Below are 60,948 nucleotides of genomic sequence, written 5' to 3' on the forward strand. Positions count from 1 at the left end.
ACTTCTCAAAATATGGCGGGTTTTCTTTTCGAAGTAGAAAATTGTATGTCAAATGTGTATGCCCAATTCGAAGTCGACATAGGATCTCCTCATAGAAGCGTTGCTGGTGACTGCAGGACTTCAACTCGCCAAGCAGGGGTTTCGTTGCGTGTAACTTGTTATTTATGCAAGAATCCCATTCTAGTTGCCACTTTGACCCCAGGGCTTTACGAATCGCTCGAATATTGTCTGTGTGAAAGTGCTGTGGACGTTGTGCCTTTGTGTGCAGCTATTGACGCGCATCTATCTATTGCTTCATTTCCTGGGTCCCAAACCATGGTAAACATGGCTTGGGACCCAGCAGAATTGTATGGTTCTTCCGCATTTATTATAGACCACTATGATTAGGATCTCGCCAAGGAAAGATTCATTCGCGGAGTTTAAAACTTTGAGTGCACTTAACCAGTTGGTATAAATGATAGCATTTTTCTACTTGTCGGTGCCAATTTCATATTTAACTGCTGTCCACATGCCGTAAAGTTCGGCGGTAATGACTGAGGCAAAATTATTTATCCGAAAGCTATATTTCCAATTTTCGTTACAGTTCCGACACCCACGTATTCTTGTTTTATAACGATCTGTGTAAAATTGTGCGTGATTTTCATATTTATCTTGAATAGCGCGGAACGCTTGCATGATGTATTCTTCCTGGGTGTCCTATTTATGTAGTAGTGTCCAGCCACATAGCTGTGTAAAATCGCTTCTATGGGCCAGTCTTTGTGGCCTGTCAGCAGCCTGCAGGACCTTATGAGAAATATCATAAGTCTGACAATATTCTTCGTGTCGTAAACACACGAATCATGTTCGGTTTCTTTGCGCAGTGTACCTGTGAAGAGCATTGTGTTGCGATGTTGTCGCATATATGTTGTTGCAGTAATGACCGAATTCTCAGTTCACAGGAAAGTGTAATTAGCACTCTGCGGTGCTGCATTCACCCAATAAAAATGTTTATTCTCTCTCTCTCTCTCTGTAAGGAAAGCTCTTAGCAGTCAACGTATAAAGTTTGGAAATGTGATGTTCTGTAGGCACCGCTCGCCAGTTGCAGGCCGAGATTATGAATTGTATTAAGTCGTTTAATATAGGATTGCCAGCTGCACCATAAGATACATTACTGTAGTCCAGAATGCTACGCACAAGAGACCGGTATATACGTAACAGGCATGAAGCAATAAAGCGACGGGCACCGACCAAAAGAAGTACTAAAGAAATCTCAGTGCCCTTCCACTTTGTCAAGAAGGATGACCAGCGAAGGTGCGTATGTGGGCCGCTTAATGGCAAACTGCACCTCCGCCGCGGGTCGGCCCGGTATTGCACTATCTTCGGGAGCGGCCCAAGTATAGGGAGTGCTTAACACCTACTTCACCTCTGCCGTGGGTCGGGCTGTGCAGAACGCGAGACAAGGTTTCGCTTATCCCAGAAAGGTAGGGTATGGCAGCACGCTTTCTATGTCGGGGATTAGCCGGTCGGACTGAATTGGACAGCCGGCGTTCCACGGCACTCAAAGAGAGTCAGAGTCGGTGAAACAACGTTCTGCTGTAGTGCAAATGCGGTTCGCATGGTTGAACAGGGAGGCAGCAACCGACCTTTTGTGAGCATCAGGATGAACGGATTGAAAGTTTAGGTAGCGGCCAGTGTGAGTGTCCTTGCATACGCTAAACGGAAGTGATCGATCGCGTCCGTTGACAAGCACGTCCAAAAATGGGAGTCTGTCGTCGACCTCCGTCACAAATGTGAATTGGATGGCCTTTTCCCGACTGTACAAGTACGCACTGAACGAAGCCAAAGCGCTGCGCCGAATCACGTGCTGTTTAAGTCACGTGCTGAAGAGTACATAAGCTTCCATGAACTTTCCTTCAACCCATTGTGAACAAGGCTTCCGCAGCGAAGCCGAAACGTTTTAAAAATTTATTCATTTTTGCACTTCTTTTGGTCGGTGTCCGTCGTTTCATTGCTTCATGTTTCATCCCGACCAGGCGGGCTTCCTTCGAACCCTCGACTTCACATAGTAGGCATGTTCAGTCAGATCCCCAGTACTTGCGCGATAATGCTTTGAGAATGTTTAATGCTTAATTTGCCTTAATTTTTGTTGTGCTAATGTGGGCCAGGAAGTTCGGTTTCGTGTCAGAAATTACGCCTAAAAATTTGTTGTCTTCTTTGCCCGGCAGCGTTGTACCATCCAATGCCAGAACTGGATCGCAGTGTAAGTCTCGCTTCTGGGAAAAAGAAAACTTAACAGTTTTGTGGGCTGAAAAACGGAGAATTCTTCTGAGCCAATAGTGTGAGATAATTTATCGTTATTTGTAGTTGCCTTTCGAAGGTGGATAGATTTGAGGCGCGGCAAACCGCTTGCAAATTGTCGACAAATGTTGAGTGCATAACAGAAGATGGGATGGTGTTATTAAGAGTTCATTTTGACTATGAAGAGTGTCGTGCTGAGAATGCAACCTTGTGGGACGCCATATTCTTGCGTAAATGGGCATGAGATTATTGTGCGGAGACGAACTTGAAATGCTATTTTTGACATGAAATCACATTGGCAATTTAGCATTCTGCGAAGAAATTCCAAGTCTGCGAGATCTCCCAAATTCTATATCGCCACGTGGTAGGATGCGCTTCTTCTAAATCTAAAACCGAGAGACAGTGTTCTTTTTGTAGAAACGCGTCACGTATTTCATCTTCTAGTTGGACGAGATGGTCAGTGGTGGAGCAGCCCTTCTTGTATCTGCACTGGTGCGGGTCTATTAGGCTTCTTGATTCAAGGATGAATGCGAGTCTTAAGTTTATGTTGCTCTCATATGATTTGGCTAGACAACTTGTTAGTGCAGTAGGTCTGTAGCTGTTTGGGGTGTCGCGGGTTGCCAGATATTAGGAAAGGCAGTACTACTGCATTTTCCCAATGTGTAGGCATTACCCCAGACTCCCACATCTTGTTGAAAAATTGAAGTGAAGTGTCTCTACCGATGCTTGAGATAGGTGTGCCAACATTATGTAATGTGCACGGTCAAGATTTTTTGCCGTTTTTTCACCGGCAGAAAGAAATCTGTTCAATTCCTGTAGTTCTAGTCCTTGAGCTGGATTATTCAGAGTGGTGGACATTACTTTCTCAAGAATCCGAAACACACATCCAATTAATTAAATAATCGCTAATTATACTTAATTACCTTACGGCACATATTGTTTTTTACGAATCCTAGCCAGCGAGTTGGCAAGGCGCATCCACTTAGAATGAATTTCCCTATTGACACCCGTTTGGAGATAAACGCCGTCAAACTAAAAATAAGATTGCATGATTGTTCCAGTTAACTCTTTAACAAAAGGCACTTTATTCATAGACGCACAAAGTAACTGGAAAGCCCATGTATTTCAACACACACCTTGGGGTATATCTCGAAACTGGCATCATCCTGTAGGATAATTTCAAATAAATACGTCTTGCAACTTCACCGCCTACAATTTGCACATATCTATATTAGTACAGTAAATAATTATCAAATTATTTATGCTTCATTAATTAGGTGAGCATGTGTTCAGATTTCTCGTGCTGGTAATGTCCTCCTCTTCGAATAATCCAGCTCAAGAACAATAATTATGCTATCTGCCAAACGCGATTTTTCAATATTCCGGAAAACTTAAAAATGATCACCCCGTGCAATACAAGCAGAATCTATAAACGCACATCTCGGGCCTTTACAGAACTTAGGACAGGTGACGCTGTTCTTGTTGTGCGCCCTTATTAAGATGGCTGAAGAAATCTGCTCGAGTTTTCCTTATAGTGTCCATTTATTGTTGTTCCACGCGGTTTGGTGCCGTTACAAGAGTGCATCGCAGTATAGTGAGTTAGTCACCATGCTTCGTCCGTGGTCTCACAAGTACTGATACATGAAGTTTTCTCTGTCGCAGCAGTCGTAGACCCATTTCTTTTCTGTGCCGCATAACATGTTGTATATGTACTCGCAGTGGCCAGCAATTCTCGATCCCCTCGCGTCCTCAAGTGGGGCCAACATGTTGCAGGCGTACGCTTGTTCGGTGGGAAGAAAAAACAAAAAAAATCACAATACCGTTAGCAAAATTGCTTAATTGAACGCTTAAATTGTTGCTGACAAAAATGAAATGGCACCGACCAAGAAAGAAAAGATGGAGTTTGATTAGCGTTCGATTTTTTTTTTATCCCACTAAATGAAGTCCATGGATGTCGAAACTCTCTGGGAAAAAAAATAAGGTAGCGTGCCCTCCAGATTGCTCTTAATAATTTACTATGATAACTTTTCTGGGAACCAGTTTCGGTTTTGCCTCCCGGCTCCTGTGCGGGCCATGACGTCACGGCGCAGAAGGTGTTCAGCAGGGGAGCGGAAACTCGTGACATTATGGCACTCCTTCCGGCTTACTGTGTTCTGTTACTCGTTGTGCACACCCACGTGACCACTTTCTGCGTCGTGACGTCATGACTTGCGCACTGCCTGGGAAACGAAACCGAAACTGGCTCGTGCATTAGCTATTATAGTATATTATTTAGTGTTTTGAAGGGTACTATCGTTGTTCTTATTGAGCTTGCGATTTGCAAGCAAACGTATTTCGAGCTGCTTTCTTGCAGACGCACCAGAAGTTGTCAGCAAGAAAGCAGCTCGAGAGACGCCGTCGAAAGCCGTCTGCAATAAATTGCGCAAGCACGAGTCAGCCGAGCACATGGTGAGCACAAATTCTTTGATAGCGAAGAATTGTTAAGCTGACGAGTGCTCCAGGGCTCAATGAAACACTTAACCAGATGCGCTTTCAACCTCCATTTAGCCCGTGAACACGTAAATTAAACATTTTTTTAGTATTAACATGTTGCAGCAACATGTTCCGTCACTATGTGACATTCTTTCCCACGCAAGATACCGCAGCGATTCATTTCATAAATGCTAGCAGAGACCACTAATTAACACTTTCGTCTACCGGTAACTCTACTTCGGCATTTCAACCTTTTGCATACAAGCTATCATGTTGTTTTTCTTCCCCGGATAAAATTAACTAGAACTTGGAATAAGGTTGCTGGTAAGGCGCTTGGATTAAACATGTTGACGCTTGGATTAAGTTCGCCGGTGCACGGTCTATTTGTGCCGGCGCTGAGATTATACACTTTGGCGCTATAGGATTGAATGTTTGACATTTTCAATTGGTTTAAATAATCTGGTGCTTAGATTATTTCACTCGCGCTCGGATTATCTCACCTGGCGCTTGGAATAAAGTGAGCTGCAAAAGTGGTAGATACGGGCATGCAGAACGCTCCTGCGTGCAGCTCTAGCACTCTTGTAGTTTGCACAGGTTTAGCCAAAGCCTTCGGACTCCAGCGATCCGCGACCTCTCCCGCGCGCGCCACCAGATCTCGAAGGCCGTGCTAGAGAGGAAATATTCCGTACTAACCGCACTCGCGCTTCGTCTGCTGCGATCGTTATTGCATGGCATATGGAAATCACGTCACACGCCGTGTCATACGCATTCGCGTTGAATGCCGGTATAGAAGTAGGCTGTAGCTGACGACATGTCAGTGCACGATCAGCGAGTGCATCCGTTGAAGCACACCTTGGATAAATGGTTGCTGACCGTTAAAGTGTCCCTTGCAGGACAGTGAGATTTGGTCGAATTATCCGAAAGGTCGTATTAACAAACGGTGACAACCGCCGCGGTGGATTAGCGGCTTTGGTATTGCGCTGCTAAGCGCGAAGTCGCGGGATCAAATCCCCGCCGCGGCGGCCGCATTTAGATGGGCGCGATATGCATAAACGCCTGTGTCCACTGTATTGAGGTCCCAAGGTGGACAATATTAATCCTGAGTACCCCACTACAGCGCACCTCGTAATAAAATTGTGGTTTTCGCACGTAAAACGCCAGAAATCAATTCGTCAAACGGTGGCCAAATGAAATTATTTCATATCTTCTTTATTTTTCATTATAGTCTGTAACTAATACTTCTTTCTTACTTCTGAAATGCGACGCAACCAGCACGAGGCAAAGAGTGACCGCATGTTTTCATGCTGCTTGAGTGTGACACAACATGATACAAGCGCAAACGAATTATCAACTTCCCCGGTTGGAAAGAGCATCGGCAGCTAAAGGATTAAAATAAGTTTAAATAAAAGAGCTTCATGTTTAGGAGTGCAGTAGGCAGCGTCTACTGAATTTCCGGTTTTCAAGCTTTTAGTAGCATCAAGGTTGCCACACTGTGGCAGGACAGAGTAAAAAGGAGGGATCACCAAACGCGCTGTTGCAGCAATGAAGCTATACCTACTCGCCCGATTTTCCATCCTATTTTAGTAGCCACTACGCGCATGAGAAGGCACCAGTGAGGTCGAATGAACCGAAGTGGCATGTTTCGAGTTCGCACTAAACGAGTGTTTTCTGTAGCAATGTATGATTTTTCGGCGGAGCTTTCCGGTGCGTTCAAATTCAACGAAAATGAAATTCGCCGAAATTGATTTATTGGGCATGAACTGTTTCTCTATATATATATATATATATATATATATATATATATATATATATATATATAGAGAGAGAGAGAGAGAGAGAGAGGGGAGTGTCCAAGATAACTTTAGGCACAGTTTAAAAATATACGAATGCCACGTAGCTGGACGTAACCAAAGTAATGTTGTTTGCCGTCACTTGGAGAACAGCAGGCTGCCATTATCCCTCAAACGAAAAGTGTATAACAACTGTGTCTTACCGGTACTCACGTACGGGGCAGAAACCTGGGGGCTTACGAAAAGGTTTCTACTTAAATTGAGGACGACGCAACGAGCTATGGAAAGAAGAATGATAGGTGTAACGTTAAGGGATAAGAAAACAGCGGATTGGGTGAGGGAACAAACGCGAGTTAATGACATCTTAGTTGAAATCAAGAAAAATAAATGGGCATGGGTAGGACATGTAATGAGGAGGGAAGAAAACCGATGGTGATTAAGGGTTACGGAGTGGATTCCAAGGGAAGGGAAGCGTAGCAGGGGACGGCAGAAAGTTAGGTGGGTGGTTGAGATTAAGAAGTTTGCAGGGACAACATGGCCACAATTAGTACATGACCGGGGCAGTTGGAGAAGTATGGGAGAGGCCTTTGCCCTGCAGTGGCGTTACTATGATGATGATGATGATGATGATGATGACGACGACGACGACGACGACGACGACGACTTGGAGATACTCAAATTATTTTTGATTCTACCTAATTAGATTATTAGTCCTGATTAATTAATCGACTTCTCAAATATTATAATTAGAGGAAAAATGTCAATGAAAAAATTGTAGAGCGACATGAAAAACTCCCGATACAGCTTTCTATTACTCAATACGTGCTATATAAGTGTTTTTCCGAGCGTGAAGGAAGCTCGCGAATTCACGCAAAATTGCCGCGCGACTGGCCGCTCGAGGCACTTGCGAGTATTCGCGGGCTTCTTTCAGGCTTGCAAAAGACTTATGTAGCACGTATTGAATAACAGAAAGCTGTATCGGGAGTTTTTCATGTCGGTCTACAAATTTCTCATTGACACTTCTCCTCTAATTATAATATTTACGAAGTTGACTCATTGTTTAGGACTAATTATGTAATTAGGTAGAATTAAAAAAAATTAATCTATTTCCAAGCGACGGCAAACAACATTACCTTGGTTCTGTCCAGCTACGTGGCATTCGCATATTTCAGACTCTGACTAAAGTTAGTTGGGAGATCCTGTATATCATCGCAGCGGCACCCAATTGACTGTTTCATGTCGTAACGTATTTTACGACCCTTTCCTCCTCATTTGCCCGCCTTGTCTTTTTGTCTTCCTTTATATTGCATTAAGTCAAGCCGCACTTCTCTCTGTTCTAACTTCTCTTTCTCTATTTCTATTTTCGTTTGATTGTGCCGTAATGTAAACTTTGAAGATCAAACTGCTTGGTATATGTCTCTGGAAGTGCGAAGCGTCGTGGTACGACGGGTATAAAACAATATGTTTGGCTACATTTGCTTCACGCACGCGCAAACCCACAAATCACTTGTTAACAGATATGCAGCAGCTCGCCTTCTGGGCGGCTGTAATGTTCTACTTACAGTCCATGTATTCGAGGTTGAATATTATGCAGTGCCTACAGTCGGCGTAGAGGACCCTCATCATCTTCCCCTCCTCGTACGACTCTGGAAAGTGTAGACCCATGCGAGAGGTTACCTGATTTGAACAAGCGGTCGGTCTCCGGATTTTATTTAAGCCTCACAAGTGACAAGCCATTTCACACACCGTCCCGCACAACCCATAGTCCCTGTGGCTGCCACCAGATGGCATAGTGAAAGCCACGTGGCTCGTCTCATTAAACCTGTAGAACGACGAGGAGAAAAGTTCGCCCACTGTCCACCCTTAATCCGCTTTTGCAGGCACGAGACGCACTTATTCCAGGTTTGCCGATACAATTGGTAGCTTTCATTTCACTTGCATGGAATAGGCGGAGCGCAAAAGGGCCACACGTCACACAGGGTTCGGTACTGCGGGCTGCCGAGTTGTTTTAAAAGTTTTTCTACACTGCAACACGTCCCTCTCGCTGCAATAAATATTGTAACCGACAGGGAAAGATAATCCGTTCGAAGGATTAATCTGTTTCATCGTCATAACAACAACAAAAAAGGGATAAGAAAAGTTAGAGAAATTGACAATCATCATCAGCCTACTTTTTCTCTTCTGCAGGACGAAGGCCTCTCCCAGCGATCTCCCATTACCTATTATTTTTTGTGCTAGCTAATTTACTAATTTCATTACACTTCATAATTCACTAGGGTTCTCCACTGCGGTTCCCTTCTCGTGCAGCACATTTTGTAACTGGAAGACGACCGATTATCTGCGCTACTCTTGCTTTCTAACTGCCGCCGCTACCTTTTTGCTTCTTAATGTTATAGGCCGATCATTTACTATTATATCACTTCGTTGGCAACTCGTTTACTTCACAAGCTTTTTTCTTTACGTCCATCCTCCTGCTTAATAGGCTTTCGAAATATGCAGCCTTAACATATGCTACGAAGTACATTGGCCTTCCCGTTAACAGTTCCCCAAAGCCTAGCTCTGACAGTTCGGGACGATCTTACCTGGAACGCGGGGGCATCTTTTTTGTTTTAATTGTTATTATTTAGCAGATGTCGGGTGCGGGTATCTCGACTGTGGTGTTAGTTTTAGGATGTTTTGTTAAGCAGACGTGACTTCAGTACACCTCGGCTTCAATTTCACAATTACAACATGACCCTTATACTTAATTAACAAATGTTATTGTCATATTTAAGCTAATTAGAGAAGTTAGGGTAACATATTCTCCTGCTCTTAATGTCCGCCTAGCTACGTAGCCTTCAGCAGAAACGGCTGTAGCCTAGACAACGTTTTTTTTAAGTGCACCACATAAGAACAAACACCTGCGCGGCATGCAGGGTGTACCGCGTAACTTATGTCATAATGTTAAACATGTGCAAGTGCCGCGTATCTGGACAAAACTGCGCTAATGCAAAGCGACGGCAAACAACATTACCTTGGTTCTGTGCAGCTACGTCTCACTTGCATACATTTGAAATTTGTCGCAAGTTACGTGGGACAACCTGTATATGCACCATAGAGGGACAGTACAAGCGCAGCGTGTATTGGTGAGTTGTTTTGGCAGGCTGCCGGTGCAAGATGGGTTGCACAGCACACACGTTTCTCTAGAACTGCGTTTAGCTCCATTCATTGACAAAGAGCGCCACCGCTGTTTCCTTTTCAGCATGGCCAAGAAATCGCATCGCGTTTGAAATGGACTTAACAGATGAAGAAACTTGCCTTCGGCAGCAATAACCTTGAAACCGGTGGCCTTTGATCGCCCTTCGTACATCTGCAGCTCGAAAATGTAGTCCCTGAAAAGAAATAAGATGTTCCTGACGCCCAGCTGGCAAGAGAGTACTGGCGCCAAGACCACGACCTCCGAGATTTCAGGTCAAAATATCAAATTTGCTTATTTCGAACGACATTGTCGGGGGGTCACATGGGCTAAAAAGCAGTAATGCGGGTGTCACACGGCGCAATTTCAATAGCGATAGTCTTATCGGGATCAAATTTCTCGGTCGCGATTGGCTCCTTTGAGCAAGATCTCCCTTTCCTTTTCTGTGCATGCTTTATTTTATCTTTCTGCCTCCCGTTATCTCTTCCCCTGTGCAGGGTAGCAAACTCGATATCTGTCTTCTGGTAAACCTCCCTGACTTTCGCATCTAATTGGTCTCTCTCTCTCTCTCTCTCTCTCTCTCTCTCTCTCTCTCTATGAAAAAGAGGCAATCGTGGTCGAGAATCTCGATCCGGATCAGACTCAATCGCAATCGAAAGTGGCCGTGTCACCAGTATTAGAAACAACTTGATCGGTCTGCAGCGAGGGCGTTTTACAACAGCAGCAGACTCCTATGCCAGGAACGTACATAAACAGCTGTGCAAATACACTAAAATAAAATACAGCCTGAGACACAAAGCAGTTTTCGAGACAATTAAACAGATACTGCATAGTCAACTCTACTGCACAATTACGCGTTCAGATCATGGGCGCGCGGTCTTTGAGCTCATATTTCGACTATATGGTTTATTGCAATCTGATCTTCAAGGGAACCTGCCGCCGCCGCCTATGCGGGTTTCCTAAGGGACGCTCTGACGCCAATGAAAAATCTAAAAAGGCGGGTGTACGAGGCAAGCCTCGACAGTAGCTTCGTTTAAAACATGTTTGTTCTGCACAAATAGGTAGTGTCACAAACGTGGTGGTCATAACCTGTTCGTGGATCCTGCAATGGCTTGTGGCGCGTGCCGCTAAGGACGTGCCGCTAAGATTAACGTGTGTTACTCAGAGGGAGCAGTCGCTTAGGCGTGGATTTGGACACCACCCGCTATGCCTTCATTTGTTTGCCCGTAATGCATGACTTCGTTCAAGTTTGCTCCAATTCGACGGCAGTAAGTTCACGAAGCAAGAACGGACGATTGAGACTGATAAAACAGCGTAGAACGTGGGCATTGTAGTTATTGCGGTGACCATGCGCGCTGCGCGTCTCTGGCGGCCTTCTAAACGGTGACAGCACGACGGCGCCGACGCTGACGGCGCAAACGAGCCTCGAGCGTCCCTATCATTACCATCGCAACAAAATCGAATCATGTGGTTTAACGTATCAAAGCAACTCATGGGGCTTTAAGAAGCGCCTTAGTGGGTGCTCCAGATTCATTCAGACCACGTGTTGTTTTTAAAGTCTACCTAAACGTGGTAACGCGAGCATTCTTGCATTCCGCCAGCATTCGGTCATGACTCGAGCCCGCGACTTCGTGTTCAGCAGCCGAACGCCATAGCAACCAAGCCACTGCAGAATTATTACTACGCCTATACCACGTGAAAGTGTGTGTGTGTGTGCGCTCATTTCAAAGATCGTTAAACGGAACTTTATTGCCATTGTATTGACTGTAAAAAGTTTTTCGAAATATAATTGCAGGAGAAAAAGAATCAAACGTCCGCTCTTCTACTTGTTGGATTGAGCACATATTGGATAATGATATGTAAAATATTTACGGTATTTATGTACGTATTTGAATTATGCAGCGTTCTTGCCTTTCATTTTGTTTTCTCGTTGTAGTTGTCGTTGGCGTGGTGGCACGGAGTAAGACTACAACTTTCGGCTTTTATGTAGTTGGCTTTTTCTTTTGCTTTTATGTCGTTTTATGTAGTTTCGTGAGTTTCATTCTTTTATTGTTCTTCCTTTCACCTGTGCGAATGCTCTCACAATGAAACAAGCCATCGTGCTTGGTTGTTTGAGAGATAAATCTGAATACTACCATTAGTATGAAGCAGAAGCTTCGCTTCGGCCTCAATTGTTTTAACAGAAATGCTCAAATTATTCGCAACGTAAGCAAAATAAAACACGCACAAAGTTTACGGAACTACAGCTCAGTATCAAGAGCAGGTACTGCAGCTTCGTATACAGCATCATTTAGACAACTTAAACGGAAACAAATGTGATATCAGTCTACAGCTTGCCTGAAATAGTTACCACGTTTACGAGGGTCTTGCAAAAGTCCTACTCACAAGTGTGATATTAAAATGAGGCACGTATAATGCAATAACGTTGTCCGCTTTAAAAGATGCCTCAAAAGATAAAGTTTTCAGAATTATCATATCGTTCTTATTGCTGAGTTTCAGAGTTGTAAAGATTATACGTAAGTAATCTTATTCGTTCTGCGATTTAAAAAAAAATATTTAAGGCCTTAATTGAAAATCTACGTTCTACATTTGGTAGAGCTTGCCTTCTTTTTTTTTTCCCCAGGCACGCGCTCAATTGGGCGCGCTTTCCCGCCTTAGCTTTCCCTTTCATTGTGTTTGGTCACCGAGGAGGTGCGTGTGTTGTCGCATCATGACAAAGAAGGTGGTCACGTGGGAGCGAGACATTGCGAGAGTTCGAGCTATGGCTCGCAGGCTCGTCTGTCATAGACTGCTACTCCTTGCGCGATGACCGATGTAGCGGCACGAAACACCACCGAGTGAGCAGCCTCTTGCGTCGTGATGTCACGAAATCATACGCCTCCCGAGAAACAAAACTTGAAACTGGTTCGTGAAAGGCCATTAAAGTAATTGAGGGTGCTCCGAAGTTTGCAGTACTTTTTCCGGGCTTTCGAAGAAGTCCAACACCTTCATTTAAAGCAAATATAAAAACACAAATTCGACATTTTAAAAGCATCAGAAGTTGAAATTTCGCGTCAGTGCGCCTTTAGGATAGGAACAAATTCCCAAAATGCGTGGCATCTCCGTATTTCTTCCTTTTTTTCCTTATTGTCTGTGCAGAACTTACTTTTGGCCGTAAGTGTCCGCGATGGTGACGTTGATCTTGCCGTCGACGAACCTCATGTCAGTCAGCATGTGCGCACACTTGCCGTCATCCGAAGGATCGAAGACCTCGTCCTTTTGGTCCTTGTTCCGGTACATCACGAACCACCTGTCGTTGAACGGAATGCACTGCGTGCGAAAAAAGCGTGCTACACTTTCAATATAACATTTCACGGCCTGATGGCACGCGTATTACCGTTAAAAAGGGTGATCACTATGATGATTATTATTATTATTTTTTATTGGCATTGGGGTGAATCCCCCACTGTTTGCATGCGCCGCGACCACATTAAATCGGGGTGGCCACAAATAGTTATATAGCCTCTGTAAGCCACTTACGTCCTACACGATCGTAATCTATAGCGCATGCCGAATCAGCTTTGTCTCATCCAGTTATCTGAGCCTATAACAACCCCTCGGCCATCTTTTCCCTATTTTTAAAGCGAAGCTTCCTTTGTCTACCCTCCCGAGTTAACTGTGACTGCTGCTGTAGATGTGTTGTCTGCTGCTGGGTCGGTCGGTATCCAGAAGGATATATTTGTGGTTACCTCATCATCAGGATCATCAGCAGCAGCAGAACATGTTGCAGGTCTTCAGGGACGTTGCATTCAAAGCACATTGGCGAGTGTGTGAGTTTACTCTTACACCTGAAGTATTTTGTGTAGACCACGTTGAGTCTTATGCGGTGAAGGCATGCTTGGTCTTGTCTTTTGAGGCCACGCGGCATGTGAGAACCGCACGATGGATATATTTTGTATAGGGGTCCGTTCTGGCAGCTGGCATCTGTCCAGAGGGATCGCTGGAGACGCCAACCGTGTGCAGACACCAGTGTCGCCGCGTCTATTCTCGAGAAAGGTATCTGGACCATTCCTCTCGAAGTGTCGTGTCCAGCTTTGGCAGCATGGTCAGCCTGGACGTTGCCTTGTATTCCGCAGTGTGCTAGTAACCACTGAAACTACGCTGTGATGCAGTTCGCAGGCTTTATTGCGTAGGCGTCTGATGTCCAGTACGAATTGTTCCTGCACGCGTGGTGATTTCAGGAACTGCAGGGCCACTCTTGAGTAGGTGAAGATGGCCCAAGTCTCAGCTTTCTGGTCGAAGATCTGAATCAAAGCGGCCTGCAGTGCCACCAGTCCAATGGCTGTAGTTGAAGTGTGGTGACTGAGAGCGGCAGAGATGGTAACATTCGCAGACGGAATCCACACACCAATGGCAAATGATGTCGTCGTAACGGAGCCATCAGTGTAAATATGACCGTGAGCCCTGTAGCTGGTGTTAACATGCTCTAGAACAAAATGTGTCAGCGCTAGACCAGGAGTGTTCCTCTTGCTCTTGAACCCAGGCACGAACGTGAGAATAGACCATGAAGGAATTTTCCACGGCGAGTCCGTCGGCATACAATGGCTTTGATAATTGATCAGGAACAAGCTCCGCACCACAGGACCGCTGTCTGAAGCAAGTGGGTGATCCGGCACTGTAGCGGCAAAACGCATGTGTACTAGAAGAAACTCCTGCTGCAGAAGCACTGGAACCGATAGGCGTCTGCTCTCTTCAAGGGTTCCTACACTTGATGTGTTTTTCGGTAGGCCGAGACACAGCCTCATGACTTTTGCTGGCGGACCAGTGAGTGATACTATGTTGGTTTGGGAAATGCCCCGTATCACAGGAAGGCTGTATCACAGGAGACCTTCACAGAGATGCTGAGGTAATCAGCGCAAGAGTGGACAATGGACGATAGTAAGGCGACAACGACAAGCGCTTACTTCCAACTGGCGTTCATTGCTAAAAGGCATGCATATATAGGCTCTCGCACTTGTTCACAATCATATACAGTCACGCAATCTTTGCACGATTGTATCTGATTGTGATCGAGTGCGATAGCTTATATATGCATGCCTTTTAGCAATGAACGCCAGTTGGAAGTAAGCGCTTGTCGTTGTCGCCTTACTGTTGTCCTGTGTCCACTCTTGTGCTGGTTGCATCACCATGGAATACCAACTAGCCCAGTCTCGCACCTTGCTTGGCAGAGAGCCGTACACATGCCTAACAGAGAATTTATGGAGCAGACGTCTGCTCCATAAATTCCCAGTACCCCACTGGTGCTTGATAGCATATGGAAGATGCTCGCGTATGGACCCAATTTTTTCTTTTAGTATTCCAATATGGGACGTCCACATCACTAGTCTGTCGATTGTCACGCCTAGAAATGTGACTCGACACGTACCCAATGGAAGAGTGTGCAACCTTTAACGTGTAGCGCGACATATCACGCCTAGTGAATGCAATGGGTGCACACTTTTCTGGTGACGTCGTTAGACCTCGTGCAAATAAAAATTTTTCTGTAAAATTGATAGCCTTCTGCAATCTTGCTCGTAGGACATGTCTGTTGCGACCATAGCTCCATAGACAGATATCATCTGCATGTAAAGAGATTTCAGCCTACATGGGAATGCACTTCTCCAGTCCCATAAGAGAGATGTTAAATCAGGTCTAACTTAAGACACCGCCCTGGGGGACGCCTCGATGCACTTTGGGCGGAGCTTTGTCACCTTCTCTTGTGGACAAGTTGACTGACCGATCAGTGAGGTAGTCTGAGAAAACAGGAAATTTGCAGGCACAAGTTGGAATCCGTTCCTGCAAGACTGGAGCTATTGGAGGTCATGGGGAGAAACAATGGTGCTACAGTAAAAGTACGATAATGATGATGATGATAATAATAATGTTAATGATGAAGGTTATATGTACTCTGAATGGCTAGTATCAAGAAGCACTCTCTCATAACCCCTGTATGATAGCTGACCGACAAAGTAATACCACTAAGCGCGTCTCTGTGCTTCGTAATTAAAAATAAATTGCTCACATAAAACCTGAACATATATTGGCTCAGAGGTATCTCTAAAGCACATCCAGCGCCTTAAAGGAATAGTCTATTCGGCGCATTATCTAAGTTATTTCATTGTGTCTGATTTAGCCGTTCAGCATGTTCAGCTGCGTATGTGACCATCCTTGGCAAATAGTCCAGAATGGTTACGTGGCTCTGGGACACAAGGTATATTTAACCTTTAAATGTAGCTAGATGTGTGTAGTACTTCTCTCTGTACAAACCTGTGATCACCAGTCTTGCCCCAACAAGCATCACACATCGCCTTCGTTCTCGAAAGCGTTTCACTTTATGCATGCGACTGTTTGGTTAACGATGATGACATTAACGTTGCGACTTTTATGGTGGATAAACGTAAGCGTAAGCAGGTTGATACAAGCAAATTTATTTATTTATTTATTTATAAATTTATTTGTTCATGCATTTAGTTAACTATACATGATTCTCGTGATGCTTGGGGCAAAGGGCAATATTAGGTGAAACGGTGGAATTGTACACATTGCCGCTGTATATCTAAACTGCCTTTTCATTCGTTTTCCTTTTTTTCTGCCGCAGACGCATGCCTCACCCTGTTGCGGATGTTTGTTCCCGCATGTTTTTGTCCTCAGGCAGTCAGCTTGGTCCTAAAAAAAATTTCGGCAAAACCCATCTCATGTATAGACTGTCGGCCGTAATTCATTTAGCGTTGGATCAATATAACGACACAACGTATTGCCACCATCGAAAACGAGTTATGTATGAGGCGTGCACTGCAGCGGGACTCCTTCTTTGCGCTTCCCCGAGAACCACATCTAGCGCCGTAGCAGCGAAGCCTGGGCGTGGCCTCCGAAACGCGTGTCACACCGGTGCGTGCGAACGCTTAGAAACATGTCGTGCGCAACCGGGCTCCTTTCCCGATGTTATTTCTACACCCGCTGCGCCATCTAGTGGCGCTGCCAAGAAATGCGAGCGTCGCCTCAGAGACCCAGGTTAGTCCAATAGTTGGTTTCGTACCCCTGTCCTTCAGTGCAGCAGCCCGATGCGCTACCTATTCGACCATGGACCACCCAGTGACCCATGTAGGGGGGGGGGAAACGGTTGCATACATACATACATACGTACGTACATACATACATACATACATACATACATACATACATACATACGTACGTACGTACGTACGTACGTACGTACGTACGTACGTACGTACATACATACATACATACATACATACGTACGTACGTACGTACGTACGTACATACGTACATACATACATACATACATACATACATACATACATACATACATACATACATACATACATACATACATACATACATACATACATACATACATACATACATACATACATACATACATACATACATACATACATACATACATACATACATACATACATAGCATCCGAAAGTTCGTGAAACACACTAAGAATGCTAATGCATTAATAAAATGACCTGACCTGTTTGCCCTCGACGCGACGCCGACCGAGTGGAACAACCGCGAAAAGATCATCGGCGCAACAATAGGCAAGCCAAACGCCGCTCCCCCACCTCTGCTCTCAGGACACGCAGACGGCTTTCGTCGCTGATTGGGTAACACACACATTAGCCTCTGCTGCAGTACACGTATAGGAAAGCACACGCTTAATGTCGCTTTACATAACTTACACAAATTTATAGGTGGTACACTTTTGCAAGCATGAACCTCTTGGAGCTTACGTGGCCTGAGATGATGTTTCAATGAAATTAGTGAAACTAATCTAATTGAAACTAACTAAAGGACCGCTCGTTCTACCTGGGTTCCACTTAAAGCTGGACCATATTTGTGAGAATGTGCCGCTTAGTGTGTGCGTAACCTAGTGGGACCATATTAAAATTGTGCACCGAAGAGACAGCGAAGGGACTACGTAGGGCCACGCAGGCGTGGTCGAGAGTGACCACTGCAGATGTTTTCCACGTATACGTACTCTGTAAACGTCCTGGTATGTTTCGAAGTCTTCGTAGCCGATTAGCTTATCGATGAGCACGGGGTTGGGCGGCACTTCTGTTTTGGAGGCGGGAGTTACGTTGGACAGAACAGAAGCAGTGTAAAAAACTCCGAAGACCGTCATCGTCGAGAGCCTGTGAATCAAAGACAGCAGTGGGAGCCCCACTCGGCCGCTGCGTTTACACTCTCGCTCTTATAGGTCTGGGGATGCGTCATGACGCACGCTTCTAAACAGATGCGTGAAAGGGAGAGAGTCAGGAGGCACGCCCTAAATATCAAAGGGAAAGAGAAACGCCGCTGACGCACCTTAGGTGGGAGAAACCGTGTGTTTATACTGTGCAAGTGGGCGAGCACTTTCTGGAGTTCCCGTAATACGCATGTGCGCCTCTTTGTGCAGGCTCGCTTGCTTGCACGTTCGTATGTGTTCGCGCGTGTTGGTGTGTGAGGGAATGTGAGCACAACGGAACACACACAAAAACACACACACACACACACACACACACACACACACAACGGAATGAGCGCTGTTTACAGGAGGAGCGCCGTGTCCTGTTTGCTTTCGATACCAGTCGTCGTCGTCGTCTTCGCGCTGTTTCATGTTTTAGTGAACTAGAGGGCATGTAGATAGAAGCGGGAGACGGGACACGCGACCTCAACGACGTTTCAATAGAGCGGGACCACAATGAGAGAAAGAGAGGAGGCAGGGAAAAGGTGCAACCGTACCCTGTACCGTCGCAGTCAGGAAACGGGTGATTAGCCTTACCCCTCCGCGCACCTAACATGACACGGGAGAAAGAAAATGCGTCCTCAAAATTCATTGCTCATATTGGCGATCTTGAGTAAAGGAGTGAGCGAATAAATGTCGCTCGCGTTTCTCTGTGTTCTGTGTGCTATCTGGACAAAAACAAGCGGTGTACGCAAGGTAACATTTGACATCACGTTGCGACTGTCGTTGCCGTCAACTTCACCGTCAAATACCGTCAATCAACGTAAACAGCACAGATAGCTTCGCTTACATTGATTCCCACAGTGCGTGGGATCTGCATATCTTTTTCTTGTCTTCCTCATTTGCTGCACGGTGCAATTATAGCAGCGGCATTGTACCTTTGCATTGCATGATTAACTAAAGTCACGTGTCATGGTGAGTGACGTAGCTAGCAGGGCGTTCTACGTCACGGAATTTGTGCGTATGCCCTTGATTCCTTGGCTGGGAAAAGCTTCCTCGAGACGGAGGACAAGGGATGACCGATCTGATACGTCAGCTGCTTTTTGGGGTGGCGAGCATAATTCTTTGCAGACACGATTGTCGGTGCGTGATATCTACGGTTTCGCTTGTTTGTTTAAAATGGGCAAACCTTGTGAGGAAACTCTTTATTAAAGAACCCCAGGTAGTCAAAACTAATCTGGAATCCTCTCTGCGGCATGCTTCTTATCTATATCGTGGTTTTGGCACGTCACACCCAGATTTCTTTTTATTGCGATAGCGATTATATGGACACTCCAGGCGACTTCTGCCATCGCCGTCGTCGTGATGTTCCGTGTAAAGTCCAAGGGCGGTAACATCGTCGCCGCGCGCCCTACGGCAGCCGACGATCGCCGCTCAATCTCGTCCGCGCGACAGGGAGGAAAGCGGGGAGGACGCGCGCCGTCTTCCGTCGCGCGCGAGACACCCAATGTTGCGAAGCTCCGGGGGGGGGGGGGAAGGGAGGTGGGCGGCGTTCTGCTCTGGCTGCCACGGCGTATGTGGCGGCCGCGTGCGGTTGCACGGCCATATCTTGTGAGCGATATGTGTTGGGACAGAGTCTAGGTGCCTCGACGGCCTCGTAGCTTTCTCCGGCGTTCAGTTTGCGTTGCAGCGATAGACAGCACGAAGGTAACTTCGCTCGCTGCTGCTGCCGCGCTTCCTCGCGTCAGTGTTTTGGCAGGGAGTGTCCGTGGTCATCGAGTACGATGTGTTCCTGTCTGCTGTGCGCGTTGACACCATGATTGTTAATTTAGATATCAAGCGAATGCTTACAGGTTGATACGGCCGATAAAAGTACTATCCTCACTTCGTATGGCTGTCCGATAATTTGCTATCGGAATCGATGCTTCGCTTTTTGGGCGGAACTGCGATTTTTTTTATTGCGTTAGTAATATGACTGTCAAAGTGGAAAGGAAGTATCCGGGAAGTGCGAAAAGTGCAAATATATATATATATTTACGTGGGGGGATGAGTGTATATCGTGCAACGTTGTGGCATGTACGGTTTAATTAACAAGCCAGAACGTTGCGCGATACACAGGCAGATCGGTTGATCAAGCGTCGTGCATGGAGCGCGCGAGCTCTGTTTTCGAGCGAGGCGTTGACGATGCGCCTGAAGCACACGCCTATCTTCTTCGCTATAATAATAATAATAATAATAATAAATTTTCCAGCTTGATGCTTATGTTGAAGACGTGCTTATGTTATGTTGAGGACGTGGTCGTCTTTTCTCCTGACTTCGCCTTACATTATTATTATTATTATTATTATTATTATTATTATTATTATTATTATTATTATTATTATTATTATTATTATTATTATTATTATTATTATTCGGGGAAGGAAAAGTTCTGTTCTTGTAACTCTTTTTGCGTTGATATTGATATTTTTTATGAGCCACTGTCATTATATTGTTCCAGGCTTCCCATTGGCGTATCTTAGCATCTTCACGATGCTCAAGTACTTTTTTTTCTCTCGTTTTATTTTAATATTAATTGTTTTACATGTGTAAGCATTCCTATTCCTACGCACCGAGATAACCCATCCGTCCGCCCATCACATAAGACGAATCGCTATAAAGAAATTAATGTATAAAACAGAATAAATTTGAAAGCAAGAACGTTGGCGGTGGTCAATGAGCAGTCAATGAGTTCATAAGGCTAAGGAGTGATGAGGGCTTAATGAATCTTATTACAGTTGATAATTGCTCGACGCGAATGGATAAGGTGCTAAAGAGCGATAAGGGCCTATAATGGTCGGGGCAATTCTGATAAGGTTAATAAGCGCCGATAAGGGTTGACAGTGGTTGGATCAAGTCCGATAAAGTTGATAAGCACAGCTAAAGAGGAATAACTATTGGACCAAATTTGATAAGGTTGATGCAGCCGGTAAATGTTTGCTCGGATCGAGTCCGATATGGTTCATAACAACTAATAAGGGTTGATAAGGGTCGGATCTAGTCCGATAGAGATTGATAAAGGTATGTACAGGTGGGATTAAGTTTCATAACATTGATAACACCTTGCTGCGTGGAGATGTGGAGGCGGTACAATACTCACTCATACTTAGACAACTCCCAGATTATTTCCTGTGTGATGTTGTTTTCTTTTATTTATTCCGATACCTCAAAGGCCCCCGAAGGAGTTGTGTGCGCGTACATTTTATTTAACATCAGTTCGATATCTTGGTTTTTTTTTAACGTAAAGTTTGTTTTTCCAGAAGTGTCCTTGCATATTTATCGTGTTTCTTCTTGTTCCCCGTATTGTACCGGATTGTTCTCTTTTTGTTGCTATTTTCATGGGATTGTGTTACTCACATTCCCTTGTAGCTACTCTTTATTGCAATATTTTTCTGATTCTATTTGTGGCGCCAGCATGAAGATCTTTATGTTTTTCCCGCGCACGCTAAGTACACGATTGATTGATTGATTGATTGATTGATTGATTGATTGATTGATTGATTGATTGATTGATTGATTGATTGATTGATTGATTGATTTATTGATGTGCTTTTATAGGACACAGGCGCTAAGAAAGATGCTGTAGTGGGCATCTCCGGATTAACAGAAGCACGCTAACACACACGCACACGCACAGATAGATACACGCACGCACGGAATAACTCTGACGCAAGTTTCTGAGAAACACGACCGTTTCAGCTCGCGTGACCGTGACATGCAGTAGACCGTATCACTTCCTCGAAAGTCACGTAACGAGCTAACAAAACGTGCTTACTTGTTTTTGCACGCCTTGCACTCATTTGCGCAAGGCTATCCATGTGTTGAGGTAGAAAACAAAAAAGGAATTTTCCATTTTCTTACGCAAATTCTATTTTGTGAGGCGATTCGATTTCACTTCGTGACAGTCCATGTCCTCGTTCTCCTCGTGAGGGTAAGAATGCCAGAAGCAACACGAGAAGTTGCTTGAAAGTGAGCTCAATTCACACTGTAGACGCCAGTGAAAGCTGAGCCGAGATGAAGCTGGAAAACGGCGTATAGCTGTGTTTAGTTTCTCTGAGATCTGCATGTACGTACGAGAGACTTCACGCGTGTGATTTTCTGGTATTTCTGTTTCTTGACTGCTCTCCTGTCTATGGTGTTGGGCTGCTGAGCACGAGGTCGCGGGATCGAATCCCGGCCACGGCGGCCGCATTTCGATGGGGGCGAAATGCGAAAACATCCGTGTACTTAGATTTAGGTGCGCGTTAAAGAACCCCAGGTGGTCGAAATTTCCGGAGTCCTCCACTACGGCGTGCCTCATAATGAGAAAGTCGTTTTGGCACGTAAAACCCCATAATTTAATTTTTTTTGCTCTCCTGTCTTAGTGTTTTACACTTTATCCTTTTTTTTTTTTGAAGCTCCCGATTGATTTAAGGCTTAGTTTGCTACTTGTTCGTCTATTTAGCTATTATGGTTGTTTCAGTTCGGCCTGCAGCAGTTGACTTGTGTTTTTAGTGTAGCGTCAGCACGAAGACCTGTGAGCTTAAACATTCGTGGAGCCAAACCGGTAGTTTGTGCCTGGGCACTGTAAGGTACCCTTTCTTATTATATGTATTCTATGTAGTCCTTTCTTATTATATGTATAGTGAATGCCCCTAATGCATTTATGAAATGTGTCCATTTCTTAGCCCAGCCCACTTAATGAGTCTGATTTTGCGCTGATGTGTCTGAGGTCGTCATTATTATCGTAATGGCCATGGCTGTAACCATGGGCGCCAGGGCTGCAAACTCTGCTCAGTTCGACACGCGGATCGATCATTTTTTACGTTTTCCGAACATTTTTTTTTTTTAAACCGCCGGTCGCAGATAGCATGCAGGCGTCGGATCGAAGAATGTTTCGCATTGTATCCGCACAGCGCCAGACCTGCGCAGCTTTTCTTTTCTTGTTTGTGACAGAGAAAACAACCCAAGTGGATAATGCATACAGTGTATTTGGTCTTTCGATGTTAAGTGCGGTTGAACAGAAGGACGACGTAACGGTGGCGCGATGAAATTGCAGCCGTATATATATATATATATATAAGCCTTCTTCGAGGTGTGAATGGGGCTTATAAAGTGCAGCCGTCGTCCAGCAGGTGGTAATGCTTGTCGCTGCCGCAGAGCAGGTTGAATATGAACTGGCACGCAGGGTCGATCTGCCTAGCCCTGCTCGCCGGTACGAAGAGTGTGCAAGCGTCCTCTGCGATTACAAGAACGAAGAAAAATACGACTGTTAGGAGCCAGAAAGTATAAGAGGCGAATATTGATTGATTGATTGATTGATTGATTGATTGATTGATTGATTGATTGATTGATTGATTGATTGATTGATTGATTGATTGATTGATTGATTGATTGATTGATTGAATAAGTTATTTACCATGATTCCAGCTGCTATCTCACCTTCGGACCCGTTAATTGTGACAATTTTTCAAAAAAAAAGTAAGAAATAAAACTTAAGGCGCGTATGCCTTTAATGAGTAGCTCCGAGACCTACCGGTAAGATTCCTTGCGAGAGAGTCTGTGATCGTCGAGACAAGCAAATGAAGCGGCAAGTGCCTGCTGTCCGCTCGCTTAGCTGGGTGCCGGCACACGGTAAACTTGTTGCGGCAAATAGAAGACGTACTAATCGAACACATTGGTGCAGCGAGTTAGTAGTAGCGCTGCACTCACCGCCGGCGTAAGGGTTCCTGTACACCTTGCACTTGTCGCAATCGGAGTACACGCTGAACAGTTGAAGGTGAGATCCCTTTCCAGGTCCTGAGCACAAAGTGGCAGTAAACAAGGCGAGCACGCACAGAATCATCACTTTGCGCGGCGACAACACGCTATGCTGAAGTGAACGCACGTAAACGCGAAGCGCGCAAGCGCTCACCTCTCCTCCCCCCCTTCCCCGCCATTCCCCCTCGCCCAACACCCACACAGGCACGCAGGCACACATACACGTACACAAACGCACACACACTCACACACACGCATCTAACAAATAAAGAACTTGATATCGTTACGGGCCAGTGGAGCGCCGTTGTGTAATATACACGGTGTCCCAGCTAACTTTAGCCAGAGTTTAAAAATATGCGAATGCCACGTAGCTGGACGGAACCAAGGTAACTTTGTTGACCGTCGCTCGGAGATACTCGGATGATTTTTTTTTTCATTCTAAACACACCATTAGTCCTAATTAATTAACTTCCCAGATATTATGATTACATGAAAAGTGTCAACGAGAAAATTGTAGAGCGACATTAAAAACTCCCGGTACAACTTTCTGTTGCTCAATACGTGATACATAAAAGTACTTTTCCGAGCGTGAAAGAAGCCCGCGAATACACGCAAAGGCCTTCGAGCGGCCAGTCGCGCGGCAATTTTGCGTACACTTGCGGGCTTCTTCCCGCTCTGAAAAACACTTTCATGTAGCACGTATTGAGCAACAGAAAGCTGTATCGGGAGTATTTTATGTCGCTCTACAATTTTCTCATTGACACTTTTAATCTGATGATATCTGGGAAATTAATTAATTATGATTAATTGTCTAATTAAATTAAATTAAATTAAATTATGGAGTTTTACGTGCCAGAACCACGATCTGGTTGTGAGGCACGCCGTAGTGGGGGACTCCGGAAATTTGGACAACCTGCAGGGGGTTCTTTAACGTGCACCTAAATCTCAGTACACGGGTGTCTTCGCATGTCGCCCCCATCGTAATGCGGCTGCCATGGCCCGGATTCAATCCCGCGACCTCGTGCTTAGCAGCCCAACACCATAGCCACTAAGAAACCACTAATTGTCTAATTAGGCGGAATGAAATAAAAATAATAATTTGAGTATCTCCAAGCGACGGCGAACCACATTGCTTTGGTTTTGTCTAGCTACGTGGCATTCGCATATTTTTAAACTATGGCTAAGGTTAGCTGGGACACCCTGTGTATCTTATTATTACTATACTTCTAGGTTGTTGCCAATTTGGCTCCTTTGTTTTGTCAGTTAAACCTGTTCCCGGATGTAGGATAATCCACCATCTGGAAAGCTGCCGTTCCTAGAGCATCAGAACGATATAGGCAAGTTTGGGGAACTTTTGAGAAACTGATAGGCGCACGTCAGTGGTGTGGTCTTGCACTGAGGGAACGAGGTCGCGGTGATTCGGTGTCAGATCTTCTCACGAAATTTCGTTTATCCCTGTGACAAGAAACACCTTACAAGCAGGTAGAAGTTTCATTGTGAGTATGGTAGTGAACTACCTATGGTCGGCAGCATATTCTGCACCAAATACCCAGTCTGCTTAATCAACTTGGCAACATTTTAGACCTAAATAAACAAATTTTCAAAAATAGGTTCGATTTCTGTTGATGTACACAAAGAAAGAAATCAAAAACAATAAACAAAGCAATATGAGGAAGAGGAAGCATAAACAGGAAAGGCGCTAGAAATTTGCTGTGCACCCTACACAGGGAGCGAGGATAAAATGGCAATAGAAAGAGGAAAAGAGGGAGAGGGTTACCGCGGCATTGAGTATAGTTATGGCCCTGGCTATTCAACTGCCGCAAACATTTTTATCATGAACCTGGGACCTGAAGACACATCCAGCTGGATATTTCACCGACCTTAATCCGAGGCAAATAACTCCTGTCAAGTGCAGGTCGTCGGAACATTTTTATTAAATCTCGGAAAGCGTGGGACAGTCCTGCCGAAGTCTGGGACGGTTTGCAACCATGTATACGTGAAGATTGATTGATTGATTGATTGATTGATTGATTGATTGATTGATTGATTGATTGATTGATTGATTGATTGATTGATTGATTGATTGATTGATTGATTGATTGATTGATTGATTGATTGATTGATTGATTGATTGAGTTTAGCGTCACTAGAAACTCGGGCTTTGAAGGACGTCGTAGTAGAAAACTACGGGCTAATTTCGACCACCAGAGATCCCTTGGCATGCGCTTAAATCGATGTGCACAAGTGTTTTCCGCATTCCACCGCCCTCGGAGCAGTCACTCTAAGCCATTCAATGCAGTACAACATCTGGCCCTTTGTAAGCCGGGAATGGTGCTTACCTTCCAGGAAAGTGACGTTTAGCAGATTCTTATGGTGGTACCCTTCTGTGCTCATCAATGTAACCTTGTTTCTCCTGCGAAGACAACAAGAGCACCATCGGAAAAACGCTATGACAGAGCGAACTTTGATGCGTAAAACAGCAGAGTATATACAACGCGATATGTATTATATCGCATTCAACCTACGAAATAGGCGAAATATCTGTGCTCTATATAATCACGCGCGCATATTGCGCTGTGATCATAGCAAATTTTTTTACATAACAAGGCCCGAGTGTGTATTATGTTTGCATACATACGGCGTGCAATTTACACTACAGCCTTCAACATTGCCAAAACGGGCAAAACACGAATAGGGAGTAGATGATCGCTCACGATTTTTCGGTGTGTCCGTACTCGACGACGTTCTCGGTGACGTCGCCCTGGAGAGGGGCCGTCTGCGTGACCCGGATGCACTTGGCGGTGCCGCCGATGTACGGGTCGTTCTCGAAGTTTCTCAACACGGCAAACCACGGCGTCTCGTACGGGAAGCACTGCAAGCAGCAACACGCGAACCGAGTCGAAGCAAAAATACGCTCAACAGCTTACGTGTTATGCATTGTACATACACGTACATAACTATCTAGAACATCCGCTATGGCTCAGTGGCTATCCCGTTGCCACGCTGCAATTTTTCGTCTCGCAAGATAAGTCCTTGCGTGTATCTTATAGAAACCCAAGTGGTCAAAATTATTCGGAGCCCCTCACTACGGCATTGCTTATATTACGTTTCTGTGTGTGTGTGTGTCTGTATGTGCGTGCGTGTCTGCGTGTTTGTGTGCGTCATTATAGGTGAATACAAGGACCCACTGCTATATTACTCGACGAATTTAATTTTGCCCTAACAGGACGTTGTGCGTCAACCTGCATTCGAGCTCTGACTTTATAACCCACATTGCGCGAGCAAATACGCGGCCCCATTGTTCGCAGCAAAACGTGCCCCAAACATATACATACAGTTTCATAGGACGGGGAAAAGGCGGGTGCCTAGTGATACCTTGCGTTCATCTTGAAATTCCCCAAGATCCGGCCTGCGCTCGAGGTGTACAGCGTTGGCAGCAACCGCGAGAAAGCCGAACGCAAGGGCGAATCCTAACGACATGGTTCGTCTGCTCTTTTGGCTCAGAGCAGACTACGCAGCGCGGAGTCTTTTTATAGCACCCGGTCCATCCGGTCAGGATGAACGCCATTTCATTTTGTTGCCCCTCTGCATTACTTGTCCAGACCTTTATATACGGTAAAATTTATCCCTGAGTTTGAAGCAAGGATGTACGCTGATACAGCTAAAATAAAGAAGAAAAGTCTCAACTTTCAGAAGTAAAAAAAGAAGAGACAGCATGGCCGATGTATCGTGGTTAGCGGCGCGCGTCTGCAAAAGCATGCCGCGCCAGACGACGGTAAAAGGATTGTTGCCCTTAAAGATGTCGGGCTCTTAGTACCAAGAGGCGTTTATCCAGTGCATGTTCATGTATTTTCTTTCTTATACGATAAGACGTTCGACGAGGCTCGTCGTCTGCAGTGTTATCTTTCAAGTCCGAGTGCGCTGTAGCTCCGCCTCATCAACTGCGTGCACTACAGCGAAGGCTCGATAGGGCTCGTGTCAGCTAACCATTGAGAGCCGGCTGCGAGTTTCAGAGAAGTGAGAACCACCACTCATTGTGCGCCACTCATCTCTCCACGAAGCTTCCATTCAGTCGGATTTGTCGGCGGAGCGCGATCAGGGGAGGACATTGGGGGAGCCCTTCCTTTAGCGTTTGGCTGACGCGACCCGTATCTTTCTCTGCACTGCACGCCGTTCGTGAGGTGGAGTATAAACCTGTGCTCTTTGTCGGATGCAGTGCCTCTGTAATGAATGTAGATGGGGCAGCAACTATCGGCGTGCGGAAGCAGCACACTCGTGTGTCGCACGAAGATTCCGCGCGCCTCATCATTCACGCTGTCATGTATGCAAATGAGCACCGCAGAAAGTGTCGCCGGGACCGGTTTTAGCGCTTCCTTTCGAGTTGTGAGCCTGTTGCCGAACGTTTCTCCCGTCCCACGCCGATGTTGACAAAAAGCGAAGAGGGGGGGAGAGTTTTTCTGCTGCTAGAGCCAGTTATACCAATATAGAAGAAAAAAAAACAGAAAAATAACAGAACTCAATCAACACAAGAGGCGAGATAACGACAGAAGACGCGTGCATTCCGTATATAATAACTGGTAAACTGAACATATAAACTTCGAAAAAACAGAAGTAGTAACCAAGTCCGGAGAGAAATTAGGCAAAATAGGCTTGACACTGGGTTAATTCTCTATCTCGATTTGTTCCGTACCACGAAGCCTGAAATCTTTCACCTCATCATCAATTCACGTTGACGTTCATCGGACGTATGAACGCCTCCGTAATGCTTACAACTTTAGTGATCACTGTTACAGAAAGTAGCCTAAGGCCATTTGCTCTTCCTTGGAGCGGGTAATGAGCTTTCGTGCAAGAGGTGTGCGGGGCCATCGAGCACGGATCTGTTCTGCCCTTCGTTTTTACTACGGCAGCAATATAGCACCTTCTGCTCCGATGTACCACGTGGTCCTTTAAACGTTTTCATTATCTAAGATCTTCGCACCGTAAATTCACCCTTAGTAATTGGCGCAGGAAGTCATGTATACGATCACCGTTGCAGGTCATCAATTCGACTGGCATTAGTGGCCAGTTGATAGCCGTACCCGAGCATGCGCGCGTACTTAGTCAAATATCCCTATTTCTCTTCCAGTGTTCAAACTCACTCACGCCTGCAGAACTAAAGCAAGTATAGTGTCGAACACGCGACGCCTTAAGCTAGAGGACTCGCACAAGCAAGAAATCATATTCCCAGTTGATCCACACACCCCAATATGCGAAATCACACCAGTGTCATATATGACGCCAAGCCGGAACACGTTTTATACCCACACACACAAAAAAAATCTCCGAACCGGAGAAGACGGATCCCCCAGATGTGGGAGATATAAAGTTTAAAAATCCAAACCCATTTCGCCCTGCGAAGGTGGCTGACCAGTGGAGCTGTAAACATCGTGGTAAGAAAACTTGTGGTGAAGTCTTTATTGCACCACTCATTGTCACTTAGTAAAGACGGTCACAATGGCTTTGGGGTCGCTATGATTTACGCTGATCGCTATACTCGCAACTGCAGACACATTCCTTGATAATGTCAAATCGATGCACGTACCCCGAGATGGGTGTTCGGTTGGGCCGGATCAAATTGGTCAAAATTTCCGGAGTCCCACACTACGGCGTGCCTCATAACCACATCATTGTACTGTCACGTAAAACGCTCTAATTTAATATCTTTAATTTATTCATAATTACAATGTAAATAAGCCTCTAGTTTGGAGTCATTCCTGTCACTTCTTTTTTTTTAATGTGAATTGAATCACTGGCTCAAAAGTCACGTGCAACGGAATTATTGGCTGCAGGCATTGCAAGAAAAAACAAAGATTATGCGCAACTATCGACGATTTGTCTATGTAATCAAATAGAACAAATGACCGACCGACGTCTATGTAAGCAAATAGAACAAATAACCAACCGACGTGACCGACCGACTGACCGTGTTCTTTGCCGATTCCCACCAACCACAAAAACGAGCCCAAGATGCAAAGAAAGCTATTCGCTCTGAAATTATTCCTTCACCATGCATCACTGATCTATGGCAGTACCTCCGTGTACAACGATTGTGCGTAGCAACACTCCGCACAGTGAAATGAAACTAAGTCACTTTGGGCAAGCAGAGGGTTATATTTACCCGCAGCTTAATGCACGCGTCTAGTATTTCGTTCCTTCTTTTTTTCTTTTTAACTTGCCACTACTGTACGTGACCGGCAGAAGCAAGTCCCGTACTCAAATGTGTGCGTACATGCGACTGACAGAGTACTCCGGACAAACATATTCGGCTCATTTTCTGGTTCAGCACTTCCGCTTCATCTCGTCCTTGAGCGAGAGCATCGTTTCCAATCCGGCGTTCTCGGAGAAGCTAGAACTCGCCACCAGTGCCACACCTCGTTATGCCTCGCACCCACCGTGTCCATTGTCTTATTCGGCTACTTCCCACCGTCCTGCACATCGCGGTTCGCCCTATGGCCTCGTTCTACACACCTGTCGAACATCGGCAAGAGGTCCTTTATCGACGCTTTCGTCGAGGAACAGCCTTACTTAGTGCACAAATTACAAGGAACGAAAAGAAAGTGAAATGACAGAGCGCTTCTTCATAGCCGTGACGGTGGTTTGCACTTCCATGTGCCATGGTAGCTCAGGGGAGTTGAGCTGCTGAGATCGAAGTCGCGGGTTCGATCCCGGCAGCAGTGGTCGCATTTCGATGGAAGCGAACTGCCAAAACGTTCGTGTACGTAGATTTAGGTGCACGTTAAAAAGCCCTCAAGTGATCGGAAATTTTTCCGGGGACCCCTCCCCCCCACATGGCAGGCCTCGTATTCATATTCTGGTTTTGGCATGCAAAGCCCCAGAATTCATTTAGCTTGAACTTTCAGTTTCTGCATATATAGGCCTTCGAAGAATCACAGGAAACACTGTCCCTGTCAGTCACGGTGTCCACATGTGTAAACGTGACCTGTTTTTTTTTTTTTCAGTTCTGTCCAGCGGTGGTAACGAAAAAAAAAAGGAAATCGTGAGCAATTGCACTATGTGAAGGAAGATGACCAGCGAAGCTGTTAAGCACACGACACAGAGGTGACACAGAATGTTGAACAAAAGTACGTACACATCTGTTGTCCCAATCGGCGGTCATCGTGACTATACGTACGCACACACATTCTCGTATCACCTCTGTTATTAAATGCGTAAGCATTTCTACGCCTACCCAACGACAAATTAGTCCGTCACATAAGGCAGCGAATGTCTCATACCCCCTTAAGCAATGGTTCATACCACCGTAAGCAAGCAAAAAAGAGATTATCTACCTGAGAATTTGTCCCTATAAAAGTATACTGATATTGAATATGGTGCCTATTGATAACTAATCTACTGAAAATGCATATTTAAGTGATGAGACGTGTAAGCTTTTGCATAGAATGAAGGGACTTTGCATCAAATTCGAAAGCTGAGATTTTTCACACGCAGATTTGTTGACGGACATGAAAAAAATCCACGGAACCCCTGCCATCATCGCTGTAAAAAGGAAGAACACTTATCTGCGGGCTCATCTAACCCGCTGATCGTAGAGAGGTTTTGCAGCGAAGCTGTCACGGGAAGTTCTACAGACGGTTCGCGTGCGGCGGCAGTGAACGCTAACGGCGGCGTGCGATTGCATGTTTGGTGTCGATTGTCAATCGACTAACAACCAGCGACGAATCCTGCGTCAGAACCGCGAAGCGCCCGTACGACCAGGCCGTCGGTGAGAACGCGCAGCTGAACCCCGGCGTCGGTGATGAGCTCTCACTAAGATGACACTCACACCGGCGACTGACAGAGGCCTGGCTACTGGCGACCGAGTGACATCGCTCACCGTAAGTGACCATCGGTCACTCACGGTGACCAATGTTCGCAAAGGCGAGCGTGACTTTCCCGCCGTCACACCGAAACGCCTCGCGATTGCTGCCATTCGCGTCTGTCTGCACAACCGTGGACACGTAAAATGCCCATAAGCGTATTCCGACGTCCCACTCCTGCGTGATTGATTGCTTCAGCCATGGAGGAAGAAAAAAGTCAAGAGAGAAGATTACGTCGCGCAGACAGCCTTGGCAAGCGAACGCTCCGCGAAGCCCATTCATTTGCGCAGTGGTGGCCCAACACGTGAGCTCTTGCATCGAGACCACGGAGCAAGAGTATAGATTTGCTGAGACGCTCGGTTCCCAGTAGCTGTGCCAGTAGATTTTATTCGGTGCGTGCTTCTTCAGCAGCCCTGCCGTGGCCATGCCTTCGGAGCGGGAACACTAAAACCAACCGCGCACTTTGACGTGCGATCACGTGTTGGGCCACCAGGTTTATCTTCAATCGCGTTGCGCGATGCGCCCTCCTAACGTTTTCCTTCCTCCATGGCTTCAGCAACTTTATGACTGCAATCGCGGAGCTGAAGAGTCGGTCAGCGAGAGCGGCCTCACGAAACTGCTCGCTTCTCGACCAAAGCGATCATTTTCCGACCATCGCCCTTCGGCCAACTTGGTAGCGCGGCCTCTTTCAGTGGCTTGTGTGAGTGCCGCCTAATAACTTCCAGTAACGCAGCGCAATGTGAGACCGTTGGAACGTGTACCTATAGGCGCCGGCGTCGGCAGAGCCGGCGCAGCACACAAGAGCACGTGTCGGATTTGACCGGGCACTACGCTCGTATATAGCGAAGCACTAGAAAATGATCGCTTATAACGAAGAAATTGCACTGGATGTAGCACCGGTGTCAATCAATGAGCTCAGTTGGAAGTGAGCACTTTATGTGCATGTCTGCCACTTGCCAGTCCCATTTGCGCTGTCCCCTGCGAAGGTGCTGCATCCCCAACTGGCTCAGATTCAGTCCTTACTATAAAGTAATAAGCACTTCACACAGGCTTCTCTGTATTTGATGCATCGGTTGCTCGGATTGGCATACATCTGCCGAAACCATTTTAGAGGAGTAGAACTAACAACCTGTGCATGTACAGCGACGACTAATGCCTTTATTGGTATTGGATGCCACAGTATGCAAGAGACCAGGCAGCGGGGGGTAATTGCAGCGTAAGTGTTCCATGCTATACGGGGCCGTGTGTCCGATCCAGCGGCGAGTTAGTGAGCTCAGTGGCAGGTCTCGTCGTAAACGGCCTGGTAGCTGTGTCCGCAGAGGAGGTGGAAGATGAACTTGCACGAGTGGGTCAGGTGGTTCTTCTTGTGAGCAGGCACCACCAGCGAGCAGGCATTCTCTGTGAAAAGAAAGAAACGCCAAAGATTAAATTCGCCCCAGTTCGCCCAGTCCGGGCGCGCGCCGTGCCGTTTCTCCAATGAAAATGTGTTGTGCTCCATCGCAAAGACAGCAACAAAGAAATAGGCGCGCTTTCAGTAACTACTATCGAAAACTGGTCGAACACTTTTGGTGTTGTGTCACATCGGCGCCGTGTGCGACTGCGGTGAAGTTATGTGTATAGCGGGTGGTAAAGTGGTCTCCGTCAAAGTTTCCCAGGCCACTTCACGCGCCCCTCTTGACGCCAGTTCAAACCACTAGAAGAATGGAGTCCTGTATATTTCGCTGTCGTACATTTGTTTAGGCCTTAGTAATCCCATTCTGGCGCCACGATGACATTGTCGCAGTGACGGAAGCCTCGCGTGGTTTCAGTGCCAACTAAAGTATTTCGGCTTGTCCGCAAGCTTAATCTTATCCCCGTATTCAGAAATGCGCCTTGACTCGAAGCCCGTGCTTGGACTTGGTCAAAATAAAGCCTGACGTCAACGCGGCAAAGGATACGCCGCGCATCTTCGGCACTTTCACGCCAGGCGTCATCTAGATCAAGTGAGGTATAGACACCAAGTTAAGGTGCATTTGTAAATGCGGAGGCTACACATGATCACGTAGCCGTCATCCACCTCGCACCGTCACAGCGATGGCGTCCGACTGAAAAGAGTATTTCTTCGCCGGTTTCTGCTCAAAAGGCGGACGCCGGCGACCGAAGCGTCCAGTTCCCGCCCCCCTCCTCCTTTTTTTTTTTTTCAGGAACCCGCGAGAAGACACTCTTTCCAGGCGGACGCCGGTGCTGAGGCATTGTCGAATTGGATGACAGGTGTTTGAATCAGGCCACACTCGTCATTGGTCATGGGCTTGTTCTTCGTTGTGTATGATAAGCATTCATTCGCAAACATTCTTTTAAAGCGAAGCTTTCTTGGCCTCTTAATGCGCTGTGCTTTCGACGTTTCGTTCGCGTTGAAGCGAGACATGCACGAAGGTTGTTAATTCAGCTTGCTACCGCCGCGATTCTTCACTCCAGCATTTTGACAGCGAGTTTCCGCGCTCATCGAGCGAGATCTGATCAGGTTTACCTGTGCGCGTGTGACACCGTGCTGGTTAATTTAGTTAAAACACGTTGGCGGGCTAGTTGGTTCGAATCCACGATGGAATGTGTAAGCGCGACTGAACAAGGATGTAGAAAGAAGCAGATACACAAAGACAGCGCTGTCTCTGTGTGTCTGTTTCTTCGTACGTCCTCGTTTCGTCACGCTTACACATTTTATCATTGTTAATTTAGCTATGTAAGCGAATGTTTACAAGTTTATACGGCCGCTAAAACTACTAGCCTTACTTCGTACAGTTATACACTAATTTGCTATCGCAATCAGTGCTTCGCCTTTCAGGCGAAACTGCGACTTTATTATTATTATTATTATTATTATTATTATTATTATTATTATTATTATTATTATTATTATTATTATTATGCACAGTCAAAGCTCGATTATACGATAGTAGACTTTACGAAATGTTCAATTTAACAAAATGCTTTTGATTTCTCGACACATTCCTAGAGCCTAATACGTTGAACACCTTGAAGAAACGAAGGAAATCTGTCTAGCCCGATTTAACGAAGTTTTGGGGGAAATTATGGGGCCAGAGTGGCGGACGCCATTGGCCCGTTAAGATCTTCATCTATACAATGACGGAATGCAAAGCGGGCTCAACGGGTTTCTTTCGTTTCATACTTTTTTCTTGTTTAGCGCTTTGTCGTAAGCTGTATTTTCGGTATTGTCAAGGACTTCAGTGAGTTAGCTCAATCATCTTTTCGCGCCTAATCAACAGCTGAGAAATACAGCTTGTCGCGTGGAATGCGGAGCATGGGTATACGCTTACCGCCAGCATACGGGTGCCTGTAGACCTTGCATTCGTAGCAGTCTGAGTACGCGGTGTACAGGTAGAAGCTGTGGCCTTTCTTTGGTCCTGAAAAAAAAAAACAAAGGGAGAACGTGAGGGTTAGTTCTTGGTCAAACACGGGGCACGAAGTGCGTACCATCATTCGGATATTGTCACGTTGTATATATGAACGGAGTCAACAACAAGAAACACTTTCAGAAGTGCGAGCTAAGGAATCCCACACTACAGCTTGGCGAGCTTGGGTCCAGAAGGACACCCAACAAACAAAGCAAAACGATACATCGGTGTGTGCGGTCATGGTGATAGCATCCCGGATCCTGATTCCGCTGTATCGTCGAGTTCGCCATCTTGCCACTTCTGATTGGCTGTCTCACAGGGCTGCTACGGCCTCTCTGATCGGATGAATTTGACAACGGGGCGGGAATTTGAAGTGTCGGAAACACCACCGTAGGCCATAAAGGCATTCCCGGATGTCGAATCTAATGCTTCGGCTGAAGTCGGGCTAGTATCATATATACTGACGTCAATGTATGCGTTCCGTAGAGCCGTCGGTGGAGGCGGCTCACGTAATCAGTAGAGCTCGTATCACACAAAATAATTTTTATGCTAGAATTGTTCGTTGGCGCGAATTCAAGTCAACCTCGATGCTGAAAAGACGTATTGTTAGCGAAGGCGCCCAGCGCATATATCAAACACGACTTACGAATTTCAAGCTTTTTGAGTTTGTGCCTGCGGATTTCGGGAATGTTCAAGGCTGCTGCTCGTATCGCATGTGCAAGCCTGATTAGGCGCTCTTTCTCGCCATCGAATTCGTGACAGTATTCTCGAAGTTTCGGATACAGAAAAGCGCGCCATGCACGAGTCGGGATAACCCGACAACAGCGACAGTTCGGTAAAGCGGTCATAAGGGAGGGAAGAAAAAAAAGCTAGAACAGCGCGTGAGCTCCGAGATATCTGGCGGCGCGCGCTCTTGCACGATCTCAGAGGCCATAAACAACGACCCGTGGCAGTATCAACACCTGGCAGTTTTTAGACTTTTGTAGTGCACACGGGAAAGGTGGTAAAGCGACGACACAAGTGGACGGAATACAGTATTATATCCTCGACGTAAGCTGAAACAGTGCGACTGGAACGAGGACGCGACGAAGAACACCCCCTCACAGGAAAGCGCTTGTCCTTTGGTGTATGTTCTTTGTGTCCTCTCTTCACTAAGTCCCTGCTGTTTCACCTTGTATTGAAGATGAACCAGCTAGCTGTCACCAAGATATAGTTACGCATTATGCGCATCCAGCGAAATTTGGGGCACGTTCAAAAGCTTTAGCCAGCCTGACGCCGCGGCAACCCTTTGCTAACATGCATATGTTAGCAAACAACAACAACGACGACGACGACAACAACAACAACAATAACAATAACAATGATAACAGTAATAACAATAACAGCAATAATAACAATAATAATAATAATAACAACAATAACATGCTGTGCATTGAACAGTGGTTCGATGTACAGCATGTTGTTGTTGTTGTTGTTGTTGTTGTTGTTGTTGTAAACGTGTTTATTAGTCACCCGAGTTTAACCGACTGTCATAGCAGGGCACGGACTCTCAGGACGAGCGGCGTCCCCCAAGCAAAAAGCGCTGGAGAGGATGTCCCTCTATAGCGTTCCTCTTCGCTACGTTATTATGGTTGTTGTTACTTGTTCGTTCGTTTGTTTGTTCCACAACAGCTTCTTAAAGGCCGTCTGCTGCAACTAGCGACAATTTACCCTCTTCAGCCAGATAATTTGGAGAGGCGAACATGGTATACCAACACCACATATTGCAGTGTTCAGTTAACGCGTTCAACAAAGCTGCGACGAATAAGTTTTTTATGGCATAGGTTTAAACTACGGGATTGAAGTCCGGTATAGTTATTGGGCTGCGTACATAAAAGCGCTAAGCCTGAGGCTAAAGCTATAGTGCCCGAAATGTCTACTAGGACATACACTTGACAGTGCAATTAGTCTGTTTGTTTTTGTTTTGTTTTTTCTTCCTTCTCCCCCTATAAGCTTCTGTAACCAACTGTAGCATAAAACAGTGGAACGCCAGTGGTGGTGTAAAATGGAGAGCGGGATAGCCGCCATGCACTGTGCCACATTCTATCAAATGCCAATAGCGTTTTGTCACGTGTTACTCCGGAAACGTGACTGATCACTCCACTCGGCGACTCTGCTGGTGATTACTATCCGCAAAACATGACGCTTACCGCTCAGAAGGGTCACGTTGTGCTTGTTGTAGTATTTGTATCCCTCCGTCTTGTGCAGTTCTGTTTTGAAGTCACTGTATAATCGAAAGAAGAAGAAAAGATGAGTTTACAGAAGAGAGAACTGCTAGCGTAAACACCACGCCCTGTGAAACTGATCCGCATTATAGGCAAAAGAACTTATAACTGGGTCAGTTGGCAGTTATTCATTATAATAACAGGCAGTGCGCAGCACAGACAAGGGTAGGAGAGGCCCAATCACCTGTACTGATTAGTTTGTTATCTTCGTTGACCTGCACTTATCCTAATGGTGGCCGTTGAATGGCAAGGTAGGGGATTTGGCAAATGAAGTCGACGGCAAAGATGAGAAGTCATCTAGTCCACGAAAAATCCACCAGTGTGGTTATGGCGTAGCGCTGCTGAGTTCAAGGTTGTGGCTTCGATCCTGGCCGCGGGGGCCTCGTTCCGATGGGGGCGGAACACGAAAAACGCTCGCATACCGGGATTGTTTCATTAATTTTGTAATTATTATTCTCGCCCTGGTTCCTCTCTGTTTCGAGTGTCCATGCTGCGCCCAGAGTCGTCTCGAATAAGCTTGTCTCGCGCTACCGCTTGCTAACCTCGCATGCTCAGTTAACAGAACAGCCGCCGGTTATCCTCGTGTGGAGACTCTGAATTCGATTCTGGACCATCGCGAATTTCTTTAACAGCAGCGACGTATTAGTTTCCGACAAAAAAAAATTTTTTTGGTCTATTCTCACAAGAGTCCAGCAACAGTCGGGGACATCGACAAATCCTCCTCACACAAAAACCATCACCCTCCAACTTGGAGATTTCCGCAGATAGCACAGTTGAATATAGGCTTCTTGTTTGGACAACCGGTATGACGACGGCAATGGGAGTAATCGGGTCTTCCAGTGCTCGCCGAATAGATAGCTAAATATGCGCTGTAATTGACATCATTCATCTTAATTCTCGTTTCAGTCCTAACGAAGCCGGCAGAAACAGCTTCGCGAAACAGCTTCGAGTTACAAAGGAACGTAGTCACGGTTTCTTGTGCATTTATTGTTGTTGTTGTTGTTGTCCTATGTGGCCGTGGCACATACCCACAGTGGGGGATTGGCCAAGAATCGGGCGGTTTAATTAGGTGCCTAAAAATAATAATGATAACAAGGGAGTTAACAATTTGGGCGTGTGAGCTTAAAAGTAAACGTTTTGTGTCTGGAGAAAAAAAAATAGATAATCAGATGAAAACCGGGTATAAGAAAATAATAATAATAATAACAATAATAATTAATAATAGATAAGAAATAAAAGAAAGCTATGGTAGGGAGGGAGAACGATCAATCTAACATGGAAAACGATTGGTTTCAATTAGGTAATTTTGGATCGCCAAGCAAACATTTCTGTGGCTGAACCCAACAATGGAGGCTCCAAAAGATAGGATCACAGGCACTGATAAAGTTAGACCAATAGAGCGAAGCGGCATTTCGAGTAGTCGTTTTCTTATAATAGAAAAACGTCTGCAAGACAACAAGAAATGGTCGATTGTCTCCGCTTCGTCACAGAATGAGCATAATGGTGAGGGGACCAGACCAGACCTGTGCATTTACAGTAAGCCACTTGGTTAAACTATGCTGTTGAAGATAGCGCTATTTAAAAAAAAAACCGTTATAACATAGCAATATTTGTTACCCACGCTTTTTTTTTTTTTTTGACGAGAGGTCTATAGCGTCAAGTCGCAGAGATACACAGCTTTACGAGGTGTCTGCAAAATGGTAGGAGCGATGTGGTAACATATTGGCACAACTATATATTGCCGCGGGTGTGTGCCAGTGATGACGAGGTTGAAGTAGCGCGGGTTTTTAGGTTAAGCGTGAAGACGAAGAAGACGTTGTTGGTTTTCTTTGGCGACTGATAAAGCGCATTTCCTGGTGGTGCACCTCCGCACCCTCGTCGATCTCACGTCGTTACGATATTAGTGTATCTCACAAGAGCTAGGTGTCTGTTAGTCGCCACCCCGATTTATAAGGGACGACATTAGCGATCGTCATCAACGTTTCAAAATCTGGGCGCGAAGCCGTCCTCTCGCACGTTGGAGTATAGGCCGGTTTCGATGCTGGCCGCCAACCGGAACACATCCCTTTGCCGAGAAAAAAAGGAATTCGCGTCCCTCTCCTTCCACCTCTGTCTTCAAGATACCGATTTCGCTGGTGTTTCTATCGTTCGATACTTGTTTGCGGAACTGTACATCAAGGAGCCCAGTGCTGAACTCCTGTACTAAATGCATCATTACATCAACAGAGCGATATTCTGGTATATACACGAGCGTTTATACCAACTGTTATGTTTATTCGTAGCGAACAGCTACGTATATGCAGACATCAACTGCAATAGAGGAGCACATTTGACTAAGTCGCACTCTAGATAGGACAGCACATTCTTGAGCAAGTAGCGCGGACGTTACTCACACAACCTCTCCGGTGCGGTGCTTGAGATGTGCCTCCGCGGTTCCATTCACCAGAGGTTTGGTCTGACTGAGGTACGCGCACTTGCCATCGCCAAGGTAGGGATCGTGCTCGAACGTGCGGTAGATAACGTACCAGTGCTCCTCGTACGGGAAGCACTGCAAACACACACAGTCCACCGGCGTACCCTCAGACGGATTCGTTGTAAAAATTAAAACAATTGGAAAGAACGACACTGTACTTCAAGGAGCCCAGTGCTGAACTCCTGTACTAAAAACATCATTACATCAACAGAGCGCTATTGTGGGATATACACGAGCTTTTATACCAACTGTTATGTTTATTCGTAGCTACGTATATGCAGACATCAACTGAAACAGAGCAGCACATTTTACTAAGTCTCACTCTAGATAGGACAGCACTTTCTTGAGCGAATATATATATATATATATATATATATATATATATATATATATATATATATATCGAAGGCTCACTGGCACAGGACTTAAAATTTGCGCTGTAGCTTTTGCTTTCAGCGCTCGTATGTGTAGACTCCTCTTGTACATTGCTAAAGTGTTATTTCATGGCCCATCATGGTCCATCATCATATTGCACTCTTACCCGCACATTCTTAAGAGACACTAATGAGAAAATTAGGCTGATCTGTAGCTGAAGGAGGCGCACTACAAGCTTTATAACCCAGAAGATACGCGAAAAAAAAATGTTATGAGGCCGGTGGCGACGCCGCCTTGAAATTTGCGCACTAGTTCGCGGTGACGTCATGGATTTTTCGACGGCGTCTTCTCGAGCTTAGTTCCTTCTTTTTTATCGGCAAAGATGGACTTTAGGTTGTACTGTAAGTGAGCCAAAAGCCGGACATGATTTTCGAGAACTGCAACGGCGCCCTCAACAGCCAAAATACGGGGAAAAGTACTTTGAAATACGTGACGTCATGGGTTTCAATGTATCATGGGGTTAGGCTAGGCTGGAAAGCCATATGCTGAGATCACGATACCATGGTAAATTGTTCTGGATGGTCCAAATCAATCTGGACATCTCCGCTATTCGGCGTGTCCAATAGCTGAAGTGCACATAGCTTCGAGAATTAAAAAAGAAAAAAAAAATCTGCCACAAGGGAAGGCCCGTCATAACTTATAGCAGTCATCAATTCCGGAAAAGTACGTAGTAATACGACGTTCTCAGACATTGTACGATACAGACCGCGTGGCTAGAGAAAAAGTGACGCTCATGTTCATACAAAAAAAAAGAAGAAAAAACGCTAGAACAATTCGTAAGTGCGGACGCCAGCTATTCGCGAACTCAAACATATTACTAGCGAAGGCGACCGGCTAGTTACCGCGAAGAAAAAAAATGTTTTGCGAAGAATATGGCCCACAGCTTCGCCCTACATGTGCCTGAGCACAAGGTCCTTAGCTATACGGCTTCACTCATAGCCCTGGAGTTACTTTGGGAGGTCAAACCACGCGAATCAATCAGTCAATCAATCAATGAATCGTACCTCAGCCTCGTCCTGGTACTTCCCGAGCTCCGGTTTCGTCTCGTAGTAGAGCGCGTTGGCGGCGACGGCGAGAAAGGCGAGCGCCAAGAGGGACCTCATGGTTTCTTTTCGTTGCGGGTTTCAACACGTACGATCGCTTCCTCGACGTCGCCAACAACGAGCACAGCTACGATGTTCCTTCCGACTCGCCGGCCTTATATACAAAGCCAGCGAGAGCGCTTTTAAAGCTCGCTCTTTCCGCATCTTGATAAACCACCTGTCTCAAGCCTCCAATGGGTCTCTCTGGTATATAGACCCGGGGGGAAGACGTTGTGTACGTATCTCACGCCTACCTTCGGGCGCTCGGAACGAGGGGAACTAAATGTGTACGAACCTTATTAAGCGCGCGGCAGAGTATCTCGGACGTTACGTAACTGCGCCGACAGGCTTTCCCTTTTCTTTTTTTATTCTTCCGCGGAAAATAAGAAAAGGTGCGGGGCCTCCCGCGTCTGCGGCGGAGGATGGACAGGGAGTAGTGACCTGCTTGCCCGGGGACCCTCGGAGCCTCTCGTTGTGGCGTTGACGCCGCTAGGGTACGCTTCGAGCGCGTGCCGCGGTTGCGCTAAACCACGGCGCTGTCGCAACTATCCCGTGTGTCTACGTTTGTCCAGGGGCGGGTATCTGTAGCCCCGGCGGGCCCGCGTGGCGTGATCTTCAGACGGCCCGGGCTGAACGGCCGGCCTCCACCGCATGGGCGGCGGCGGTGGCAGCTTGTGGCCGCAGAATCTTTCGTGGGTTTCTCGCGGTGGCCATCGCCCTCGAATCGTAAGGAGGAGGAGACGGTTACTCCCTCCCCGAGGAGACGAACGCTCTCCTCCCCCTCCCTCCCTTTTTTTTCTTTTTCCTTCCTACGGTTAAGAAGAAAAACCTGTCCCTTCGCCGAGCCGCGCGACGACGATACTCCTCGTTCCTGTTCCGGCGACGACGTTTCAGAATGCCGTGGCGCAATGATGCGCCGCGGCTTCGCTGTGGGGCCAACAACCCTCGCGCACGTGCGCGATATCTTCGCGAGGAGCCGCTTTTTTATTGGTGCAATGCCTTCCCTGCCGTCGTCGTGGGATGCCGACGAACGGGCGTGGAGATCTGGGTAATTCCAGGCACCGACTAGCAACGGCTATATGCCATACCTGTAAGACGAGCTCGAGTGTGAAGCAGGTAGTGGGCGTAGGAAGTTTGTGGACCGTTGTATCTTAGGGGTCGAATGTTTCCTCAGCCGACGGACGGAATCGGAGCCCATGGAGTGATCAGTTTTCCAGCTTATGTATCATTCTCAGATGCCGCGATCCGTAAACGCTGACAGCACGTAGTTCAGAAGCGACGTTTCTTAGTAGATCAGCGACTGTAGAGGTTACGTTCACTGTTTCGTGACGTGAAGTCGCGAGCACCGCGCTCAACAGGAGCGACGGGCGTTACTCGGCCACTGGCTTAGCCAGTCGCATTCAGCGACCACGGAAAACATCCATGAAAGTGATCCACTGCACCAAATTTGATTAGCTTTGCTGCATTTCAGACAAAAAAAAAGTTAAAATGTAGTGACTGTTACAAGCGGAATGTTTATTCGGGTCGCTGGTTCTTTGTAAAAATTGCCAAAGATCGCAAATTTCCAGAAAACGAAACTATCTTGTTTACAACTCTAACTCAGCAGTGAAAAACGATATCACAATTCTGTAATCTGCATCTAATAGCACATCTAAAGCGTACAAATTTGATGCATTATATATGGTTCTCACATATAGCACTGATGCGTGAGTAGCAGTTTTGCAAAACCTTCATAAACATTGTATAAAATTCACGTAAGACATAAATTATTATATCAAATTTGTCCGCTTTAGATTTTCTGATGGAAGTAATTTACAGAACGACGATATCCGTTTTGATGCAGAGGGACAAAAGTTGTAAACATCGGGTTTCCATTTTTTAACACGCAATCATATAAAAATTATTGTAAAAGATTTGAGGCTTTACATAAAAATTTCGCTTTCCTCAGTCGCTAGAATTTAACTTTTTCTCTGAAATACCACGAAATTTATTAAAATCGGCCCAAGGGTTATCTCAGAACAGCGTTTCTGCATTTTACATGTATTTGAATAGGCGGTGTCAGAGTTCGAGCCGAGCCAATTTTAGGCGTGTTTTACACGGAAAGGAGGCGTCGACGACGCTTTTAGTACTATGTGACAAAAGTTCGCCTCATATGGCGTTGCGCTGCTAATCAAGCCCGAGGGAACGGTGTCAAATTTAGCCGACTGCGGCGGCTAAATTTCTATGGGGGGCGAAATACAAGAAGTTCACCTGTGTACCGTGCATTGGCTGTTCGTTAAAGAAACCCAGGTTGTTTCAAAATTATGCCGGAGTCTCCTACCACGGCGTGCCTCACAATCATATCGTGATTTGGGCACACGAAAAAACCAGAATTTTTCAGTCTTGCTTTATTTTATGTTTAAGTTTCTTTTTGTCTTTCGGTAAATACCGTGACACACTTTCCTCCAAGCGTGAGGACAATCTGTTTATGCTTACCGCGCTCGTTTGGAGGCGTGACGCTTAGGCCTTCGCAAACGCTTGCACCTGTTTTGTTTTTCCCTCACCCATATAGAAATTCGAGCGGATGCACCGTTCGCCGCCGGGTGCAGGTTTTCTTTCTTTCGCGGCTGCTGTTTTTTTCTGAGTAAACTTATCCTTGACTGACGGGCAATGTTCACGGTATAGTTTTTGTATTGGTTGTCTCGAGTTTTGTATTGTGTATATCGATTATGTTTATTGCAAATTACTACACTGCCGGCACGCATTGCTTATCTCACGGAGCTGCCCTTCCTATATTAAGCTCCCTGATGGGACTGACATCGACAAATCGAAAAAAAGAAATATTAGATCAGTAGAAATAATTGAAAAGCGGCATTGCATTTGCGGCATCCTATCGTTTTATTGAGCAGAATTATAGTCAAATAAAAGATACAATTAAACTCCACTGGCAGCCGAACCCACGACGTCCACACCACGAGCGATGCGCCTTACCAAACAAACGATGCCGCCAGCTGTCACTCGATCTACTCTCTTCAGTAGAGTTATTTTTTCCCTCTCTCTTTTTTTTCTCTTACCTACACTTCGTGCAGGCTAGTGCAGATGAGTGTATTGTCGAGCAGAGGCTATGACGTCGTTTGCTGCGCTAGGCTTACTGGGCTACAGCCCAGTAAGCCCAGTATAGCAGCAGCGACGACTCTGCTGCTAGAAAGAATGGCTTCGCGTATAGTAGTTAACTAAAATGGCGACTTCCTACATGCGACGCTTGCGTAGCCAGTGTAAGTAATATATATATATATATATATATATATATATATATATCGCTAATGTTATAATACACGTATGTTTAACCTAGCCCTGAGAGTGTTCGCCCTCGCCGCTTGCTACCATTGGGGTAGACGTGGAAAGTTCATGAAACCGTAGGCTTAACTCACCTCTGCATAGACATACTATGCAGCCTCAAGGCATCAAGGCTGTCAGTCAGTCTTCATGTGCTCTCTTTGGCTTCATTGTTCCTTGGCCTCATATTGTTGGCTGAGTATGTTGTTTGAGTGTGATGTGCTCTTTGTGTGTGGCACTTCATACGTCATCGCGTTCATCCTGAGTAGCATACCAGGCGTGCCGTTAAACAAGCCATAGGAGATTTCATACCAAATCCCTCAGCAACGTTTGCACGATACATAAGGACATCACATAACACAGCCTTGTACAAACACTCGGAGGATGTAATTAAGAGAAGTTGCTCAATGCTACGCGAAATAGTATTTGAGCATACTATAAATACCGAATTCAGAAATGTGTTTGAGATAGAGTACTAAACATTAAAAAAAAAGTATTTCATTACTTCACAGGTACTTACAAGCCTTGAGAGCCACGCTTTCTTTCTTCCTTTCTTTCTTTCTTTCTTTCTTTCTTTCCTTCTTTCTTTCTTTCTTTCTTTCTTTCTTGTTTTCTCTGTAAGCTCGCCGTCCTGAACGGTTGTAAGACAGAAGAAATGTGCGGGACCGGCAATGTGCGCACCGCACGTCCGACTAGACGACCTCGTTGCTCGTCGATACCGCACCTGACAGTGACGAAGGGCGTTTACTAAATACTCAATACACGATACTCTGAAAAGTAGCATTTGTTACAACAAAAATACCGAGTTCTTCAAATTATTTGAAAGATACCAAGTTACTTTGGGAAGTACTTAAGATGTGGTAATTTGAGCAGAGTAGGCAAGTTAGATACAAGCCTGGTATAACCCCACCTGATTCTATGGGACAGCACGAGACATCGACTTCTCAGCCACCCTGTACTAGCATCGTCGTCATCGCTAATGATAACAGCGAGTCGGAAGGATCGCGTCACTACGTTTAATGCGGGGTCCGTGTTCCCGTAACACCACTGACATATCCTCTCATGTCACTCATTTAAGTCAGCGCGAAAGACGGTGAAGGAACACTAAAGCGAAAAATATATGTTGCAGTGTACCCTTCTAGTCGACTACCCATCAGTACCAAAAAAAAAAAAAAAAGTCACTCTTATCGTGAGAGGAGGCCTTGTAAGGCACAAAATACGCAAAGAAGAAAGATCATGAGCGACACCACCTCGAACTTCCCGTAATAGAACGCCTCAACGTCGCGAATTTTAACGGCGTCTGCTCGCGTGCAGTAGATAATTGTTTTACTGGCAATGGAGTACTACATTGTATTCCGTTGTAGCCAACGCATGAACTTAGCAACCTCTCGAAATGTTCTGCTGAGTCGCAACGGCTTGAATACGAAAGTATTTTGAAATCCGCGACGTAACGCTGACATACTGGCGACTGGGTTTTTTTTTTTTCCGCGAAGTTCAGGAAATAGAGCTTTAACCTTCGTTTTCTCTTCCGGTACAATCACCTTATTACAACCGAGGTCGCGGAAATAGTTCTGAAATAATGCATTATCAGTAATGTGAACAGAATTAAACCCACCAATTACGTCAGCTGTGATATTGTCAATAAATCTTTGTGTGCATCACTAGCCGCTTCTAGTGGCTCTCACATTATGAGTGCGTTTCATGCAAGCAGTGTCAGACTCGGCACTGACTCCACGGGTTACCAGCATCTTTTATATCCCTGGCGAAGAGAATGTCGCCAGACACGAAAAAATGGAAGAGTATATATGTCACGAGATTACGCTAGTTGTCGCATAGCAACGTTAAATTTCTATCAACACAGGCCTGGACTGGTTCCCTCACCGCTCTACTCATACTGTAGCGACCTAGAGACAATAGGTCATTTCTTGTTGTCCGGTGGACGTTTCGCTATAGTAAAAAGTCTATTACAAGCTCCAGTATGCTGTGTTGTTATAAATTTGTTCTACCTGTGATCCTGTCTTTTGTAGACTATTCTAAGTTTCAGTGAATGAAATGTTCACTTGGCAGTTCAATATTTTTCCTTACTGAATCCAATCGATTAGCCTGCTAAATTAATTCCTGATTTTTCAATTCTGCGTTTGGTGATAATCTCCAATTTTCTTTTTTCACTTCCTCCCACACCGTACATTTTTATCTGTAAGTGGCAATTCCCTTTTTTGTTGTGTATCCCCTCTTCTCCGTTTCTCTTAAACACCCGATTCGTGGCCAGTCACCGACTGTGGCTATGCGCCTGAATTATTCGCGACATCATCATCAACAACAACAACAACGACCAGAGAGTGCATTGGGCGACTGGCGTCGAGCTGCAGGAAAGTAAAGAAGGTGTCGGTAAAACAAAAAGTTAAGCAAGTCGGCCACGCAGAAGTGAAGAATTTGGCAATACAGCGTGTCGCTATATACTGCTTCAATGCTCATCGCGTTAACGTCGACGTTCATCATGAGATAGGGTCTGCCGGATTTCTTTTCTTTTTTTCCTGTGCGCTTCTTTTTACCAGCGAACTCGGTCCACCATCTATATGCCACCAGGCTCGGCATAGCACGCTCTGCACGCGCAGAAGAAGACGTTCACGCTGCACGCGGGGCACGCGTCGTTCTCCTAGCTTCGCAAACGCGAGAGACACCGGCGTCTCTAACCCTAGCCACGAAGCCTAACCGTTCTGTAGCACCCCGGAACTCGGAAATTTGCTGCATCGCCGGGCCTTGTAGGCGGAACAGGTAAGCATGCGTCTGTTGCCACGTATCTGCATTAGCATTTCTGTTATACTCTATGATGAATCTTTAGCGAACGCAAGCTTCTTGTTATCCGCCGTGGTTGCTTATATATAGTGGCTGTGGCGTTGGCCTGCTCAGCACGAGGAAGCGGGATCTAATCCCGGCCACGGCAGCCGCATTTAGGGTGGGTGCGAAATGTCAAAGTGCCGTGTACTTAGATTTAAGTGCAGGTGAAAGAATTCCAGGTGGTCCAAATTTTCGGAGTCCCCCACTACGGCGTGTTTCATAATGAAATCGCGGTTTTGGTACGTAAGACCCCCATAATTTAATTTTAATAAGCCTCTTGTTGGAGGATGCGTTTGAAACGTCCCCGCAGCTATTCTGAGCGCTGGGAGACGCAAAAGGCGATAGGCTGATACGAATCGCGACCATGTCGCGTTTTGTGCGCATAGATGGGGTTCTCTTCGGATAACCGAAGTCAACCAGCGTTTTGCTTTTGATCGGGATCGGGATCTTTTTTGAAACGGTTGCCGTAGTCAGGGACACTCGCAAGAGCGTGCAGGGAACTCTGGCGCCATGATCGTTCCGCCATGGCCTGGGAATGATGGTTTATAGTACACACCTTGGTCTTGTGGCTTCGAGCATTCTCGCGAGGTTATCTATTAGGATTTATACTTCTCAATTACCAGTTCGTGTACAATATAGGAGCTGCAAACACGGCGGCTCAGTCAGCATGGGGAATAATAAGGATAGTATACCTGGATTAGCCTAAACTTTGGCGTGCTGGCTTCAGATGGCTTTACAACGTTGCAAATTTTCTTCTTTGTTCTTCAACCAAATATATTATCTTGTAAGAGCTCGTTGCCTTAGTGCGTCAAGAAAAATGCGATTTCTTGGAGAATCTGAAAGATAAGGCGTAATGAATAACGTCACAGGAAGGTCGGAAGCCAAAAGCACGAAGATTAGAGAAATCCAGCTACCCACCATTGGACATTCTGCACGAGAGCTTCTTGAGGAAACCTTCTGCACGAGAGTTACAGATGTCGCTTGAGGGGGCGCAGACAATGTGTAATGGCACCTTGTCACCGCGAATTTATTTTGTTGTAAAATACATGTTCGCAGGTAAAACTGAATATTTCTAAAAATTTTAGAACCTTATATGGTTTCCAAAACCATGATCTGATATGCTGAAGTTAAAAATAAAAAAAATTATGGAGTTGCCAAAACCACGATCTGATTATGAGGCAAGTCGTATAGTGGGGGACTCCGGATTAATTTTGACCACCTGGGGTTATTACACCAGTGTTCTTGCATTTCGCCCCCACCGATATGCGCCCGCCGTAGCCGGGATTTGATCCCGCGACCTGGTGCTCAGCGTGCTGAAGTTCACGCTCATGTCTGGGCCGTCGCCGACGACTCTGGCACTGGAAATAGTGACTCTGGCAAAACAGTGAGAGCGCCGAAGGAGTACCGCGAAGCAGAATACTTCAGATTGTGTGCCCGGTGACACTGCCCAAGCACTGACGACAAAAAAAAAAAACATCCTTCGCCATTACGGACTCTGTATCGGCCGCTATAATCCCTCTTGGACGGAAGCATATAAGCGGCGGTTAAAAGGGAGCAGAGCACGTCGTCCAACGCAGTATCTACGCAAAGGTAGATGCTGATCGAGAAAAAGGAGTCATCACCAATCCATAAAACAGTCGCCAAATTTCTGTCTGATGACTTTTGGGCCACGCAAACACGAAACAGCCCTCGTGGCATTACTACCGCCGTGCATGCAGTTCTGATGGCAGCTGAATTATCACAGCGTCAAAGTTCTCTTTGGTAATTTTTGTAGACAATTCTGGGTATTATTCCGCGCATCGATCGTTCATATTCCGTCATATTGTCGAATTCTGTAATGATGGCATTTTTGCACCAGTCGGAGTGGACGTAGCAGAATTCTGGGCCAATCAGAGTTGGCAAAACGGCGAGTTCGACCCCATGGCGGAAATCGACAGTGCCATGAATAACACCACCCTCTGGTTCGGGCCATCCGTTTGCGCAACGTCTCACGTCATGGTTGGCAAGCTAAAACGTAGCAGTCGGCTTGAAAAAAAAATGCCGAGTGCTAGTGGGTTTCCTGGCAGTGAAAAAGGAATAGTTTCAGGTTCTATCCATCTTGAGCCAATCACTTGCAGCGTCCGCGGTAGGAAATCCTCACCACGAATTACATGTTTCGTAAGATCGTATGGTACCATTCCCCGCTAATTCTTTCCCTTTCTTTGGCGTAGCAGACATGTCGAAGAACCCGCCGACGAGCGACGGGCAGGTCGTCAGGATCGAGGAATCCGCCGACCGTCACCGTTCAAGCCGCCAGCAGCATCAGGAGGACAAGGACACTCAGGCCACCACCGCTGCCTCTCACGCGATTGGCCGCAAAAGCGAAATAGGATCGGATCACTCGACATGGACAGGCCGAACCGAACGCACGACCGCTTCACCCATCCGAGGCCGCGGCCCGCAGAGCAGCGACAATTGGCAGACCGAGCAGGCACCTACCGCCACGGTAGGCACCGCGCGCCGTTCGCGTCGCATTCAACGCTCAAGCAAGAAGTCGGAGAAGTCCAAGTATCAACAGAGCAGACCCACGCTCGATACGTTGGCGACCAGCAAAGCGAAGGTACCGAAAGGCGCCGTCAATGCACGCAAGAGGCAGGGTTCGGTCCAGGGCAGACAGACGAACAGACGCAAAGGCCAGGCAGGCCAAGCCGGGCTGGCGGACCGAGGAGCTAATCCCACCGCCGAAGCCGATGTCAGTGGCATTGACCCTGACCAGGCGGAGTCGGCGACGAGAGCGGACGAGGTGGACGACTTGTCGACCGCCCAATCTTATTTGTCGACCTTCTACGCTCTGGCCACCACTTTAGCGACAACTCTGGCCGCGCTGCTGTCGGCCCCTAGACAACCACAAGTCGTAAGCAGCAGTCCCGGTGCTTTCTGCACCACGTCTGTGGCTTCAACTGTCCAGGACGCTTCCGACCAACAGGGGTCGTCGTCGACGTATCATTCGTACAACCACGAACAAACAAGTCTGGCTCCGGATGTTTGCAGCGCAAGCTCTCGTAGTGCAATTTCCGCGGACAGCGAGAAACCGATAAGAGGACGTGTGTCCCAGGGCCTCAACGAACCTGTAGCCAAGGTGCTTCAGGATGTTCCATCGATCGTGAGTGCATCCCACTAATTCGTTGTTTTGAGTAATCTTTGGTGCGCGGCGTTTTACTGCGTACGGCTTACTTCGATTCATACGTCGCTAAAGAAACGCGATACATTGTTAAGGATGAACATCTTTGTTAAAGCATGGCATCCTACATACCACACGTTTTAACACTGGTGAGCCGATACACACATAGAAATAGGGTGCATTTTTTTTTTCAGAATCGGGATGTTAGAGTCGTAGGATATTACTGTTGATTTATTTCGCTTTCAGCGCCTTAGCACATTAGAGCGGAGACACGTTAGCAAGAATGGTCGCATGCAAAAGAGTAATAAAGTAAGCTAGATAAAAGTAAAAAAAATGTCAAGATTCAATATCAACACAAAGAAATGTAATGCAGCTGCGAAAATGAGTCTTTGTGTTGTACACTAACTCATAATGGCACGTTTTCAATCGTTTCTTCCGCACACGACATATTTCATACGAAGCCATATGAGTAAACCTCTGCCAAGGATAGGAGAGATATATTTGAAATTCCGGAAATCTGTCTGTCTGTCTGTCTGTCTGTCTGTCTGTCTGTCTGTCTGTCTGTCTGTCTGTCTGTCTGTCTGTCTGTCTGTCTGTCTGTCTGTCTGTCTGTCTGTCTGTCTGTCTGTCTGTCTGTCTGTCTGTCTGTCTGTCTGTCTGTCTGTCTGTCTGTCTGTCTGTCTGTCTGTCTGTCTGTCTGTCTGTCTGTCTGTCTGTCTGTCTGTCTGTCTGTCTGTCTGTCTGTCTGTCTGTCTGTCTGTCTGTCTGTCTGTCTGTCTGTCTGTCTGTCTGTCTGTCTGTCTGTCTGTCTGTCTGTCTGTCTGTCTGTCTGTCTGTCTGTCTGTCTGTCTGTCTGTCTGTCTGTCTGTCTGTCTGTCTGTCTGTCTGTCTGTCTGTCTGTCTGTCTGTCTGTCTGTCTGTCTGTCTGTCTGTCTGTCTGTCTGTCTGTCTGTCTGTCTGTCTGTCTGTCTGTCTGTCTGTCTGTCTGTCTGTCTGTCTGTCTGTCTGTCTGTCTGTCTGTCTGTCTGTCTGTCTGTCTGTCTGTCTGTCTGTCTGTCTGTCTGTCTGTCTGTCTGTCTGTCTGTCTGTCTGTCTGTCTGTCTGTCTGTCTGTCTGTCTGTCTGTCTGTCTGTCTGTCTGTCTGTCTGTCTGTCTGTCTGTCTGTCTGTCTGTCTGTCTGTCTGTCTGTCTGTCTGTCTGTCTGTCTGTCTGTCTGTCTGTCTGTCTGTCTGTCTGTCTGTCTGTCTGTCTGTCTGTCTGTCTGTCTGTCTGTCTGTCTGTCTGTCTGTCTGTCTGTCTGTCTGTCTGTCTGTCTGTCTGTCTGTCTGTCTGTCTGTCTGTCTGTCTGTCTGTCTGTCTGTCTGTCTGTCTGTCTGTCTGTCTGTCTGTCTGTCTGTCTGTCTGTCTGTCTGTCTGTCTGTCTGTCTGTCTGTCTGTCTGTCTGTCTGTCTGTCTGTCTGTCTGTCTGTCTGTCTGTCTGTCTGTCTGTCTGTCTGTCTGTCTGTCTGTCTGTCTGTCTGTCTGTCTGTCTGTCTGTCTGTCTGTCTGTCTGTCTGTCTGTCTGTCTGTCTGTCTGTCTGTCTGTCTGTCTGTCTGTCTGTCTGTCTGTCTGTCTGTCTGTCTGTCTGTCTGTCTGTCTGTCTGTCTGTCTGTCTGTCTGTCTGTCTGTCTGTCTGTCTGTCTGTCTGTCTGTCTGTCTGTCTGTCTGTCTGTCTGTCTGTCTGTCTGTCTGTCTGTCTGTCTGTCTGTCTGTCTGTCTGTCTGTCTGTCTGTCTGTCTGTCTGTCTGTCTGTCTGTCTGTCTGTCTGTCTGTCTGTCTGTCTGTTCAGGCTTTATAAATTCAATATTTCTTATGGGTGGCCCTTTATTTTTGCGCTTTAGCTCATCGAATATATGAATAGTTTCTTTTTTTTCATTTTGTAGTCATAAAAACTATCACAACGACAGTGAAAAATGTGCTTAACCTTTCGATAGGAGCGCTTTTGCTGGAGACTGCAAAATTGTTGAACACAGCTGTAGCACCGCAGCATATCTGTTGTACGTGTCCGTGCACACGTGTTCCGATGATATTAACGTCTCAATTGTACCACCGGTATCAAAATTGAAATCGTTTTTTTTCTATTCCCAGTTGATGTCATTGTAATAATCACATGACACACGAAAACAAAACGGAATGATCACAGAAGGCGGAAGTTTGAAATTATCAACGTTGGGCGAACAAGGGACGCCTTAGCACGGAACCAACCTTTCGATGCCTGGGCTCTGCCGCAGCCAGGGCTCTCTGCCCGGCGCCCGTGCTTCGACAAGGAGACACCGTATTCGCCAGGGTTCTGGGCCATGACGTAGCCACGGCCTGGGTCCTGCCGAAGAAAAACATATGCCCAATATTCAATAATCCAATTTAAACATATGATTATAGCATATAAAAACCCGTATAAACTCCGACATCCTTGCAGGGTACATGTTTGGGTGAGTTCGTAGCATTCCATGAGGGCAGGCTATAACGCGCCACCAAGGTGAAGGCGACAAGAGACTGACACCACGCGCGAACTTTCAGCTGAAATTTTCTTAGTGAGCAAGATATGATATGGGACACGCCCCATATATCACAGGAAGTCAACCCGTATTTTTCCATGTATGTTATGGCGCATGGCCAAGATGATACTAGAACATACGGGTTTTTATAGGATATCCCTATGTGTTAATATTTCGGATATTATGTTTACGTGGCATATTTTTTTTAGTTAGGGTGCCCCATATGATATAGGCGCAAGTTGGAATCGGCTAGCGCAAGACATGGGTAATTGGAGATTGTAGGAAGAGGAGTTCATCCTGCCGTGAACATAAAAAATAGGCTGATAATGTAGCATATGATTAGGTCCTATATGACATCACACCTGTATAATAAATGGGAACATGCGGATTTTTTATAGCATCCCCATGTGTTAATACGGGATTACTGCATATGGGGCATATACATTTTTTTCCGTTAGATGGAGCAAACGTTTCAAGCGCGGATACAACACTGTCTCCTTTTGTCGAAACGCTGACTGGCTGCCTCATGATTTCCCATTTGTTCGCCCAGCTTATATCCTGACCCACGTGATTCATGTGTCACAAACATACGTGTCGTGCTTCCCTAACGATTTTTGCCGAAAATCGTACTCGCGATAGCTCCGGGACTGCTTTCTAAAACACTCTTTTTCAACATTTTCTTTATTTCCGTTTACCGAACCAGGAACCGGCGAAGGCGCCAGAGGGCGCCACGAGAGCGAGCCCCACCGATCACGTCTGCCCCGCAGCGCGCTCCCCAGATGTCCCTCCGTCTGCTGCCCGAGCGCACAAAGGCGACATGACTGCCTCGCCCTGCTCGCCCACAACCAAGGCGCTGAAGGAAGCTGCGACAATCGTGAGTGAAGTAACTGAACCTGGCTCACCGTTTCTTGTGGGTTACTTCAGTTGGTGCAGTACTACTGACTGCAATGTGTAACGCCTTTGCTCTTCCCAACACGACTAGGCTCGCGACGCGAAGCGCCCAACGGTGCAGCACTCAATGTCAAACACAGTGCATGTCCCATGTTGGAGAATAATAAAGGTAACTGAGAGCCTCCATCATAATGTCACCAAGCCTATAAGATAATATATAAATTGTGACAGTGAAGCTGAACTATATATACTTGACTTTCTTATCTTAAATCCAAAATTAGCACTCACATTAGCAGCAGTCGTAAAATTGCACCATTCGAAAATACGTCTAAGAAGCTTTCTTTCTTTCTCTTAACAATTTTCACTGAGCAAGGTTCGTAGGGAGCATCCACCTTCCAGAAGCACTGGGATTCGATGTTGATGGCAGCGTTAACTGGTCAGTGGTAGAGATAACCAAGATACGTTTATATTGTTGGTGGAAGAAAAGACAGAAGATATCGATGAAAGCCGACATTGTCACAGGCGTAGGTGGCAATACAGAGAAAATTATAGACAAAATGCTAGGCTGCAATAGATGTAGTAAAAGCTGGTTATCCAGGTTTCAATCAAATAAGGGGCCACTAGAAATCGTCATCATCATTTCTTAGAGTAAAGGGGCGGAGAATTGGTAAAAGGCAACAAAATTGATCTGATATGGCGAGAAGACAATTTGCGTTACATGCGCATTTCCTTTTGTGACAAGGTGATACCTGTCGTCGCCCATCATGAAAGGAAACCTTCTCTCTCTGTGTGTAAGCGTGCAAATGTTTTTGTGAGATCGTATCTATAAGCGGTTTTATGAGAGTTTAAGTGAACGCGCTCATTACAGCTTGAGTATGCGTGTGCGTGCAGCTCAGCATGAAGCCCTTGCGGTTTCCTGGAATGAAGAAGGACGACATGATCAGGATGAGGGTCCTCACCATCGCCTCGATTGTTGTGACGGTCACCGTTATCCTCGGCGTCATTGCCTTCGCGATCATCACCCACCACCGCGGCGCCAAGCTGAAGGACTACTGCGACACGGATGGCTGCCTGTACCACGCTCGTACGCTCACGCGCAAACTGAACCAGAGCATCGACCCGTGTGTCGATTTTGCCGCGTACGTCTGCTCCGCCTGGGTACCCTCGGGCGTGTACAGCGAGCAGACCAAGTCGCCCATAGATGGCATCCTCTACTCTCGTTTCATCGGCTTCCCGGAAATGCTAGCCAACGGCGCTCGCGAGCTTCCGGTGGGAGAGAAGGCGCGCGCCATGCACGTTGCCTGCATGGATTCCGCAGCCCAAGCTGTAGCCAACATCGAAGAGTTTCGACGCCTTATGCAGGCCATGAGGTTAAGCTGGCCGGAACCGCCTCGAGAAGATTCCAATGCCCTTGGCGTCCTGCTTTCTCTAGCATTCCAGTGGCAGATACCGCTATGGATCGCGGTCAACGCGCCCGCATTGCAGAAGACCGACTGGCGCCTGAGGATCAGACCGGGGGACTACATACCGTTGCTGAAGAACCAGTACGTCAGCGTGACGAGCGGCGACGGGTACGTGCGCTACTGGCTTGGGTTCTACAACGCATTTCGTACCAGCTCCACCATTCCTTTAAGCAGGCCCCAAATAGAACGCGTTGCTGACGCCGAGGGTCGCATACTCGAGCAACTGAACAAGGCGCTCATCTCGAAGAAGAAGATCCCGGCCGTGTTGCCGCTCGCAGTCGTTGGCAACTTCACCGCCCCTGTCTCCTCATCGCAGTGGCTGGAGCAGTTGACTCTGAGCCTGGCGTTCAGCCCCAAGTTCGTCGCGAGCGACCAAATTGCCGTGAGCGACACGGGCTTTCTGGCGGCGCTGGGAGGCCTCTTCGCGAACTACACCCACCAAAGGCTAATCGAACAGCTGTCTTGGGCCTTCGTCCAGGCGTACTCGCCCATATCGGATCCGAAGCTGCAGACGGCTCGCTACGGCAACACGTGGAAGGCGGACAGGTACAGGCCCATACTGTGCGCCCATCAAGTGGAGTCTTCCATGAAGATGCTAGTCTTCGCGCTCAACTACGTTTCCGGCTACACTCAGCGAGACACCGAGCTCGTCAATGCTGGCCTCACTAGCCTGATCTACGCCGCCTCCAGTAAGATCAACAGCTCCGGATGGCTGGACGAAGAGAGCAAGGCGCGCGCTGCGAGGAAAATAGATTCCGTGCTAACGTTCCTCTGGCCGGCGAAGCAATGGATCCGCAACGAATTCCTCAGTTCTCTGTACAATGACTACCCGAGCGAGGAAGAAACTTTCGGCGATTACTGGATAAAGGCCCGCTTCGCCGTGGCGAAGCACGACAGGACAGCCGAGTTCGAGGCTACGCTGAACCTGCCGAGTAATATTCCGCCACCCAGCTTTGGCTACGATTACATCACCAACAGCATCGCCTTGCCTATCGGCATAGTCGACCGGCCGTTGTACTACGGGGATGGAAACAAGGCCATGTTCTACGGCGGCCTCGGATTCCTCATAGCTTTGCAGATCGCCTCCGCGCTGGACAGTGTGGGCATCACGTGGGACGCCGAAGACAGGAGCGTCGCGTCCATCATTGCGAGCGACGCGTCGATGAAGGCTTTCGAGGTGAAAGACGGTTGCCTCGAGGACGAAGGAATCGAGAGCATATTTCCCGAAGTGCCGGCGCTGGAAATCGCTTACGCCGCGTTTCAGCGCGCCGTTCGAAACGACAAGGACGGCGCACCGGCGGCACTGCCAGGGTTGTCGCCGGACAAGGTGTTCTTCATGACCCTGTGCTACATGGCCTGCACGAGGCTGGACGCGAAGCACGCTTTCGGTGTCGACTGTCACAAGGTTGTCCGCAACTCGCCGGCTTTCCAAGCGGCGTTCAGCTGTCCCAGCGGCTCAAAGATGAACCCGACAAGAAAATGCACTTTCTTCGACTGACTGGCGAAACGCGTTGTGTTAACACTTGCGTATAGCCAGGACGTGCCTCACATCGTTCGCGCAAGCACTTTTGTGTACTGTTTGTCTGTTTTACAGGTGTTCGGCGTTTCTATGTGTACACTATTATGCTAATTAAGTGTTGTGTGATTAGGCGAATTGCTCGATTGAGAACTTTCACGTTCCTCTGTCTAGGTTTATTATTATTATTGTTGCGCTCCTTTGCTTGACTATGCATCCATTTTCGCATAGGATGCTGCGTCTGTGAACTGGTTTAGCCACAAAGCAGTGTTCGAATTCACTCCGACTTTAACCCCTTCCACACCGCGCTGCATTTTTCTCGTTTTATGCGATCTCCCTGACCATAGAATGCAAGCACATTGCATGTTACACGCCGGCCTAGTGTGCGGTTTATGATTTGGGATCCCAATGTAACGGACCCCTATGTGTGTGTTTCGAACCCATGTTTGCTTCAACTATATCCGTCATCGTCGTTCCGAGGTGCATTTCTCTCACGGGACTTTTTCTTAAAAATGGGCGCCCTAAGCATGTGCGTCATTCACTTTCGCATTCGCCCGAGTGTTGAACTGAACTGGTGCCGTGAACTGGTATTTAGACCGTGAACATTTTCTACACTGCCCAACATATTTAAAAGCATAATTTATGGCGTATACTTCTGGAACAAATACGTGGAACTGGCGTGTATATTTTCGCCAAACTTAGCGACCTAAGATGTGCGTTTCCTTGTCATAAGGTAGTAGACAACTGTACAGCAGTACTGGTAGGTTCCCGCTCCGCCTAATCATAAACTTGCTCATCCAATATGGCGGAGGAAGTGCAGGCCTAAAATCTACGCGCGTGTGTGCGTTGTCTATAGCATGTGACGTTGAAACATCCAAGAACTCCACAGCTACGTGCATTTTCTATTCAGCGACCACCTGAATAAAATATGGAAGACCCCGTATGCAAGACTCTCCCCACGTCAGCTTTCAGAAGAAAAAAAGTACATGGATTCACAAGTCGCTGCCAGCTCCAAAAACAATGCGAAATCTGATATTGAAACAGTCAACAAAATAAAATCGTGTTGAATACACGTTAAAAGAACTGCAAGTAATCAAAATTCATCCAGGAGTCATCCACTACGGCACATTTTCTCAATGACCACGTTGTAATGATCCTCGAACATGGCACATAATCGCAATGGAGGCCCATACTGCATGCTTTGACGATTGTCATGATGAACCGAAAACATTGCGCGTGGTCACACTGTGGGACGGAATGAAAACCGAATGCGTCTGAATCGCAGTATTTGCGGTGTTAGACAATTTCTTGTCTAACAATAAAAATAAGCGTGCATTGTTCCGTTTTCTCCGCGGTAGAAAAGTTCTTTCGCGTCAAATTAATATTGACTCTGTAATCTTAAGTAGCGATGAAATGAAACAATCACTAGAAGAAATCGCGATGGGATTAGAAATTAGATTTTCTTCTGTCTTGCCAAGTTGTTATCGCTTACGAAGGGCATCAGATGATATTACAGAAATCTCCGTGTTAGAATTGGCTGAAATCGTGGAGCGACTTCCAGATTCAGCTCCCGGTGTGGATGGGGTAACATCTACTATGATCGGAATTTTATTTAAGGAAGCTCCTGGTGACCTTTTAGCTATTGTAAATTACTCAATTCGCTTCTCATGGATTCCGTCTGCGTGGAAAATTGCTAAAATCATCCCTGTTCTTAAAAATCATGGGGAAGGATATACAATAGATAACATTAGGCCAATTGCGCTAACTTCAAATTTGGTTAAATTAATTGAAAGAATTCTATATGCCCGCATGATTAAATTTATACAGAACAAGGACTTGCTTAGCCCCTGCCAAATTGGATTCCGACCATCATGGTCAATTTGGCATGCTCACGTGGACCTAGAAAGTAGAATAAAATTAGCAAGGCGACAGAGGCAAATAGGTGCTATTGCGACATTAGACATTTCCAAAGCCTACGACAGTGTAGAACGCTTAATTTTATTAGATATTTTGCGAAATCTAGAGATTCCAAATTATTTTTCAAACTTTATTGGTGAATTTTTAAATGTAAGAACATTTTACTGCAGTCTGAAAGGCGTTTCCTCGAGTATATATAATCAATCACGAGGTGTTCCTCAAGGAGCTGTCACTTCACCATTACTATTTAATATTCTGATGTGTTCCATTCCTCTTCATCAAGATGTACAAACATACGTATACGCGGATGACATTGCTTTCTTCGCATCAGACAGTGATATTCACTCTCTATATTATCGACTACAAAACTACCTCAACGCCATAGAAACATGGTTAAACAACATTCGCCTTTCACTTAACGTTAGAAAATGCTCGATATTGGTTTTCCCTCTTAACAACCCCGTTAACATATCGATATCCTATCGCCTCGAGACTATACCTCAAGTGGAGTCGGTGAAATACTTAGTTGTAGTATATGACGGTTTCCTCAGCTGGCTCGGCCATATTGACCATATAGTTAAAGAAGGAGTGCGAGCAGTTGGTATGCTACGTAAGCTGTGCAACAGTCGGTCCGGAATGCGGAGAGATCCACTTTTAATGATATACAAAATGTATGTGCGGCCCATTTTAGAATTTGGATGTGTTTTATTTTCTGGTGCTCCAGCGTATAAATTACGTCCCCTTGTTCTACTTGAGCGGGAAGCCCTACGACTGTGTTGCGGATTACCGAAATATGTTGCCAATAACATATTACACCAAGAAGTCAGGTTGCCCTCAATATTGTGTAGATTTCGGTTACTGACGGTGCAAACAGTCTTACAATTGTATGAATCCCCTTTTACAAGATTGAAATACATATTCATTTCCCACCCTGCACTTTTCTTCGGAGTACACTAGCATCGTTTTCATACACCACAGGTGGTCTTCGTACAAACATTGATAAATCCCTTAAATGTACGTCGCTGGGAGGTACCGCCTATTTGCGATGTGCGAGAGAACCTACAAATTATATATGATGACATCTACCCAAATAATGCAAAACATCTCTCTTATAATATATTAAACGGCTTATTACAGGACCAATAATTGAGTTTATCTATAAGTACGGTCATTGCGACAGACTCCTCACAGTGTGAAGAAAGATCTGGAATTGGCATTCTCTCTCCCGCTCTAGACTGGTCATTTGCAATCAGGATTCCGGACTTCTATTCCGTATTTTTGGCTGAATTTCTAGCTGTAGTCCTAGCCTTACGCAAACTAAATTTGTCAATATCGGCGGTAGTAATAATAACAGATTCTTTATCCTTATGTTCCTCGCTCACAGCAAATGTTGTTACTAACATTTTACGTACATTTCATTTTCTAGTGCCTGCCCACATAAATTTAATTAGATTGCTTTGGGTGCCTGGACATAAAGGATTAGTCATGAACGAAATGGCTGACAGTCTCGCGAGAGCGGCCCTCAATGGCCCTGTATTACCATTACTTCTTACAATAGCTTACCTGACGACTACTAGATTCAGGAGATATTGTTACGGAACAGCCGCCACAGCGTGGCTGCATTGAGGAGGACGAAGACGACGTGTGTGCCGGTTTGGTATAGCGTCGCCATTTTGGCCTCCGTGAGCTTACCTGTAAATAAATTGTAAATAGCTACTGTAAATAGCTAAAAGCTACTGACGTTGCTGACTTTCTACTCTATGACATCATTTTAGTGCACGGTGCTCCGCGCCAATTACTCGCTGACCGTGGCCGCAGCTTTCTGTCGGCAGTCGTCGAGGACATACTCCGCTCCTGCTCGACAAAGCACAAGTTCAGCACGTCCTACCACCCCCAGACCAACGGCCTCACGGAACGCCTCAATCGAACCATCACCGACATGCTTTCCAAGTACGTTGCGACCGACCACCACGACTGGGATCTTCACTTACCATATGTGACGTTCACGTATAATTCATCGCGTCACGACACCGCCGGCTATTCACCGTTCTATCTCCTATATGGCCGAGAACCCGTGTTGCCCTTGGACACTTTGCTGCCCTCGGCCAC

At 46.3% G+C, this 60,948-nt stretch overlaps 3 protein-coding genes across 3 annotated transcripts; 1 reads left to right on the plus strand and 2 right to left on the minus strand.

Annotated features, from left to right (window-relative positions):
- Positions 1 to 22,916: 22,916 nt before the first annotated feature.
- Positions 22,917 to 27,193, minus strand: LOC129382512 (uncharacterized). Its single transcript, XM_055066593.2, has 5 exons — positions 27,081 to 27,193; positions 26,420 to 26,577; positions 26,045 to 26,118; positions 23,658 to 23,744; positions 22,917 to 23,184 (listed from the first exon to the last, which is right to left on the minus strand). Exons 1-5 carry the CDS (start codon positions 27,183 to 27,185, stop codon positions 23,054 to 23,056), a joined length of 555 nt encoding a protein of 184 aa, XP_054922568.2. The 5' UTR covers positions 27,186 to 27,193; the 3' UTR covers positions 22,917 to 23,053.
- Positions 27,194 to 32,699: 5,506 nt separating this feature from the next.
- On the minus strand, positions 32,700 to 41,312 carry LOC126523054 (uncharacterized). Its single transcript, XM_050171881.3, has 5 exons — positions 41,127 to 41,312; positions 39,608 to 39,762; positions 37,140 to 37,213; positions 34,873 to 34,959; positions 32,700 to 32,959 (listed from the first exon to the last, which is right to left on the minus strand). The coding sequence occupies exons 1-5, from the start codon at positions 41,223 to 41,225 to the stop codon at positions 32,835 to 32,837; spliced, it is 540 nt and encodes a 179-aa protein (XP_050027838.3). The 5' UTR covers positions 41,226 to 41,312; the 3' UTR covers positions 32,700 to 32,834.
- A 5,802-nt stretch (positions 41,313 to 47,114) lies between these two features.
- On the plus strand, positions 47,115 to 58,398 carry LOC126523052 (endothelin-converting enzyme 2-like). The gene is made up of 4 exons (XM_072288743.1): positions 47,115 to 47,294; positions 49,568 to 50,499; positions 53,756 to 53,926; positions 54,835 to 58,398. Exons 2-4 carry the CDS (start codon positions 49,573 to 49,575, stop codon positions 56,902 to 56,904), a joined length of 3,168 nt encoding a protein of 1,055 aa, XP_072144844.1. The 5' UTR covers positions 47,115 to 47,294; positions 49,568 to 49,572; the 3' UTR covers positions 56,905 to 58,398.
- The last annotated feature ends 2,550 nt before the right edge of the window (positions 58,399 to 60,948 follow it).

This window comes from Dermacentor andersoni, chromosome 6, assembly GCF_023375885.2.
Source record: "Dermacentor andersoni chromosome 6, qqDerAnde1_hic_scaffold, whole genome shotgun sequence".
Lineage (NCBI taxonomy): Eukaryota > Metazoa > Arthropoda > Arachnida > Ixodida > Ixodidae > Dermacentor > Dermacentor andersoni.

Excerpts from the sequence above, each read along its gene's own strand:
- LOC129382512 (XM_055066593.2), bottom strand. The coding sequence starts at position 27,185 with ATGTCGTTAGGATTCGCCCTTGCGTTCGGCTTTCTCGCGGTTGCTGCC. Across the intron at positions 23,745-26,044 it reads AAACGTCACTTTCCTGGAAG|GACCTGGAAAGGGATCTCAC; the intron begins GTAAGCACCATT and ends CTTTGTGCTCAG. Across the intron at positions 23,185-23,657 it reads CAGGAACCCTTACGCCGGCG|AGGACGCTTGCACACTCTTC; the intron begins GTGAGTGCAGCG and ends TTGTAATCGCAG.
- LOC126523054 (XM_050171881.3), bottom strand. The coding sequence starts at position 41,225 with ATGAGGTCCCTCTTGGCGCTCGCCTTTCTCGCCGTCGCCGCCAACGCG. Across the intron at positions 37,214-39,607 it reads CACCGCACCGGAGAGGTTGT|TGACTTCAAAACAGAACTGC; the intron begins GTGAGTAACGTC and ends TCGATTATACAG. Across the intron at positions 34,960-37,139 it reads CAACGTGACCCTTCTGAGCG|GACCAAAGAAAGGCCACAGC; the intron begins GTAAGCGTCATG and ends TTTTTTTTTCAG.
- LOC126523052 (XM_072288743.1), top strand. The coding sequence starts at position 49,573 with ATGTCGAAGAACCCGCCGACGAGCGACGGGCAGGTCGTCAGGATCGAG. Across the intron at positions 50,500-53,755 it reads TTCAGGATGTTCCATCGATC|GAACCGGCGAAGGCGCCAGA; the intron begins GTGAGTGCATCC and ends TTACCGAACCAG. Across the intron at positions 53,927-54,834 it reads TGAAGGAAGCTGCGACAATC|CTCAGCATGAAGCCCTTGCG; the intron begins GTGAGTGAAGTA and ends GTGTGCGTGCAG.